This window comes from Galendromus occidentalis, unplaced genomic scaffold (genome assembly GCF_000255335.2).
Source record: "Galendromus occidentalis unplaced genomic scaffold, Mocc_1.1 scf7180000077530, whole genome shotgun sequence".
NCBI lineage: Eukaryota > Metazoa > Arthropoda > Arachnida > Mesostigmata > Phytoseiidae > Galendromus > Galendromus occidentalis.
The window spans coordinates 1,058,845-1,127,140 of record NW_003805518.1 but is presented as its reverse complement, the minus strand read 5'-3'; the positions used below and the strand labels follow the sequence as shown (position 1 = coordinate 1,127,140).

General features: G+C 51.5%; 7 protein-coding genes and 1 pseudogene across 8 annotated transcripts; 1 reads left to right on the top strand and 7 right to left on the bottom strand.

The window, feature by feature from the left end:
• Nucleotides 1–20,569: 20,569 nt before the first annotated feature.
• Nucleotides 20,570–22,722, bottom strand: MED18 (mediator complex subunit 18). The gene is made up of 5 exons (XM_029112860.1): nt 22,585–22,722; nt 22,006–22,127; nt 21,281–21,433; nt 20,938–21,121; nt 20,570–20,848 (listed from the first exon to the last, which is right to left on the bottom strand). Exons 1-5 carry the CDS (start codon nt 22,720–22,722, stop codon nt 20,657–20,659), a joined length of 789 nt encoding a protein of 262 aa, XP_028968693.1. The 3' UTR covers nt 20,570–20,656.
• A 505-nt stretch (nt 22,723–23,227) lies between these two features.
• On the top strand, nt 23,228–25,016 carry LOC100904730 (TRAF interacting protein no poles). Its single transcript, XM_018641372.1, has 5 exons — nt 23,228–23,429; nt 23,619–23,890; nt 24,090–24,377; nt 24,513–24,710; nt 24,816–25,016. Exons 1-5 carry the CDS (start codon nt 23,228–23,230, stop codon nt 25,014–25,016), a joined length of 1,161 nt encoding a protein of 386 aa, XP_018496888.1.
• Nucleotides 25,017–27,528: 2,512 nt separating this feature from the next.
• On the bottom strand, nt 27,529–29,756 carry LOC100904201 (trans-1,2-dihydrobenzene-1,2-diol dehydrogenase). 2 transcript variants are annotated; one of them, XM_003748294.2, is made up of 7 exons: nt 29,675–29,756; nt 28,893–29,085; nt 28,615–28,778; nt 28,288–28,488; nt 28,019–28,192; nt 27,798–27,910; nt 27,529–27,715 (listed from the first exon to the last, which is right to left on the bottom strand). In XM_003748294.2, the coding sequence occupies exons 2-7, from the start codon at nt 29,083–29,085 to the stop codon at nt 27,577–27,579; spliced, it is 984 nt and encodes a 327-aa protein (XP_003748342.1). In that variant the 5' UTR covers nt 29,675–29,756; the 3' UTR covers nt 27,529–27,576. The 2 variants fall into 2 exon arrangements, with proteins under 2 accessions (XP_003748342.1, XP_028968711.1); XM_029112878.1 differs by having other exon boundaries at nt 28,893–29,718.
• A 3,766-nt stretch (nt 29,757–33,522) lies between these two features.
• LOC100904584 (polypeptide N-acetylgalactosaminyltransferase 13 pseudogene) lies at nt 33,523–35,763 on the bottom strand (annotated as a pseudogene).
• Nucleotides 35,764–38,689: 2,926 nt separating this feature from the next.
• On the bottom strand, nt 38,690–41,010 carry LOC100904438 (breast cancer metastasis-suppressor 1-like protein). The gene is made up of 6 exons (XM_003748378.3): nt 40,902–41,010; nt 40,099–40,189; nt 39,652–39,859; nt 39,385–39,507; nt 39,001–39,258; nt 38,690–38,835 (listed from the first exon to the last, which is right to left on the bottom strand). Exons 1-5 carry the CDS (start codon nt 41,008–41,010, stop codon nt 39,052–39,054), a joined length of 738 nt encoding a protein of 245 aa, XP_003748426.3. The 3' UTR covers nt 38,690–38,835; nt 39,001–39,051.
• A 3,590-nt stretch (nt 41,011–44,600) lies between these two features.
• On the bottom strand, nt 44,601–50,588 carry BBS5 (Bardet-Biedl syndrome 5 protein). The gene is made up of 8 exons (XM_018641405.1): nt 50,527–50,588; nt 47,316–47,488; nt 46,411–46,492; nt 46,156–46,300; nt 45,831–45,986; nt 45,563–45,647; nt 45,159–45,308; nt 44,601–44,964 (listed from the first exon to the last, which is right to left on the bottom strand). Exons 1-8 carry the CDS (start codon nt 50,586–50,588, stop codon nt 44,762–44,764), a joined length of 1,056 nt encoding a protein of 351 aa, XP_018496921.1. The 3' UTR covers nt 44,601–44,761.
• Nucleotides 50,589–51,014: 426 nt separating this feature from the next.
• Nucleotides 51,015–52,598, bottom strand: LOC108864914 (docking protein 5). The gene is given in 2 exon segments (XM_029112881.1): nt 51,015–52,394; nt 52,397–52,598. Coding segments are annotated over 2 exon segments (1,113 nt in total). The 3' UTR covers nt 51,015–51,483.
• A 9,973-nt stretch (nt 52,599–62,571) lies between these two features.
• LOC100904154 (zinc finger protein 343) lies at nt 62,572–66,630 on the bottom strand. The gene is made up of 8 exons (XM_029112859.1): nt 66,484–66,630; nt 65,584–65,824; nt 64,976–65,453; nt 64,676–64,838; nt 64,320–64,548; nt 63,586–63,751; nt 62,760–63,011; nt 62,572–62,659 (listed from the first exon to the last, which is right to left on the bottom strand). Exons 1-8 carry the CDS (start codon nt 66,628–66,630, stop codon nt 62,572–62,574), a joined length of 1,764 nt encoding a protein of 587 aa, XP_028968692.1.
• Between the last annotated feature and the right edge of the window lie 1,666 nt (nt 66,631–68,296).

Below are 68,296 nucleotides of genomic sequence, written 5' to 3'. Positions count from 1 at the left end.
CGGATCAAGGAAGAAAAATTGACGAATCAGTTGGACGGGGACTGTTTCGAAAAGTGCGCGGGGCGAGATCAATCCGACAAATCATGTGGACCGAATGGACAAATCAATGTGATACGAGGAGCTGGCGATACGGGAGCAGGACCTGGATCTGGATTTCGTCGACACAATCAGCAGCTCGTATCGGAGAATCCTGGCTTCTATTCGTCTATCTGAGAGGCTCTTTCGTGCTGCGTAATTTCCCCTCGACGGAGCCAACTGTAAGAGTACGACCTGCTCGCTGTGACTCATGCGCTCGCTATCGATATCCTTCATCGGCGAGAAGAGAGATATCCTCGACACACATAACCGGATTCGCCAACCGCCCGGGCAGACATTCAGCCAACTAAGAAACGGTCGCACATCGGGAGGAGATTTTATTTGATTTGAAACGAGTTAATTCTTCGTGCCGCCTCCCGATGCCGTATCGGAAAAAGAGAATCAGATGCGAGCAGTATCTCATGAAAATTTCGCTGGGGAGAGAAATCAACATCAACAGGGGGAGAAGCAGCGGCGGGAGCAGCAGCAGCTTGCGAGCCCATTCGAAAGTCCGGACTCACTTATTCAGATCAAAGTTTTTCGTTCCCCGATCGGGAAGATTCGGAATCGGAAAGCCATGAGCCCATGAGCTTACGTACATTGATTGCTTGAATTTTTGATTCCTCCCCGATCGGAGCAGACCGAGGTAAATACAACAATTTCCACTTGGACTCCTTCTGATTCTCGTGCCTTTTCCGGGAAGCGCCCCATGCGTTTCCCGCAAGATGCTCAGCTATCGTTCCTCGATCAAATCCCCGTTCTCGATTTACCGGCTGCAGCTCGCTCACTTGAAGTTCCGCATCCATCCCATGGTTCCTCATTCCAAGTTTCTGCTATTGCCGATTCCGGTGTCGAGTCTCTACGGGGGAAACAAAGGAAACACTCAGCGAGGGAGTCGGATCCTCTCCGGAGATCTCGATAGGGGCGTGACGAGGGTCCCGGACACGCGCCGAACACACTCAACAGTGTGTTTATGCAGTATGCGCGTTTAAGCGTGCTCAAGACTCCGCTGTGTGTACATTGATGGAATCAGCGGAGAATATTCTTCTCCGTGTCTTAGGGGACCTCGAGCGTAACTCGAGCTCGGCTCCTGTGTGTCGGACATTGCACGGACAAGTGAGAGCGGAGACTCGTCGGCTCTCTTCGAGCAGCTCGAGAAAATAGGGAAAAACATAGAGTGAATCTGGGGGAGGAGGACGTTTGGAAAAGGAAGAGCCGTCGCTCGACGTCTGTCTCAGAGCTGAGAACTCTCTCGAATTTCTTCCCATCAAGGCGCTCTTTCTCTCGATGAGCGACGGCCGGAGGACGACCAACGACTTGAGGATAGTGACCGGCAGCGGCGCGATCGACCGTCTGACTGAGCTGGAGGAGACTTCGACAGCGGGGAGATTCCGAGTGTTCAAACAGACAAGGGACCGGACACGGGACAGGACAAGAAACGAAGGCGGTTTGGGCGGGTGAAGGAGAAACGAGAGGAATCCGTTCGTGGAGAAACGGCTTCAATGAGGACGGAATTGAGAGACTTGTTCGCTGGCTGCTTTCGCTCCATTGATCGCGCTCCTCGACGGTCGCCAGATGGTCAGTCTTGATTTCTTTTCTCTCTCCGCGGTGGAAGAAAAAACTATCCGCAAAACCACTTGAGTTTAGAAAGGGAAGTACACCGTCGGAATCCGTCTCCAGTCTCATCATATTAGTCCCTCATGTGCTTATATGTCCTGCCGGCGAACCTGCGACAACGGTATGCACCGTTTTGAGACCGAGCTTCACCTCATGCTCGGGAATTAAAATGACAATGAATTCTGTCTCAAATAATTCCTCCGGGTGACAAGGATAGTCCTCACGGACAGAGTAACGTAATCACCGAACGGTATTTTCCAATGATTCAGCTCTTCACAGCATTGTCGTTCTTCCGCCGAGCGGTATGTTTCAGGGTGCGATTAGACGTCGAGTCAGAGACCGACACATGCGGTCCAAACTGCTGTCGCAAGGGAAAGGTTGAAGTCCCGGAAACCAGCCATTGCGCTCGACGAACCTCTGTCGTAAGCACAAATGCAAATTCTGACTGAGATTCATCATCATCATCAACGTCATATGTGCCCCTGGAAATTTTACACCGCGGGCATTGAGTTATTCAGAGTGGATAGGATCCGGCGTGAGTGAGAATGGGGCTCTTCCTTTCGTTCCATCATCCGTGATTCTCAGATCATTAAAAATCATTCGATAAAATTCAATCTTTCGAATAATGTACTTCAGAGCCGCCTCGTGGAGAGCTGCGCTCGCGTATCCGTCTAGTTTGATTCCACACGGGCTGACGCCCGAGTTCATCGGATCGGGCCACTCCCGATGGCCGAAAATTTCCCAACGCAACCATCGCATGCAACTCACTCAGAATGTAATCATCAGATTCAATCAGGGAGCAGACACAGGACTTCTGTTCCGCCAGGAAACCGCCAGCAGACCCCCGACTGCTGGCCAGCCGGCTAGTCGGTCCGTCTCGCTCTCGGCCGATTGACTGACTGACTACCTGCTCTTCTCCACCGCTAACGTGAGCGCATTGTCTGCCCGACGGCGCGGCGGTCACAGGCCGCGTCGAAAACGACCCTGGAAACTGATAGGCGGTCGAGGAACCCGCACGGCGCGGAAGTCGGCGGGAGCGACTGGGAGAACGGCGGGAGGGGGGGAGGGACGATCGGGTCGACGAGCGGACGAGACGGCTGGACGCTGTTCCATTGCGCCCGACTATCTTTTTCCGATTTGGGAGAAAGATGCTTTCAATTAAACTCGACCCGCTCCGCGTTAAACAACACGGTCGACTATGCGACAGAGGAGGACTAAGTAAAATTCGGTTAGCATCCGCGTTCGTCAAGGTGGCGGCAGATGAGCAGGAAGCGTCCGACTGCCGCTGTTCCTCTTTCCGCGCTTCCTGCTCCTCTGCCCCTTCGATTCGTCGTTCCGCGATTTGGCTTCTGTCCACCGAGGCCTCGCTTTGCCGCGCGAGCGAGCCAGCTGAGAATTGCGGACGATGGTCGACGGACGAGCGAATGCGGGCAAAAACTCCGGTCCGGCTGCTCTCGTCTGTCGTTTGTGTAATGAGAAAAAAGATTCTTTCCTTCAGTCTCAGTCAGTGAGCCGTCCAGACGAGAGTCGCGACCGAGCTGGAAATGCGAAGTGCCACACGCAGAGCGATGGTTTGTCGAGAAATGACGCTGATTCCCCGAAGCTGTCGCCGTGCTCAGCGCAACGCTCTCATGGGGCCCTCCGGATGACCTCTGCTCTGGATCTTCTCGTTTAGGGCTTTTGCATCCCGAACACACATCGATTCGATGCATTTTTGGTGATATCTCGAGACGGAGAGGAATTTCGGAATGCATCCACTTCTTCATCGCGGATCCTTGGGAGAGCCATCGTTTTTTGAAAGTTTCTCAAGAGCAACTCCATCTTGGCAGACTGGCTGGATTTATCTGGGGAGGGGGGGGGAGGCTTGAGCGAGGAAATTCAAATTCGATAGGCTAATCTCTGAACGATACGAGGTAATCTCCGCAACAACAAGCGGCACGAGGAAGACGACGGAACAACATGCTCACTCCGATGCAAATGCTTGTCGGAAGTTTCCGATGGGAAAACGGGAAAACGTCGAGGGTCGAGGCTGGCGAGCATCCGCATCGAGGTGAGATATCCTCGTGACCTGTTGAGATTCTTCCCGCGGCGGGAACGCCGATTCCCTGGCCAGTGTTGAGAGACATTTTCAAACTATGAGCAGTCGACGCTTGCCTCGTTCCTGCTCGCAGCGAGCGCGACAGGCGAGGCTCTACGTCGGCAATGCTCGGTAAAGTTAGCAACTTAAATCCTCACCCCAAATCCGGGAGTATTCAAGAACAATTTACATAAGCTCCTGCGTTCATTATACGCGTCCCTCATAAACATCTATTGCTTACAACGCGGATAACTTGCCCCCTCCCGAGCGCCTCCCTGCCCGCTCGACCGCACGGCGCCCCCCCTCAAACTTCCCTCCGGGTCTCGCTATTCGTTGCGCATCCTAGCTTTAAATCTTGCTAAATTTTCAGTCACGTCCCACTCCGTCGACAATTCGGGACAGTTCCAGACGACTCGTTTCACCTTTGAGTGCGCTCCGAAGGCCTGCTGATAGCCGCCGTAGTGGCGGAAGCTCGACTGGAGGAAACTCCGCCGTTTTCGTATTTGAGGTTTTTATTATGGCTCCTTGTGTTTCATGGCGACCTTGGTGGCGGAGGCCAATCGATGGTCATCTTGACGGCGTGCTTGTTCGCTGTCAATTTGGGCCCTCGAGTTGTCACGCGCATCGGTTTGCAAACCACGTCTTATCCGTGACCGCAGGGAGGCAGCGAGTCCACAGAAGGAAGGTCGGAGGATGTAAGTAGGAGAAAATCTCGGAATCTCAGAGCGACGTGGCTTCCTTTATGTGCCGGATTAAGGCCGCAAGCCTCGGACACCGGCGACATCGTAAGGGCCGCTCGCCGGGAACAAAACAAAGACCTCGCAACTTCCTACCTGGCGAGCCAGACAGCCCATCCGAATACGGAGAGTGACCATTCTCTCGAATACTGAACTGTTGACCTCCGAGGACACATGAGTCACGGTCGATGGTCTCGCTTGTCCGAATCTTGTCCTCCGGAATAATCGCTCCAGAGGATTTCTGCTCTTCCCTGATGTCAGCCAGCGGGTATAACCTTCGAATGTATCGAGCAATCCTCGAATATTTGAAGGAGGAAATAATTCTACCAAGGCGCGAGAAGGTATTGATATTCGGCGAAGGAAAGAGAGGAAAACGTTCACGATTGAACAATCGCGCAGCATGATCCGTCGGAGGTTCTCTCGGCTGCAGGGAATCTCCGGAGTTTTATTGGCTTGTGAATACCGGAACTGATTCGGGGAACATTCGTCGAACATTTTCGAACATCCCCGAAAATGTTCGAGCCCAAGGCAGAACCCGAGCGCGGGCCGTCTCTTCAAGCCGCCGGCCCCGGCAGGACAAGGCGGCGTCGAGGAGATGAAAAATTCGTTCGATTGTTGACCGAGCTTTCATTGATTCCGCCGTTCTCACAGAGCCTACGGACGAGTTTGACTTCGAACGATCTCCAGGAGTTACGTCTGCGTTTAGGTCGAAACGGGATCGGTCGAGACCCTACACCGCGCGTGGTGGAGGGGAGCGGGCGGGGTTAGCGACGGGGAGCGGAACAGAACGCAGAAGTGGCGGAGAACGCAGAGGAAGAAGATTGTAGTAAAACTTTATGAGCGGAACAAAGTTTATTTGCAAAGTACTCGGCCTCTACACCATCATCGTCGTCGAAAGAAGGATCGAGCGAAGGAACGAATGAATGAGGGAACGAATAGCTTCATGTATAAACGAATGGCCTTAAAGCTTAGTTTTATTCGATAAAATGCCACTCGCCGATCCGCCAGCTTGCCTATCCATCCGCGCTCGTGTGTATTCCCTCACTCGCGAGTCTCGTCGCCCCCACGTTCCTCATCCTCAATCGATGTTCAGTTGAGGCAAACAAGGAACGTTAGAGGAAGCAGAAGGGTCAAAACGGCGCGTTGAGGTTCCCGGACATAATATGATTTGCCAAAGCATAGAACGACGGAACCTCAAAAGTCTCGCAAAAACACGTCACGCTCGCTCGCTTCACGGTAGATCGAGTACCATTATCTCAGGCTGAGTAGGAATATTATCTCATCCGTCAACAAAGGGTAGAGGGAATCTTGAGCCCCGAAGCTTGGAATCTACGACTGGCGTAGGTCTCCAGGAGGATCGGGGAGAGAGGGAGAAAGATACGAATTAGAAACACCCAATTAATAGAGCTTCGAATTTGCCTCTTGTCGATCGACGCCGTCGTATCTCGAAGAATTTCATTCCGGGAGCAGGACGCCCATAGGTTCGCCTGATTCTGCGAATTTCTCCTCCAACCGACTCTGATGGGTGGAGAAACGGTCTGGGGAAAGTATTCCGTCAAATGTCCGGAATTGAGAGCGGGTCGTACAGACTATTCTCGAAGGTTCTGGAATCTGTCTACCCGTCGGGGATCCCGAGAATGAAGTCCTGCAGATACCCAGACTGAGACAATGTGGGTAAGAAGATCTCGTTCCACCGCGACCTGCCCTGAAAAAAAGACCCATCCATATACGATCGGCAATTCGTCCGAGAGGATCGAGTTCTCAAGATTGCGTCGAGCTTCCAAGACGAGCGACGTGGTCACGGTGTACGGGTCGGCCTCCGACTGAGAAGGCCCCAGCTCGATTCGAAGGCCCTCTCTAGCTCCCTTCCCCGGGGGCGGGCCCTCACAAGCATCAGTGCTGCCATCTACAAGCGGTTCTCAGCGAACCAGGGCCTCAACCTTGTCAAGGCAGCGATCTATCGCCCAGTGGGGCTATACCTCTGCCGAATTGCCATTCTTCACAATCCATATGCCAAAACGACTGGGGCATCCGATAAGTCTCATAGAGAGCTCGGGGAATTCTGAGAGAACCAAGGATCTGCGGAGTCGAATCGGGATCGGAAGCAAGCGATCAAGCCCGGTTTTTCTTCATGACCGATGATCCAAACCGTAGTGCCATTCAATCCATGTGAGATATTCCACACCGAAGCTCAGACACATGGTCTCGTTCGGAGCGGTCGACGGGGATAACGTAGGGGCGGCACAGGGATCCGGGCATCGGGATGATGCGTGGGGATTCGGCGCGGTGCATGTATTGTATCTAGAACCGCGCTCGTTCTTGATTTCCGAAGACTGGGGCATCCTCAAGCTCTTCTGCTCGAGGTCCGATGGGGCGGATCCAAGTGAGCTCCCATGATTGCCGTTCCGAAGAACGATAGACTCCATGATAGGAGACTCCATAAAGAGGATGCGTCATACGTTCGACGACCACGACATTGACGCTCATGGGAGAACTTCCTCCGTATCGCACGGTTAGCGTTCCGATCCGATCAGTGCTCGACGTTCACGCGGAACTTCGTTCGCGAAAGACTGACGGAGCGAGCCTCGTCCTCAGGGCCTAATGTAAAAGCACGTCGGGGTATAAGGTAACAATCGACAATCTATAATACCCTATAGGATCCAGCCATCCGAACGGCACCTCGCAACATCGATCCCCAATACACACCGCGAGATTCTTGTCTTGAGTATTCATTTCCTCTCCCGGGTTTTCGTCGGCGCTTTCAAAGATCCAGCGCTGATTTGCTCCAAAGCGTCCCAGGTCCCAGCTCGGATCCTCCTGCGTGTATGGCCGAATTCCCCAGCTCTGACCCGACACAGATTTCAGGTTCGAAGTCGTTCCCCCCAGAGGTGGTTCCAGGGAACGTCTCCCGCTTAGCGGTGGACGGAACTTTTCGCGACCCACGATCGTTTTAGGAATCCTATGTAGAATCCATGATTTCCCTATCTCATCATGCGCGATTCTTGAGTCTTGTCCCAAAACCCACCGTTCCCCCGGAAGAGCTTTCCTGAGTCTCTTCAAGAATCGGTTTTAAGCACGAATTGCCTATCTATCCCCAAGTCCGGAGGAAAGGTATAGAGTACGGACGTAGGGTGACTATCTGAAACGCGAATGATGTTTTGGAAAACACGCCTGACGCCTGGGAGTCTACGCTTACCCGCACCGACACTCTGGCCGTACGCTGTTGAAACCGCTGCGACCACCAGTGGAATGAAAACGAATTGATCTCCGAAAAGCCTCATCCTCGAACACGTAGCTGTGGTTGATAAAGTTCACATAGGTCCGAGTTCTCTACTCAGAGTCTCTTCGTCGACTACTCATGAGTGGGGTCTTCCGGAGAACATCGACGCCAGATATCATCGGTGTCGACAGGGCTGAGCTTCACTGTCTCGGGCTGTTTCACTTCTCACTATGTAGCTATTCGGAATCAGTTTTCACCAGAAGTTTCGGATTGAGTCTTCTCCTTGTCTAACTGTTCCAGGATAGGTCCCAGGTCTCGGTGACACGTACTGGGAGAGTCTCAAACAGCCATTCCAGGCTAGCGAACACGAGATATCGCTTCTGAGCCGATTGCTTGCGATTGCTTTTCAAGTTTCAGGCGAATTCCACCACACAGAACGCACAACGCACCGTACCCGGATCAGTCCACTTGTATAAGAATTCTTCGCCTACATTCTCGGTGGCCGGCGCCTCGTGTTGGGCGAGGGTACGTGGAGAGTCTTCCCAAAGGACGGAGGGAAGGACATGGAGGGTAATGCGAGGCGGCTGCACTTTCGAAAAACCTCTGAATGCCCACCCCCAAGGCTCTGAGCTACAAGGCAAAATCAAATGGATCGTGCACACATATGAGCTATGACGATCAGAATACTCGATGGGACAACGAATACCGAGCATAATCGGGCCAGGAAGGGGGTAAGGATGGAGCGGGACTCCTCCACTCGATACTCTGGCCGGATTTACAATATAACTCAGACGGCGACTATCCGTTGAGAGGACCGGAAACGGAACAAAATGGTCCTCTACCGCTATACCACTTCTGAGCCATTGTTGATGCGCGGTCATTTTTTCTGTGGGGGAAGATTCGGAAGCCGCAGCTCGTACTACTCTGACCCCTTCACTGTTCTGCACTCGGATTGATCGAAAGATTGATATTTTTTCCATTCGGGCGCAGAAATTCGAGAGATGAACGATTCGAGAATACAGGGAGGGATTTCGGGGGAATATTCATTTCTTTGAATCTCCATCATATTCTTGAATACATATTAGGATTTTCGGAATTCGAAAAAGTAAGTGGTGACTATCGCCGTCGGATACAGCGGTTGCTGGCTACTCGAAAGACGGCTTCGTCTCTCGATCGAAAAGCCGAGTTGTTCGCATTCGGGAAGCGTCGGCGCTGCTACCACGCTGAGCGTTTCCGCTTACAATGTTTCATGTTTAGCCGTGACGCTCCCTTCGTGATGGCCTTGGGTTATTGGTAAGCGAGGACGGGTCGAGTTGATTTCCGACATGTTCCCCCGCGTGTTGTTTATCGCGGATAATATTTCAAAATGAGGCCCTCCTATTCTCGTAACTGCGGTCCTCGGCGCAGGAATCACCTGCAGCTTCGGAGGGTGATCGGGAAATCTCCATGGAGATTTTACCCAACTGATGAATGAATCTTCGCTCTCCGGGCTCTTGATGTCCGAGGAGCAGCCCCGTGTGGGTACGAAATCGAAGAAAACGGAATCGCTGAACCGTCGCCGACCTTCAACTGAAAGCAAAACCAAAGGGAAAAGCATTCGCTGTTTCTGAGAATCTCCTGACCAACTCAACCATAGCCGTCCACTGAGGAGGCAAGACCCGGGATCGATGGACATCTATTTTCGTATATCACGGGAATCGAGAATAAATTAGGTTTCAACTTGAAATCCTCGCGTCGACAGGTCCATCCTCTCCCCGTCGACGGCTAATGACCGGATGAATTACAGGGGAGGAACGGTCTGTGACCGGGGGATCGGTGCGTAAGTAAGCCGATGTTTGGGATCGCTCCAATCCCACATCTCCGCTAAATTTAGGCGCTGATAAATTTCGAAAATGATGAAAATTCATCCCGCATTGAGTCCTTCGCCCACCCGCCTACCCACCCTAGTGTGACCGGGGAGGTTCTGCGCGAATACCGGGATCGCTCGGAGGATATCGAAGCCGTAGGCTCAGACTCCGATCATACGACGAGGCCTGCGGGAGCCCAGGTGAGACCCGGCGACATCGCAATCGGCCCAACGAGGCGGTCCGCGAGGTGTCCGCTGTGCCGAGCACTGGGGAATGAGCCGAACTGCGGATTAAGTGATCAACCGAGGTAGCGAGGAGAGATTGACGAATGTAGTCGAGACTGGCAAGTCCTCATCGCCGGGATTTTGTGTGAGGCCGTCGATCGGTCGGTCAGTCGATTGGTCTGTCACTCGGTCGTGGGGTCGGTCGTGCTGCGGTCACGTTCAAATTTCGCCTGATCCATCGCCGTACGAGCACTCTTTGATTGACCTTCTGTGATTAGCGCGTTCGCGGTTGGAGGCGCTGAGATGTCAAATGCGTCACGTGAAACTAAATAATTCTTCCCCTTCCAGAGTTCACGAGTCTTCGTTCACGCCTCCTCGTGAAAGCGACACGGAAAACATCGAAGGCGATGAAAGAGGGCTGTCTTCCTGAAGTCAGTCGGGAGAGCGGACGTGGCAAAGTTCTGAGCTGGTTGGCTATTTTAGAAGACGAGCCGCTTGCGTTGCAGTTTGTCTTCGAGCTCAAGTCACTTGTCCCCTAGTGCTCGGATCGTCTGGCTCCGTTTGTTGGTTTTCGTCACTTGGTCGCTGTTGGGCTTCTTACTGAAACTGAGTTTCACGGAGAGCCGTCGAGCGGGACTCTCACGCTAGCTGTCGCAAAGTTGTTGGCGTCCGCAGAGAACTTTCTGAGCCTTGTTGTGGGTCGCCGTACTTGGTTTTAGTCGGTCTCGAAGCAGGCAACGTAACAAGATTACGATGTTTATTGCCATTCCCAAGATACTGCGTCACAGTGAGTCTCGTTCCGGTCGGGCCGGCTCTGGCCAGTTGAATTCGGAGGAGCTCCCGGAGCTGAGCGACTCCGATCTTGAGCTCGAAGACCAGTGGTTCGATCGAATACCGCACGCCCATGAATCCCAGATGGATTCCCATTACCGAAACAATAAATATCGAGACGAGGGGGGGGAGCTCACAAAGGCAAGCGGTCGTCTCATCGAAGTACAACAAAATCTAGACTCATCCTTTGGTCTCGTCCCTCGATTTCCGGATTCGATCTATCTGGCTACCAATGTGAATGCATGAGTGGACGCGTCGCATGTGTCGGTCTCCTATAAGACCGGTCACCTTTTCCCCCCGCTCAAGGACGGGTAAACTCGTCCCTAGGTAAGAAATGGAGAAGAGACGATCCGTATTCCTCCCGGGGATCGCAACGGTAGCACCGACGCGGCGGTGACGACGAGTTGCCCATCGACGCCAGCCGCGTCTGACCGAGCTGGAGAAAAGATAAATGAGTTCACTCAGCAAGGCCACTCGCTCTTTAATAGGCCGAAGAAAGCTCCGTAGGGAGGACCGAGAGGAATGGAGGCAGGGGTGCAGGCCGTCTGACTCGGCTTGCCTGCCTGCAGGGCTTGTGGAATCCTTGCATCGCTTGCACGGCGGTCGCGATGGGATAATTCGCCTGCTCGGCGGCGACCAGGAGGGGACGCGGGTTTTTGCCGAACCCGCAACGGTGCGAGGTTGCGGAGCTCAATTTAACTGAATCGCTCCTTTGAGGATCAGCCTCCCAGCAGTCCGGGGGGTGCCTTTCGAATTTCGTCGTTCGCTCGCTATCAGGTGTTCGCGCACCACTCACTGCTCATCCGCATACGGTGGCGTGCCCTTGTGCCCACTCGAATCGAGTGAGCCGAGGTATACGGCAGAGCTCCGAATTTCGAGCGCTTCCGCATAATTTCATCGGGCCCCGTTCAATCCAACGGAATACTTCCATACCTGATACATTCCATGACCCCGCTCAGAACTTTAAGCAGGTGGATAGGCGGGCACGCCGAACTTTCCTGCGAGGTTCCGTTCGGGCTCCTGTCACGGAGGAGAGTTTGAAGGTTCATTTCCAGAGCGAGAGCGCCATGAGCGAATTCGCTCCGGAACTGGATACTGACGAGACGGGAAAGCGGTGCCAGTCACGGTCGCACACGACGCTGGTCTGACTCAGTAGTGCGACTGCCTGAAGCGCAAAGTGAGCGTAACTCTGCAAATGGATGAGTTTACCAGTAGTCTCGAGCGTCGTACCGAACCAGCATATAGGTCAGGGGCTGGCCGGGAAAAGACGCAAGCGGAGTGGGGGGCGGAGCGAAGGGAGAACGGTACAGATGACTTGAGTACTTTAGTTTCAGTAGCAGGTTAACTGAATTAGCCTCTTCCCGGTCTCCCGAGTTCCAGTGGTCGTCGTCGGTTCCTTCGCCATCGCCGCTGTTTCCTTTTGACTCTTCCTGCCGCTGCCCCCCTTGCACTGCTCCTGATCAACGGCGGCAGCATCATCATTCTCATTGAGTAGTTTTGTTGTCTTTGACGAGCGCCCACCAGCTCAGAGCTCAAGCACTTTATATGGCCGCTACGTGGTCTATGGTGAAAGTTTGTTCTCTATATATATACATTCGCTACGTACGCTGCTGTTGCGAGGGCCGCTGCAAATGTCTGAGCTCTACGGGAAGAATATCTAAGCAGACACTGGTATCTGGATCGGAGGGAGCAATGTTGATGGCTCAAACCTAAGAGCGCACATACGGCGGATACGATAGATCCGCGCGAGACGAAAGCATCCGACGATTCTTGAGCTCACTCGGATAAATTATGCGGTGTTCCGGATATGTTCGCCGCGATCGAGCGAACGCATTGCGGAAACTATTTCATCGAAGAGGTCAGAATTCCTTTGGCTCTCCTCGGCTCGATGACGCGAAATATTTTTCTCCTCAACCGAGCGGAGATTTTCTTCTTGTCAGAACAAATTATTATTGAGGTCATCAAATGGACCGCGGGGAGAATTGAGGTACAAAATTCGGAGAGAATAAAATTGTTTATTGCTAATATGCGACGGAGTCCGACTCACTCAGTGAAACTCATCGATATTGACGAATTGACGCTAAAAAACTGCTCCTCTTCTCGAGCCGGCTAGAGAATGTTAGCCGCCTGTCGCAGTCAACTAACTCGCGGACTCGCCGAAGATGGTTGTCGCGGTCATTGTTGGGCGCAATCCCCTACGGCGAGTCATCTGCATCGAGGCGAGCACCGTTCGACGCGAGGATGGATCGCTATCGACGTGCTATGGAAAAGCACTCTTGACTCCCCGTATCACGGACACTAACCGCTTTTCTATGCGACACTGTGTAAACAATTGAACTGTGCTCACCGTCGCCGCCACATCCGCATACTCCCGCTCATCACCGCTTCTACAACGCAAACACTTTCAGCCTTAGATAGGTATGTCCACAAAGACCGGCGAAGGCATCTAAAGACCTGCAACACGTTCTCCTGAACGTCCCACCCCAAGAGAGCGCATAACGAGCCGCTCCAGGAGCGACGTGCCATTATTCGACTCGCCGTACAGAGACAAGCCGAAGAACGCCTCAATGAGAGTTCATCCCCTCCCCCCTGGATCTAGGAAAATTCGGCGCGGCGAGATCGAGCCGGGTTTTACCGACTCGAGCCGGAAGCGGTTGACGTCTGGAAGAGCTTCATCATTCGTCCATCATCTAGACCCAGGACGATCCCGGACCCCGATGAGCAGGCTCACGCATCGACGCACGGGCCCATCCCATATTCAAGTATCTGAATACAAGCTCGTAAATGAAAGAGTGAATTCTTGTCACGCTGTAGTGTGGGCTTGTTGGTCGGGTGTAGGCCAGCGGGCATTTGTTGATCCAATTTGGCTTCTTTCGCACCCGTTCGCTGGGAGCTTGGCTGAATATCAGATATCGAGCAATTAACCCCACAGGAACAGCATACCTGGTCCGACCGACAGTCGTTCGCTCGCTCGCTTGCTCGGTCAGTCGGTTGACTGGCTGCCTGCCCGCCCGGCGGCCTGTAGGTGCTCGGCCATTGCATACAAACAAGCTTCGAGTGGTGGCGGCGCGGCTCATCGTCCGTAGACAACCCCACCCGGTCCTTCGAGCCCACATCGAAGTCAGCCCACCGGCCCAGTACAACTCATTCAACCCGACCGCCATGAATGGGCTGACCAGCCCACCAAGGGAGCGGGTGTTTGTGTGGGCAAGTATCTGGCGATCACCAGAGACCGTGGGGACCATCGGCAAGGTTCCGACGAATGATCAGCATCTTATAGGTGGTACGAAGCATCTGTTCAATTCACTGCCAACGCGCATTGGAGAGACGCGGGTGAACAGGTGACGGACCGGATATCTTTGTGCTCGTTGTGCCAACACGCTTCTCGGTACCGCCGTGATCTGTGGAAGTGACGGCGAGCCTACTCCGCGGTACTGACAGCGTACAGCAGGAACTCCGTCTCTGGTTCGAGCCGGACCAGATGAAACTTCTCGAGTGACGGAGCTGCGACCGACGTCAATCGTGCGCGAGTCGAGATACGCAGATCTGTCACGCTGAACGGATACGACACGGAGTCATAGTGTTGATTGTTAGAAGCCGAAACCTCGAGAGACTTGCGAAGACATAAACATCGCGTATGAGCTACCCCCGCGCACTTTAGTTTTTCCACGGTCTTCGTCCGTCTCTCCTGCCATGTCCCTCGGCCCCTATGCTCCTTCTGCTTGAGTAGTTGTCTTGTTCTCCTCAATCAACACGAAAACCCCGGGGCTGTCATAGACATCACGTGCTGCAGCCAACGATCAATCGCTTGCAATACACACATTGTTCACAACGGCGGTTGCCGCGGCAGCAACAACAACAAACGAATAAAAGAAACGCAATCAGTCAAACGACCACGCGAGAAGTGACTGACCACCAGCCCGGCCGGAACAACCGCCAACCGGAGGCAATACTGTCAGAGGAGAGACCGAAATCTTCGATGACAACTTCATTCGAGATATCAAGCATCCCATGTGTCCCATGCACCAAAGAGCGAGCGACCGAGTGTCTGTCTAACTAGGCGAAGGAGAGAATGACCAACGTGCTGAACGATCTTGCCACTAGGAGGCTTCCACGTCCGGATATGAATATCCTCACCGACCGTAGGAGTTCTCCCGATTCTCAGGAGACTCTCGTCTGAACCCTGAACCGTGCTAGCAGGAGTTTTTCTTGAGGATATACTTGAGGATAAATGCGACAATAGTCAAATGTGCGTCCGAACTTTACTGACAGCGGCTCCTTCTGTTTTTGTAGCTCTCCTCTAATTACGTAACAAATGCTATGGGTTAGAGGTCTTTCGCTCATTCATTCATTCATTCATCCGTCCGTCCGTCTATCGGCTCGCCACCATTTACCATCGTTCCCCGAAGGACAGCCCTGTAGAGACAACGACACCAGCCTCGGCTGTGGGAGGCGTCAGGCATCCGAGCGCTCACTCGAAGTATGATCGTTATTATCGCCACCATCTCCTCTAGGATCCCGCTCTCTCTGACTCTGTGGTGGATGGCCACGCGAGACCGAAGGGAGAGAAAACGATATAGTTGAGCTATCGAACAAATCATCTCATTAAGTGAGCGGGAGGCCTCGTGATTTACAATGAGCGCAGCGTCAGATACAAACAAAGGCCCAAAAGCCAAAACATTACGGGAACATCTTCGCACTGTAGGTTCAATCCCGCGCCGATCCGTTCGGTCTCGGTGCTGAACGCTGTAGTTTCTTCAACATGAGAAGACATTTTATTCCACAACTCCCTTCGGTAGCTTCCCTCCTATGGACGCTTGCATGCGTGCGATGGCGCTATCGAATGGATGACTCCACTGTCATTGAGAGCGTATCCTTTTGGCGTAGAACTACGCCATTGCGCTCACGCTTGACAACAAATGCAACGGAAATGACGTCAGCGGAAGATTGACCCGTGAACATTTAAACGTAAGAATTAGAGAGTGAAACCCAAGGGAAACTACGGGAACTACGTTAGTCAAGGAACCGCCCACCAGGAATCTGAATCTGCACACGATCACGTGGCCCCCGTCGATCACACCCACCTTCACCGACCTTCGCCGAACCTCTATGACCTTTATGTCTACCGATGGACCTTCAGTAGCTCCAGACGCCGAAATCCATCGCCCATGGTCAGATTTTGGAGAACAGAAAACGATCGGATCGGTTGCGAGATCGGCGGAGAATCGTGCGACAACATTGACGTCACGCGCTCTCCGAGAAAAGTGGACACCTGTCTACAAAAGGACAGGTACATTCCAGGTACCGGCGAACAAAGGCATCAGATGTCGCCGACCTAATTTTCTCCTGACTCTAGCATGCGCCGTGACCACTCACAAGGCCCAAGGTGCTACCTTCGATAGCGTGGTCTTCGAATACTCATGATCAGTCCAACAACAATTAGTTCATGTCGCTTCATCTCGGGTCAGGAGCATCGATGGCTTGTTCATTACGAATGCAGACAATGACTCCCAGTTCCATCATGCTCGACCTGCAGTATCGCCCGGTCTGCGCAAATTGCGCGATGAACTGAAACGACTCGAAAGTACAGATATTGTTCTCATGAAGGCGACCATCATCTGTCTCACTGAAACATGGTGTCGGAATGATCACCAAGTACCATTGGACTCTTCCCGCCTACCGACACAGAATAATCGAGGCATGAGATCCGGCGGCGTGGCGATCCACGAGAAAATTGACCCTGAGAAAAATTTCCATCCCAATCCAAATAATTCTGACTGCAATCGATTGCGGTGAAAGCTGCCACGCGTTTTTAAGAATCGATAATCAAATGACGTCACTTGTCTGCCTCTATATAGGCCCGAACTCCACCTTCATGGAAATCGAAGAATTCCTCATTAAACACATGCAAATCATAGATCCACCTCATATGTCCAGAAATAAGGAGTCCCTTATCATATGCGGGGAGCAAAGGAGCCCCTCGTGCATACTCCAGCCTGGGCCGGAATGTTGTGCATTCCGAGATCCGCGTCCATCATGAACCGGAAAACTGTGGTCCTGCGCGACTCACCGTGGGCGAGTCGACTGCTGCCACTTCAATTCTAAACCGAAGACTCTTGGGTCTCCGGAGAAATTCGTAGAGCTTCCACGTGTGAGCCGAAAACGGTGGAGCGATTGATCTCAATGGAACCATGTAGTCAATTTCGATACGAGAACATCGGGTCGACCAAACGGTTCCTCGGATTCGCTCAGATGAGGCACCGTGTAAATGTCCGAGTCGAATAGATCCCTGCTCGGAGGTTGCTCGTCGCTCATCGGTTTGGGTCCAGTACCGCTCGGACGGCGATCCAGGAGGAGAGCAGAGAGGCAGAGTTTCCCCAGGAATTCGATGAATCCCGATCATCTCTGGATGACCTGGGAAGATCCGATCTAAGGATAGGACAAGCGCAGTCAAGAGGGAATCGACCTCCTTGACCGAGATCCAGCAGAGGGGTCTGGGAACTTTTGAGCATGAAGACTACCATAGAGCCTTTCAGAGCAGAATTCGTTGGAAGCAGAATCCAGAGGAAGACACGAAGGGAGGATATGGGAAAGTTTTCGACATAGAAATAAATGCATCAGAAACTTTCGAAATTAGACTTTATAATCGACCTTCCCACTCACAATAAGTGCGCCGAGGGACGAAAGAAAGAAATTCTGACTTCGATCACCAAGCACTGAAGCGAGCCGGCCGAGGATTTCCGCAGCCAACAGGAACAAATCAGTCATGAGATTAAAAGAGGATGGACAGATGGATTGAACCCTCCTCCGCGATATTCGTCAGTCCCACCTATGGTTCTCTCAAAAGGAGACGAGGAGGCTCGACCGTGCTTCCCGGTAGATTGGTGTAGTGTGGTCTGTTGACATAACCGCCTACGATGTTCCCGCGGATGATGACGATGACCTCTAGCCTGCTTCGACCCTAACATTCACAAAATAATCAGAATCAACAGACAACCTGAAGTCAAATCATCGTTGAATTCCCGCTGAGCGTTATGAGCTGGCCACACGCGCGGATTCGACACGAACATTCTCCTTTGCATCGAATCGTTGTGAGTGGTCTCATCGATTGATACTGAAGCCGATTCATGATCACTCCTGCTTGAGGGATCGGCACGGGGGATTACCAAGAAGAGGACGAAAATGAAGAGCAACATAAGGGGGGTTCCCTGTCCGTCTGCAAGCTTGTTCGTTGGCTAGATCCTTAGTCTGCATACATGACTAAGCCACTTACCCCCGTTTTCGGCGGAGGTCTCCAAGGGGACGAGTCAAATTCAATTATAGAAACAGCATCTACAAGCCTCCCCGCGAAGTGAGCGGCTCAAGTGACTGGGCTGCGAAGCTTCGGGTCGGAGTGACCGGGGAAGGAACACGAGAAGCATCCTACCAAGTCATTCAGCATTCGGAGTCCAGTAAGACTTCAGATTGGGACCGCAGTGCAAGAACTCTGGGAGAATCAGCTTCAAAATCTTCGCAAACAGGCCTGTCAGGGATTCCGCATCGTACGGCAGCCTCTCTTTACGGCGGAGCATGATCTTTGCGTATCTGAAGGGATCTAATTTTTTCTTTTTAGCTCGAACGCCAGAAACCAGGACCGTCCTCCGAAACAGTCAGATCAGTTTTCCAAAATTCCTCGGAATCATTTCATGATGACTTGGTTGTTCGTTCAGCCTGATTCTCCTCCATTGACCCTCACCCTCAATCTGGAACTGTTCTTCTCCTCCGCATCTCCGAAGAGGGATCTCGGACAAAATGTTAAAAAAATATCTCACAGAGCGTTCCAAGATTCCATCGGATCGACGCTCACGAGCGTTGTCTCACCAGCTGAGCGCCGACAACCTCTAGGCGCAATGAGCAAGTGAGCTCCGGAGAATTGGACTGAGTGTGTGAGCGAGCGAGCTGATCAATATTTGGAGGAGATGTATGATGCCCTACAATGAGAGTAAGTGAGTGGATCCCTAAGGAAACTGAGCTATATCGGTGCCCTCGCTCGATCCGAGGCTTGGCTTGCCGACCCTGCGTTGGGGCAGAGCACTCATGGAGAGCATCGGTCGTCTAACCTCGGGGGTGGGTCGTCGGGCTGATTTCGATGCTGATGCCTCCACCGGGGTCAGACTGGGTTTTGAGGGACGGGAAGGAAAGGGGGATCTCCCGCAAGAAGCGGATCGGCCGACAACCGCGACGACAAGGGCCAGCAGTACGATTCAGCTCAAGGCAGCGACAACGATTCCCTCGGCAGTGGCGGATGTGGAATCGGCGCCCGCCGCTGGCACAGCAACAGGCTAAACACACTAATATGAGACTAAACTCAGCGGGGTCTCCAATCGCTCTCGATTGCGTCAGTCTCGTTTTCCCCTCGGAGATGAGCCCACGGGTCACGTGACAGATTCAAAGGAGATGAGAAAGATCTCATCTCTTCAGTGATGAGATAAAGACTGTCTCCATGGATACGATTCGAGCATTCCCTATGTTTACGATTCGTCTCGGAAGCTCGAGTCGCTGTTAGTTCGAGTTTCTCGCTCTACGTGCCCCCTCTCTATCCATGGATTCGGCGAGCGGAAATCTCGTTCCGAAATCCTGGAAACTTCGGTCGATCGGCAGAATGCCGACGCTCGACGGGGACAAGTGCTGAGCTCGTCGAGTTGAAGATGGAGAACGGGAGTAACTCGCTCTTCTAGACGGACGAACAGGTTCGGAGGAAACATTCGCCAGCCATTCATGGAACTGTTTTGACTTAGTTCAAAGCCCGCGGCGAGTCGCAACTTGCTGAATGATCAATAGCGACGACCGCGAAAAGCCCCCGAGGCACACGAACTTGTGTCGCATATCGGCCGGTCGCTCGCTTTGCAAAGATCATCTGCGGATGACATCTTCGTTCTCCGCTTGTCTCGTTGCGAACGCCTTCCGGACTGCGACTTTCAGCTGCTGCAATTTTCGGCTCTCGAACAAGCAGCGATGCTCCGGTCCGCAATCTCGCATCTTATCGAATGCTCCTCATGGAAGTTGGGGAGATAGGTTGTCGCATTTTTGCGAGACTGCGGATGCGTTGAGGCATCCCCTTTCTCGGAACGACACTGGAAGACTCATTCCGGAATGTTCCGTTGATTCCCTTGACTCCCCGCCGTGAAAACCTAGAATTTCCGTGGGAAAATCGTTTCCCATTCCTCCCGTCACCGGGCTGCATTTTTCTTGCCACGGACCTCCGCAGCTGGGCCAGAACGTCCACGGCAGACTCATTCAAACTAGACGGGATCTGAAATTTCTGAGCCCATTTGGACTTTTGAATTCTCAAAGTCCCGGAACCCTTCTGAGGAGTTTATCACCAGGTACTCTGATCATTCCCTTGGCGCGCTCCAAAGCGATCGGGAGAGGCTTTACGGGCCCATCGCGCGGAGGGCTCGGAATCTATTTCGGCTCCGCCTGGAAGAAATGAAAGAATGGAGACAATGGTCTCCACAACCACTGCTATGTGTATGAGACAATACTTCGGTCTTGGTGTTTCTGTGAGTCCATCGGGGAACGGGGCGCTCATTACCGGATAAAAGGTTTCATCGAGAGGGGGCTCTGGATGTTGAGTTTCGCGGAGAGCTCACTGAAGCGAGAATGATGACCATCTCCGAGCGCTGAGGTCTTGCTGATGCAATCTGCACCCAGCCTTCAAATCACCAGTCGATACTCGGCCTAAAAACCGGCTCTTCCTTCGATATTCCCTTGTGTATACTATTCCAGGGGCGAAGGAAAGGGCTCTGCATATCGGCTCCAGAAACTGCAGGTTTCTATTCGACATTTCATGACTCATGGAACCCTGTTGGAATAACGCCTAACACCTCGCTCTCATCAGGCGTCCGTCAGGTGAAGAGACTCTCAGGGAAGAAATTGGGCGAGCTGGGCAGAAAGTTCCGGAATTTATTTACAGAATAATCGATACTATGATCAGGCAGTGCAGCGAAACGTCCCCCCGTTGCCGATTTTGGAGATTTCCACCTCCTCTACGATACATGAAGACGAGCATGATCAACTTTCTCAAGCTCCACAAGAGGTCTCAGCTGGTCAGCGAATGCCTTCATTTCTTCGCCAAGCGATTCCTGCGACGGAGGCGCTAGGACGCTCAGCTCTATGAGGAACGACTGGGAGACCGGTTCCAATGTTTCGGGGTTGCCGGATTGACACACGCGATGAATCTGCCGACGAGGGTCCCAACTTGATCAGTTCTTTCATATTCAGTCTGAGGAAAATGATCCAGAGTGCCAGAAGTATTGAGACCGTTTACCTTTTGAACGAGAATCTTCATTCTGCCCTTCTGGAATATGTGGCCTTTCGCAACAAACTCGTAATCAAGTCGGAATCCCAATTCGTTCAGCCACGTCACGAGATTACTGGAGGTCCCAACTTCGATCACACTCCGGCAAATCGTGAAACGACTCTTGTCTCCGACTTCCGGCTGGCCAACGTATCTGTGAAACGGAGATTCGAATTCAGTGCTCCGCGTGGACTCCTCCGAAACCCGAGGTCTTCTACCACCGGGACGCGCTACAGAACGGGCGATCTCCAATCCTCATCATTCTCACATTTGTCTGTCGCGACTCATCACTACTGGCAGACATTCTGCTCACCTCAATTGCCACGGCAACTGCGGATTATCCAAAGCGTTCCTTGCTCTCAACGAGAACGTGGCTTGATTCGCTTGGTCCTTGATGGTGTATACTTGTTCGATGTCGTGGAACAACTCGACGGGTGAGTCGGAGTTGTCGCAAAGACCTCGGAGCCTGAAAATCATCCAGGAGTATTGGCTTCATCCACAGTTTCAACACGGTATGTAGCACATTCGGAGCAGTCGATAAACCGTACCGCGGAGGCGGCTCGGGTTCGATCTTTTAGAACCTCTGTCCCCCGTCATCGAGCGGGGATGCCCAGGAGAGAATGAAGCGCTGCAGTGATCCGCCACGCGGCCCTTGGGCGAATCGTGCGTACCCTCGGAAGAGAACACTGCCACAGGACCGCGCCTCCCAACGAACATCAAAGGGCTTTGATATGTCCTGAGCGATTTTTTCCCAACAACAGCGCTTGACAGGAACGGTGGTTAGACCGAGTATCGCCGTAGCCGAGAGACGAATTTGTCTCGGAAGGCAGAGGGTCGGAATGCTCCGGAATACCGAGAGATAGGAGTATTCCGGCTCCGATATCACCGGAACGAGAAAAAAAACATCATGGCGAAGCGAGGGGATTTTCCCGTTGGCCGATTGGCTTCAGCATCACTCAGAGGGAGAGCCCTCAGATTCTATTCTCAGAACTCACGGACGTTCGTTCCAAGACGAATGAATGCTCGAAGCCTACCCACCTGTTCAAGAGGACATCGGCCGAACTATCAAGGATCGATCCTTGGAGAAGGTACTCCTGTAGGTTCGCCGCATTTTTCCGGGTTAGGGGTTGCTCGACTATCGGAGCTTCGGCTTGCATAATCTGGGAAACAACATCGAATATAAATTATCTCTGGGTGTAGCTTCACGCTGGATACATGATGTCAGGAATATTTTCCCGAGAACTTCCGCATCACTTGGACGGGCGGGAGCCCCTTGCGGGAGTCGGACGGTGCCGGTTGAGCGTCGAATGTCAAGCGGGAAGATTCAGCACACAATGCGCGAACTCTCGGAACGGATGGATTCAGTGTATCGCTCACTCACCGCAAGAACAGCGCCGCACTGTAGGATCTCGGCTAGATGGATGCGATTCCTCTGAAGTCGCGAAAGGTGTTTGCAGTCTGTTAGCGAGAGGATCCGTTCCGAGCTTTAAGGCCGAAAGAAACTCTGAATCCTCTCACGCGGATCCGAAACCGCGGCGGGTATTCCAACTCAGAACTTTTCTCGAATCTCGTGCTGGTCGGAAGCCGAGACGAAGAGAGGAGATGGGAAAAGCCCACACGGTATCCTCCCAGAGTTTGACGAATCCGAACGCTCGACGACTGTTGTTCGAATTTGCCGCGCATTTCTCCGAGTCTTAGGCCAGCGATGGCGATACCGTTCAAAGCTGACGGAACGGCGGGTCCTAGAGGTTGCATTGTTTTAGACGGGGAAACTTGTGTCGAGCGAAGCTTTCGTCATCTTCTCTCAGAGTATTCTTATCATTTTGAAAGGCAAGTGAATTCATGCCGCTTATGGACTTTAGGGCTCAAGGAACGATCACAAATCACAGGAATGGAGTTATGGAAGAACACCCGGCAGCCTGTCTCATCTGCGGAGAAAATATGTCTCATCGCAAGGAGGAGAGTCTCCTGTGTTTCCTCCTCGTTCAGGAAGTCGGATATAACGGTTGCGCGCTTTCGGGCTTGAATGAAAATCGGGACGAGAAAATATAGACTGTCACGGTAGTCGAGCCAGAGGCTCAATACTCCCTGCTCGGCTATTGCGAATTATTCCCACCAGGAATCCTCTGACAACTTCTTTTTTTTCCAGCGCCGTCAACCGCCACGAGGGACTCCAGGAAGACGCAGTCCATGTCCGCATCCGGATGAGCTTCTCGAGCTGTGGAATTTGATCACCGGTGCACTATCGAAAGGAAGAAGAATGCGCTGCCAATGTATCATATGCACAGACGACTTCGACCATTCTGCTGATATCGCGTGTCTCCCATGCGGTCACACGTTCCATCAGTCTTGTCTGGATCAGTGGCTGAAGAATAGCTTCACTTGCCCAACGTGTCGTTGTCGGGTGAAAGTTCGGGATGTTCGCCGAGTTTTCCTCACATCCCTCGACAGCACCATCTGCGGTGAGTTACACCCTGGAAGCCGATGACGTCCGCATTTTCTCGTTTGACTGACTTCTTTCTCTTCATCCAAATATCAGAGCCAAAAAGTTTGGATCGATATATATCGGAGCATTCCCATGCACGGCCATGTCCTCGGATAGCGTTGTCGGGGTTGATCTACTTTGCATTCAATTATGCGAATTATCCCAGATGCCTCTCAACTCGGTAAGGACCTGTCCGAAACCACCGTGAAGAACCTCGAGCTCCGACAGAAAATTGCGGAGCTTGAAGAAAAGCATAGGAAACTGAAGGCTCTCTTCGAGAAATCCGAGACCAGTGCCACGACTGCGAAGAGCAAATATCATGCAGCTGCTAAGAAAGTAGAATCACTGCAGGGCACAGTGAAGTTAATGAAGAGTACGCTCGAGGAGAACGTCACTCTCAAGGAAACCATCACGAAACTGCAAGACACGATCGAAAAGGTGAGGTGGACCATGCTTCCGCGAAGGCAACCCGAGCCGGTCGAGAGCGGCGCGGATTCATCTCGGAACCTTCCATTCCATGATTGATTGCGGGCTGAATGAGATACATCCCGGTGTCCGAAATTCCCCCTCCTTAGGAGATGGAACCAGTCAACCCCGCGTAGAACAACTTTTATAGACTTCTTCTCCCTTTCCGCAGAGCCGACATATGAAACAAGTCCTAAATGGAACCGAAAAGGATGTGGAGGACCTCTTGAAACTCTATGGACCGAGTTCGGCCTCGGTCCGTCAGATAGCTATTTACTGTGTCTCCCTGAAACGAGAGCTCGAATTAGCCAAAAACGAGGTGCGGCACTCGCGAGACGTGATAAACTCGGCGAGTCGCCGACGAATCAATCTTGAAAACGAACTTTCGTCGACGAACAAGGAGTTGGCAGATGCCACGGCGGAGGCGACGAAGTATCGAGAGCAGTGCTTCAAGTTAACGGTGAGGCTGCTCCGCCTCCTAACGATCGTTGGCAGGTTCAGTCGTCCACCCTCGAGGTCTCGACTATAGTGAGCCCATCATCTCCTGATTTGATGGAAGATTATGAGTCATGAAAGTTTATTCCCCCTCTCTCAGGAGCGTCTGGAGAACCTCCCGGAACGACAGGGATCATCTGGGTCCAGTGGGATGAGACGCTGTTCCGGGGAAGCTGAAGCCGATCCGGAGAAACGTGTCAAACGAACGAAGTCTTTCGTGCCCAGCCCACCGGTACTCAAAGCTAGAACCAATTCGACCAAAATTCATGGTGAAGCCGTGAAAATCTCGATGACGAAAGTAAGATTCGAGTATCATTATCATTAGATAGGATCGCTTCCCATCGATGGATATCGCTTCCGGGTATTTCATTCATTTTCGATTCTATTTGGTTTCTCCTCTCAGGCGCTACCTGGGTACACAAAAATGAAAATCACTCCAGCGCTGCGGAAACCTGAGAATCCCTCGAGAACGACCACCGACGACGAATTGGTCTTGAAGCTGATGAAGAATAAGTTGAGAACAACCGACAAAGACAGCATTCAACGGAAGGGATACAATGGCCTCGGCGGACATAGCAGCCACATACAGACATCCAAGCGATGAGATCCAATTTTGTATATTGATGCTGTAAAAATGGAGCAATCGGAGTCGATAGGGGGGAGGGTGAGTCTCGTTCATTGAGGCCGAATCATGGTTTCAAAGATTCAGTTTGTGGACGATTTTAATGACGGCTTGTTTGTATCGGGAATTTTCGGAAATGTTATCTCGACCATCGCGGGAACCGAAATAAAGTTTCCGGTGGTTTCTAGAGAAGTGATCGAGGCTTGTTCCGTCAGAGTCGCGGCAGACTGGCAGAGGGGGATCTTTTGAGAAAGCTTCAGAAATTATCCCGCCACGGGGATCGGCGGCTGTTTGAACTCCGGAATCCTCTGTGACTTCAGTCTTCGATACACCTGTCAGTACTTTTTATTGACCAATAGAAGGTTAGTCGACTCGATCTGGAGCTGGAATACGGTTTTTCAGCTTCAGGCAAGTGAATTCGTATAGGATCTGTCCCCGAAACGATGACATGCACACATCGAAGTCGTAGGCTCCTATTCGAGCCCCCTTTAGCGCTTCGGGAGCTCTGGAATAGGGGAAACGGGTTTTTCAGCATGCATGAGCGACTCCGAAATGTTTAGTCAATTATTTATACCTATAGGGTTCCGACGACGCGACCAAAGTTCCTCTAACGGTATCGATGGTAAACGTGGAATGCTGTTCGAAGAACTATCCGCTGTGTATGTATATGTAAATGTATATGTATAGATATAGATATACCTTTATTGAACAGACTACTATCGCTAGATCTGATCTATCAGCCGTTCAGAAGATCGAGCTCTCTCAACGCCTTTGGGCAGTTCTCGATCCCCGAAATGAGCTCCGAGTTTCCCCTCTGTACTTCTACAGCGATTCGCTGTCGTATGCACATAGCAGCTCGGCGGTCGCCACCACGGGCCACGATACGGCGCCTTATTTCTTTCACCAACTTTGGAGCGTCAGTGCCCCACACTCCGGTCTTCCATTTGCTATTGATCTTCTATGATACTGTGGATAGCCACCAATTCCGGAAATAGTTTCAGCAAGCAAATTTCCCGGATACCCTTTGGCCGTTTGGTACATTTTCCGTCTGCTTCACGTTGTGAAGTGACTCCGCCCACCATGACGATTGCGACTTCTTCAATTTTGACGCATTATATCGACGAGCGTGCTCACCAGCTGGCGTTTTGTCAGCTTTGATGACAACCGCGTAGTCGTCGGCCGGCATCCTCCCTAGAGCGATGCGGAACAGTCGGATTGAATCATTGTGTTCCTTAAAGAAGGTTTGCAAGTCCGCGATGATGTCGCGTTTGGTTCAAGGGTTGACTCGACACCGTTGATCGACTTGATCATCAGTGTTCCCCATGAAATGAATCTGTCGAAAATGATGGTCTTCATCAGACGGGTCTAACATTGAACCAGCAAGATGATACATTTGTTCCTGAGTCTTGAAAGTCGGCATGAACCCTTCATGAATAATCTTCGTGGCACCAAAGGATGTCACCTGGAAACAAGCATTGTACCTCCGGATGTTCGTCGGGAAATGCTTGGACAATTGAGTCTTTCCTGAGATTAAAGTTTTCAACGGCTCTGGAGGAGGCTGAAGCTCCGGCAACTTAAATTTCCCCACGATCCCGGTGCTTCCCTTGTAAATTTCAGAGCTTCGCAATATCTACATAACTTGTTTCGATTCCCGATGACAACTTATGGATGAGAAGCGTAATCGCAGTTTAGAATGTAATGGAATGCAGCGAAACTCAATTCCAAACACTAAAGTCCTCGGGACTGAACGTCGCGTGTTCGATTAGACGCGAGTCTGCTTCTCGTCTGCTCGTCAGACTCTTGCAAGCGAGCTCGAGCAGTAGCCGTGCGATAAACTTCCAACCGAGACGCTCGTCTCTCCACTGTCTCTTCGGAGCGAGCTCGTGCCGTGCGCAAACAATCGGTAGCGCTGTCCGGCGATTGCTGGGGAAGAGCAGGGTCAGTCTCAAGCCCCGAAGGCTGGACAAACGCTGGACGATCTTCATTCTGAGGAATTTTTACCAGCAGAAATCAGAGCAGAGGGATTGAAAGTTTCTCAACGTTCAGCTGAGAGATACCCAAAAATCGATGGATTAAGGAGTTCCATTCCGAGGGAGCGATATCAGTGGACGCTGACTTATATGAGTAGAAATTGGTTCGTATAAGCCGGAATTTTGTGCCCCCACGTTCGCGTTTTGGATCGCCCCCACGTTCGTGAATAAATCCTGACACTAGCCATCCGAGCTATAATTCGTACAGATTGAGATGAAGATAATGTTCGGACGAGAGTTCACGGAGAGCAGCATATATCCTGCTCACTGCGGCTCGGGACGCTCCGATTCGTAAGCGGTTTGAACTGCGGTTTCCAATTTGCGGTCTCGGACTGATCGCGAATCGCGGTTTTCGGATTTCGCGGTTATTTGCGAGGCCTAGGTGCTACAGGGGTGCCATTGAAAAGCGCTGCTTTCAGTTGTTCCACGCGTCAGCAGGGCCGATGAATTGCTTCAAACCTCGAGGGGCTACGACAACGATTTATTTCTTGTCGGCATCGGCGAAACCACAATCATTGCCATTGTTTCGCTCCGACTTTCTTCAAGCAAATTTCCATGATCTCGGCGATCTTCAAGGTAGCGTCTAAGGGTAGCACTGGAGACTCGGTCAGGCCTTTCTGCAAGCATTCGCGTACGTGCATCGCTTCGTACCTGTTGGGGTAGTATTGTTATCCCGAAAGGAAGTTCCGTGAACGGGCATTCAGAAGCGAATTTCGATTATTCCCCTCCTCACCTTAATCCGGAGCTGTTGACGTAATTGCAAGGGAGCAACGTTTCGGGAAACGGGAGATGAATCTTCCTACCGTTCACATCGAGAGACTCGGGGCACCAGAACGGATTGGCCAACTGTATTCGGTGAAGGGAAGAGTTTTTCAATCGTTTTTTTTTGGTCAGAGCAATCTCGATTGTTTTCAGGAGATTGAGCATTGATTCCCGGATTTTAACGATACTCGCTTTGATGCTACCGTTCACGCCATGAACTATCGCTTCGCACGGGAGGTCCGCCGTAAGAGAAGTTGTGAGTGACGCAAATTTTCCAGACCTGTATTTCAAAATCATAGCCGTCTGAAAATCGACGCCATCAGAGCTGATATCGCCGACGGCTTGAATCTGGACGGGAACTTCATCCTGGGGAAAAAGAGCAGAGCTGAAATGATCCCGTCGGCCGTTGGTAAGTCGTGAAGATAGAGAACCGGCCGAAACATGAATCTAAGATTTGGTACCTGAAAAATCAATTGCGCGAAATTCACGCAGTACACCCCGATGTCCAGGATGGAGCTTCCCCCGAGCTCTGGCTTCGTGACGCGCTCACATTTCTTTATCTCTTTGGAACCGAAGGTCACGTTCACTTGTTGAATCTCACCGATCGACGGGAGGTTCTTCCGCAGCTCATCGTAGACCGGCAGAAATCTCGACCATATCGCCTGCGTAAGTGCATCTCATGTTACTCAGCGAGGGTCGACCAAACTTTGGACTTTTTGGAGAATGATTCCGCCTCGCATAATCCGCGATTGATAAGCCAGGAAACACCTTGAGCCAGCTGGACTTGCCTCCATCAGGAAAACCTTATTTTCCCGCGCGATTTTCACCAATGCCTGTGTGTGTTTAGCATACATTGTGAGGGGCTTCTCGCAGAGCACGGGGATTTTATTCTCGAGGAGCAGCTTCACCAGCTCATAGTGCTGGGTATTGAGGGAGCCGCAATAGACAACGTCTGAAAAGAAGCTCTTTGAGGAGCACTGGATTTCGCTCCGATATATCGATGCTGAATCGTGGAGGGATTGCAAGCTATAGGCAGCGAAAGCCGAATCGGAGCTGTGACTCTTACCGACGCCCTGCGTTATGATGTCCTCATAATTATCCAGAATGACGGGAATCTTATGCAGTGCCGCGAATTTCTTGGCATTGTCCAGGTTCTTCGCGGCGACGACTTTGACTTCATGGTTCTCAAGCGATCGGAGGGCAGTCACGAAATCGTGGGAGATCTTTCCAGCCGAGAGGATACCCCACACGGTAGCCATCTTGGACAATATCATGTTTTGATTATCTTATCACGGAATTCTTTATATTCTCACGAGAGCAGGGGCTAATCCTATCTCTCGCAGAACCTTGAGAGTTCACTTCTCCCGGGCTCGTCTCGGGATTATTGTGGAAACTCTCAGTGACGGCGCGGTGCTCGCTCTCGGGACTGTCGAGCTCTATCGCGTCTGATTGCCGTGATAAAATGACGGACGGGCGTAACCCTTTCATTGTTCCCTAACTTTTCTGAGATACGCTGGAGGCTCCGACTCCAGTGACAAACTTTGGGAGCGCGATATCGGAGGGTTAACGTGCGACGCTTCCACACCGCGCGATTTTCAGGATCTCTCCCTGCGTACATCCCGGGAGGGTATGCCCGTCCTACGGCCGTGAGGCGGTGAACATCCATCACGAGGCTGTCATTTCTGACTATTTTTACTGAACCGCAAATAAAGCAATCTGACCCTATCCGATGGGATCAGATCCAAAGTCTTCTCGAATCAAAGGTGCGAACCTCCTCGAGAATCAGAGCTCAAGATACTCAAGCCTTCTTCTCCCACCGTTGCTGAAATTGCCAAAATCCACCCATACCTTTGGGACACCCGAGTAGGAACCTCCAAAAAGCACGTTCTTCACAGTGACAGGCTCGCTGTAAGGGATTCCACCGTTTCCGACAATCGAGCTGATGATGAATGGGTGAGGGAGCGAGCAAGCTTGAGAGAGAAGGATCGTACCACGTGATCACCTATCGAAGCAGTCGGTGATCTTCCTCCGGAAAGTAATAGGGATTCCACGTTGAGGAGTGTTGGGATCGTTGGAGCTGCCCACAGAATAGAGAGGCGGCTTCTTTGGAGGCTTGTGCCATCGACACGGTTTTCCGAAGACTACAAATCCTCCGACGATAATTTTGCCATGATTGATTGCGTCCTCGGAGCAGAGTCATCCTCGGCCGAGCTATGACGAGTCACGAGTCACGACGCTTTTCTGGCCATGATACTATTATCTGCAGCTTTTCCCCGAGCATCAAATGACGACTTTCAGATACTCTGGAGAGAGAAAAGGTCGAGCGCCGACCTTGATGATGCCCACCTCTCTTTCGATGAGAATCTCGGAAGTCTCCAGACGTGAGCTTCGGAGACATCGGTACTGGGCCCTAGCTCGGCACCGCGGAGCATTCGAACTCTTCTCCAACTCCGAGCGAAAGAGAGTGGGATCTCAACGTTGAAAGATGCCGATGAATTGGTCCCCCGCCCCGTGTTGCACGATTCCCGAACATTCTCTTCATCGTGCTGACCCCCATCAGATCAGAAGTATCACCTTCCAACAAATCTGTCGAAATGACTGGGTTCATAACAGGTCAACTGCCGGATCTGTTTTCGCTCAACTGACGAGCAGAGACTAGCCAGGTTTTTCTGTCCGAGCAGGTCACAATTGTCGGGTTCAGAGCCATGAGTGATTGTCACGCCATTCGTCAAAAAGCTAGCTCGTTCGACCACCGATCTGATGTTTCCGTGGGATTTACCGGCCATAATTCACGGAGAGTGTCGTGGACAGAACTTATGGAAGAGCTTTTTGTGCGGTAATCGAAAATCGCTCGAAGGAGAGGTTATCTGTCCAGAATTGTGCAAATTGATCGCCAAGTTCCAAGCTTTCGTAGGCCAACTTCGACCATGTGATTGCCTCGAGACTGTCACCCGCATTATTGCAATAGCCACGAAAAAACGTAATTCCTGTCTCCTTGAAAGCCTACTCGAATTGGAAAGCAAGTTATGAAATTCATGAATACAAATTCGTCTATGGGAATCACCATGCGCACGATGAAGCAGCGGACCCTCGAATCGGGATTAACTCACTAATGTGTATCGAATCGAGACTCCGATCTCGAAACGATCAGGGTCCGGGAAGGTCAACACGGAAGCGAATCGATCGGCTAGGTAAACCAAATCATGGTTCATTCAGGCAATTTCCGTGGGTGGACAGGGTCACCTTCGACCGAATGCAGTTCGAGCGTTGCCCTGAGCGTATTGAAGCTTCCGACATTATAGCAGAAGATGGCTTTGATGATGGTCTCGATTTCGGAATCCTCGACTTTCCCCACTTGTGATTAATACGCACGAGTCCGAGGAGTGAGATATAATAGATCATCGAAACGTTCGGATTTCTCTTGATCTAGACCTTCCCACAACGGATTCCATTGACGAAACGAATGTATCACTCAGGAATGACCTCTCCGATTCCGTGTTCCGCAAATGAAAACCGTGTACGGGGAATGACTGTCTCCGGATGATGAAGTCGCGATCGGGGAAAGCAAGCACTGGCAAGGTCCGACTCTGGCGGTTTCGAGCTCCCGCTCCTGGGGAGTTGTGAGCCTTCGAAGGCAATCATCGCACTCGGCATCTGGTCCCCCTTCTTTAATCATGGTCGTAACATCCGGTTGATTCGGCGGCCGGGCATCTGGTCGGGGATGCTGAATCCCGATCGCAGAGCTGGTCTATAATTCTAATCCAGTTGAGCAATTGAGCGGCGGAAGTAGTCCATTATCCAATTAGGCCTCCTGGGGGTCTTATCGGAGGACCGGAATTATCTTCCCGTTCTCCCACTCTGTGAGCCTCGACATCGACATGAAAGGGTCTACCCGGGGATAGGTCACTAGTCTCAACGATCTGTGCGACATCGTACGTGGGAATAATCTACAAGATTTCACAGGGAAAAATAGCATTCTCCTGATTCGCAACCGATTAGAACCGGGGTCAGTTTCTCTTAAAAACCGCTATGTCCTCGGATCGCCTTGAGATTAGCTACGTTGGATTCCCGGGATGGTTTCAAAATCGCAAAGGCCGGCGACGAAATTCCTGGTACGCGGAACTAGCGACGGATTCGATACTCCATCGTCAACGAATTGAAACGATTCTCCGAGCGGGCATAGGAGTGGACACTGCCGTGACTTGGGAAGTTGGACTCAATGTGGTTATAGCTCCTGAGAGACTGGTTGAGTACCAAATGAGGTCAATCTGTGAGACTTGTCCAGTTCTCATATCGGAGGACGGCGGTGAACCTCAAAACAGCACACCAGGCTGCGGCAAAAAGTTTCACAAAATTAGACATCGCCATTTTTTTGCAAGGAATAATCTTCCACCTCTTAGCGAGCGGTTTGTCGCTCCTCGTACAGAGGGGAGGCCCCCTATGACAGCTCTTGTTATTTCGAATTCGATGTTTTAGGTTCGATGTGAGTTTCCCCTCAACACGACTGACGTGAGTCGCACACTCGGAGGACCCAGAGCCACGACAAGACGAATTCTTTAACGATCCGATCACGATTCGAGTCGAAATTCCTCTGGATTTCGCCTTTCGGGACCATCGAGAAGTTTGCGTACACGGAGCACGAAGGTCTAGTTTTCGTACTTTACAGCTCTCTTTTGTGAATTCGACCGTCGAGGATGCCATGATCCGAATAATTGCGTGGCTTATCCATACAACAAATGTCATTCTGACAGCCATCGGGAGGAGAGTCTCTCGGCGCCTCTAGAAAAGGATCGGAGTAGAATCGATGGTGTCTCCAGACTTATTTAGTCATCTAACAGCCGGCTATAAGACACTAGTAGGATCTCGTTATCCCGGCACGGAAACAAACTTTGTGTCGTGACTCGACGGAACGCGTCGCGCCGCACAGTCACAGTCGCAGGAGACTACCCGAACCCGAATACGGCTGAGAATTTCGTTGGCCAGAGTCGTATACTACGTGCTGGAGTCAGAACAAGCGATTCAGCTGACTTCATAGCACGTCTGAGATGGGGATTCACGTGGTACCATTCGCTCGAGAGGCAGACCCCGCTCGGAACTCCTGATTCGCGTCGGATACCAGAACATTAGAAAACGAGCCGAATCGGGAATGAAATACAAGTGTCCATTGCGGGAAACTCCTTCCCTCTGCAGGATGATCCAATGAGTCAACAGCATTTCTTTTCACCTCCACAGAACATTTACTGAATGGGACGCTAACCAAGAGGGTTTACTGTGCCCTTTGGTAGACGCGGTATTCTTCAATGTTCCCCAGGGGAAGGGGGTTGAATGGGGGAGGGGATACTCCCCTCTAATCAGTAGGCTTTCCACCTGATGGCAGGCGAGAGATCTGTATGACATCGCGCTATGGAATAATGGCCGCGATATCATTCTTGTTAGAAGAGTGAAACTCGGAAGAAGTTCGAAGCAAACTTCGATGGAATGACTCGCTGCCCTTGATCCAATAGGGAAATCCCGCAGGGCGTTCCCGCTAGCGCGCGTGCGACATTTTTCCCTAGCCTGATTCCGTTCCTGCATCCGTTCCACATGCTCGGGGAAGACATAAGGCGACGACACTCCCGACCGTTGTGAGCGTCTAGTATTACTCGATGTGAAATAGTCAAATTAAGATGCCACTCGCTCTCATTGAATAGTCAGTCTTCGTCGACATTTGTTCGATATGTTTATTGGGAGAAGTCAACTCCAAACTCTCTATATACATCCAATTGCATAAATCCAGCCAAACTCTATTTACAGGTTGTTGATCGCGGCGTCAGTCATTTGTCATACCGGGTTTTCGGTTCTAGGGGTGTTTAAAGAAACAGGATCGGCACAAATAAAATGGGAGAGATTCCGAAAGTAGGACGGAGAGCTCGCCTCGGATCCGGACGAGATTTCTCAGTCAGTGAGATTCGTGTATCGCTCCTCTCTAACTCCTCAGCGAACTTCCCGAATCAAGGCGTTGAGAACTCTGTATACTTATGGAAGTTCCAATTCTGGAGATCATCACCCGTACATTCGACAACGTAGATTCTCTCGACAGCAACGCTCTCGGATTGTATACAGAGACCGCTTTGCGCATGTACTATTTGACCACCACGTTTGTGCCTCCACAACTTGTCTGCGCGGGGGTACTCGTCGCACTTCTCCATGACGATTTTCCCCTTCGTTCGGCGGAATGGATCCACCCATGAGACTTTGGCACATACGTCATCTCGACGCAGTTCGCCCTTTCGCGACAACGACAACAACTGATTCGTGGCTTCTTCTGGTATCGGATGGCACTCGAAGACGCCCAGATCCGAGATTTCGTCCTCTGATTTGCCGTACGTGTCCAGGCACATGTTGGTGTGTGGGTTCCGTATGATGCCAAAACCTTGAGAGTGTTCCTCCATGAGGTACTTATGTGGATAAACATTGTCGAGGTACCATTTGAAAGACTTGCAGCGATTCTTTTCGCGGAACGCTTTCCTAGCGGAGATATCACCAACCTTCATTTTCGTCAATTCGGGTCTAGTTTGATAGAAATACTTTTTGAACTCGTCCATCCAAACTTCGACGGCTCGTTTCGTGTTGATGGCATTCGTGTCTTTTCCCTTCGGAAATTTGTACGGATGGTAGTCACGGAAGATGTGTCCGACGTGAGAGCACGGAGCGATAACAATGTGACCTCCGCATTGCCAGATCCGGAAAGACATTTCGAGATTCTCTCCACCCCAGCCGTCCATCTCTTCATCGTACGATCCGCTCTCCCAGAAGTATTCTCGGTTGATTGCGAACAACCCACCGGCCATCGTGGGGGATCTCATGGGTTCGGCGATCGAGGTCCGATTTTTCCTCCAGGCCGCGGGAATGTTGTGCCAGGAGAATTCCCCTTTCCAGTTGAAGCCCCCGATTTGGAAACGATCCCCCTCGGCGGCAACATATTGCAACGTTTTATCATCAATTATATCGATCACAGGACACACGACGGCTCTCCGGTCTCTGCGTATCGGCTCGAGCAGGGGCTCGAGCCAGCCGGGCGTAGTTTCACAGTGGGAATCCAAAAATATCAGAACGTCTCCTTTGGCTGCCCGAGCGCCGGCGAGTCTGGCCCTGATAAGCCCCGATCTCTCCGGCAATCGAATCAGACGGACAACGTCAGCGCGGAAGTGATGTGTTATGTATCTCTGTAAGCGATCCTTGAGATCCTCACTCTGGCTAAAATCATCCACGAGGATAATCTCTCTGAGGAGGTGGTTGGGCGACCGGTTAATTGTGCTCACTATGGTCCGCAGAAGAGTTGAGAAGATTTCATCGGTGAAAATGATGACCACCGAGGCCGTGGGCAACTCGGCCATGGGGTACGTGACAGCCTTGCAGTGTCGGTGTCGAGTATCCCGGAGAGATCTGTTCAGAGGTAAGCGATCGGAGACGTAGACGTTGAACGCCGCCTTAGAGAACTCTTTGTCGGCTTCGAGCTGTTCCTCGGGCCCCAGAATCACCGCATGGCCGTTCTTGCCCCAGTCCGGTCGAATTTTATTGAAAAATGGAACTTCGTCCGGCAATGGCGCGACCGGCAAAATCGCCGGCAAGCTCGACGGCTGCTGAACTTTGAACTGGGATGACACTTCGTGCTGAGGCTTCTGCTGCTGCTGCTCCTCTTGGGGCGGCTGCTGCAGCACCAAAGGGTGCTGCTGATGGCGGTGAGCATTGAAAGCGTGCCGTTTGCTCGCTTGTTCGTCGACGTATCGTTCGAGGTACGAGAGAGATTCACTTTTCTGCTCCGGAAGTTTCCGGTTGTGCAGAACGACCAGACAGGCCACGGCGAACACAATCAAAATCACGAAACGGTACTGTCGTTTCCGTCGGATAGCATATACCATTGGATTCATGGTGAGCTGATGCACCCAGCGTGCCATGTCGTCGACGGTCACGGCATCACACCCGAACTAGCTATGCATGCTCGTCCGAACTAGTTCGACTAGAATCACACACGCTTTGCACTGAACGGTGGAACTGCGTTATTGCGGCTGCTGCCGCCGCTGCAGCAGCAGGCAAATAGGCAAACACAGTGTCCCTTCCCACACGTCAGCTGCTTGCTCCAACGTGGATCCATCTGGGTGAGGGTCGCTGGCTCGTTTCAGCCGCCGCTGACGCGGCTCGCACGACCGGCCGCTTGGCTTCGGAGCAGCCGAAATCAGCTGGTGTGTCCAGGGCTCGAAGCGACGGCCCTCGGTTCTTCTGACCACGGCTCTGTCTCAGAGCGGCGCAGAGTTGTCTGCGTGGCGCTGAGACTCTGTCAGCGAGAGCCGTCTCGGTCATTGTTTGTTTCTACAAGAGTGGCGGAACTCTGGTAAACCAAGCGGGAGCAGTGAACGTCTAGGAACGCGGCGGCGCCGGCCTGTCAGCGAGCGGATTCGAAGCTTTCGAGGGCGGCGCAAAGGAAGAGCGAGATTCTACGGAGACCATGCACCAGCAGATGTGTACTATTATCCCTCTCGTCGGGACCGTCAGCTTGACCCAATATAGGAGCAGAGGGAGCCTCTTGCTCCGATCGGTGTCTCGGCCGACTTTACGCTGACCACCTGATCTATCTGAGAGACACACTATCTCGGAGTCCCGTCGATCGATGACGGCGAATAGCCGCAAATGACTCCTCCACCGAACTTCTCGTCGTTTCGCAATCCTCATGATTCCTCCATCCGCTTAGCGAAACTCCTGTCGGATTTCAGGATTCGATCAGCGGTACCAGGGGCTCGCACAAGACTTCTATTCGGAAAGAGGGGGGGGACCTTTGACATGTCGAAGCCGCTCCCGATCCGTACAACGGCTTTTGCAGAGAGAACCAAGGGAGCTTCTTCTCTAGTCGGACGAGCGCCATTGGGCTTTCTCCTTTGTTAGCCCAATGGGATCGGTAGGGAAATATCTCAAGCGTGAAACTGGTCCGAGTCTGGACCCGAAAACTCTCAGCGGGAGCTGTAGTGTTGACCGAGTCGGAGGGTTCGGATCTTCTGGTGTCTCGAATGTTCATCCGCCCTAAACCTTATATATCGCCGTGGTATGCTCGACAAGCTTCCGCGCTCGATTGTCTGGTCGATCACAAGCACAGGGCTCGATCGCGGCGATTCGTCGCTGCTGTGGATTATAATCCGTCGACCTACTATTCATCACGTGTGCGAGAAGATTCCCCTCAATGCTTTTTTTTTGAGGATTCTTTCCGTCCGACGTCCGGGCTGTGGAAAAGGGGATGGGACTCCTTCCGCTAATCCTCGTTGCTTCTGGAATTCTCCAATCTTGCTTCGTTTTCGAGAATCGTTCGCGAATCTGAATGACTGTCCTAGCTCCCTGCGCTAAATAAGGGATATTTAGAAGGAGTCATGCATATGTCTTCAAGGATCTCCAACATCTATCGTAACGTCAAGAAATATTAAAGGGGTCAGCGTATCCGAGGTTTTCCCAAGATGAAAGGTCATTCCATCTAAGAGCGGCTGTGTCAAGAGTCAAAAAATTCTGACCTCTTCTTGTCCAGACGTCAATCTGCTCTTCCCTCTCTGTTCTTTTTGTTCATATCCCGATCCTAGGGAGAACAAATGGACAAAGGAACTTCGTTGAGGAAGTTTCCGGTCATGGAAAATATATCTTCCATCCAGTTTTTCGATGACACCTCCGGGGTTGCGGAGAGATATCGTTTCCAGGAATGTCGACAAGGGGTAGCGACCACCGAGGATTTGGCATGGATCTGAAAGGGATTGACAGAATTTTTCATGCGCAATACCGGAATGGATAATTGTCAGTGTTTCGCCGGCGTCTTGATGAATGTCTTGATGTATTGGGTTTCTTAGATGTTTCCGGGGGAAGCTCGTCCCGGCACCCGCAGGAGCTGCCGCTAGCGGTGTGGTGAGGTTGTCTACGCACTAATTGTTCGACCCGCGACGCACCGGGGTAGATTGGAAACAAGCCATCCAAGTAACGACTGAGCAAGCCGGCCAGTCGACCGTAAGCCGTCACTTGAGTGAACGCTTACGAAAAAGCGTGTTGACAAACGACTGATCAGCGGCGGAGCCCGACTTCTCTGGATATTCGCCGCTGTTTGTGTGCAGTCGACTAAGCATTCGCGATCCAAACCCTCCCGCCGACGATCTTGCATCTCCATCACCGGGCCGGAATCGTACGCTAAACTCCTTATCAGATCTCCGGAGCCATCACAGCGGCGCTTAGGGGTTTTGGAAGCGGCGTATTCAAGAGCGCAGCCGTCCCTCACTATCGACCCGTGTCTGGGAACGAAGTGATCGGACTTTCTGAAGGCTGGAGTCATTTAGGAAGGACGAGCATGGAACAGATACTCTCTTTGAGTTGATGCGCCGTCGCTTACGAATTGTGACCAATCGTTCAAGAACTATGACAGTGGCAGAAGTTAGTGCAGTATTCCAGATAGCCCTCGAGCACTTCTTTCGGTTCGATCCGGAAGATGCTTATCCGCCGCTGATGAATCTCGTATTCGGGAAAGATACCCTGTTCCGCCTCATGTGCCGTGATGTATCGCTGGAGCAATCAAGTCTCGCGGCTTGAATGGATCCATAAAGCAAGCCCATGCTTCACTCGAGTCATTGCGCAGATATTCAAGAACTTTCTCAGGGGACCAGTGGAATTTTTCGAACGGGACGGAAGTTGCGCCTCGCGGGCAGGGCAACGACATCTCCTCCCATGAGTTTCCCACGCTCGTCAAAATTGGGTACCGCGTAGTATCCGATGTGGGAATAGAGGTGCGGAATAAGAGAGAACAGGTAAGGATGAAAGCAAGGATGTCCTGGTCGATTTGAGTGTATTAAAGACATATTAAAAACATGTCGCTTCGTCGTCACGTCAATTTCCGAGCTGAACACATCTCATGAGCAGTGAGTATATACAATGATGATGATGCTGGCTCGGCTTCCTTCGGTTCTTCCACGCTTTCTATCAGGCGATCGAAATCCCATAAATATGATCTGAAACTGAAGAAAATGATGTTAATATTTGCCTCAGGTTGTGTTGTGGGTTGTGGACTGCCCCCGATTCGGACTCCGGGTGGCATTTCCAAAATATTTCACCTCGATATCCCAGCAATTCGGGCGCACGGCACGCGTGATGTATGCGTTCATGAATCATGAATATCTCACCTCCACTCTAAACATGTTGAATAAACAGTGCTATCGCTACATTGCGTGCACTCAGGTGAAAAGCATGGTACGATCCCCGTTAGATTCCCCATGATCGGCCCATCGAGTTCCGCGCAAAGCCTTGCGGATAGTAGCCCAATCTTCCATGATTTCGTTCTCGTGAAGCATGTACACAATGTAAGGCCCTGTGACGGTCACAGGCTTCTTGCGGCGATCCGGGTCCGTGGGATCAGTTTTCCGCGAGCGGTTCTTGTTGCCCTAGGAAATTCGAATGTTATTCCGATTCGGTGAATCACAGAATACGCATCGAAGCCTAAGACCTCGATCGGAGAGAGGGAAAATTCCTTTTCTCTATGAAGTGAAGATGAAGAAGTGAGCAATTACTTTATGCATATTGCAGAAGTCGGCCATAATGTACTGAGCCGGTTGCGTCCGTTCTTCCTCGATGTGACGGATCTTATCCTTGATCTCATTGATCATCTCGTCCTTGAGATTGTTCACATCGTTCTGGAAGCACAATGATCAAGATTGGTTGGGGCAAGTGTAACTACTCATTTTCCCCGAGCGCAGGAGCCGCCGTCCTCCTGCAGCTCTTGTTTCCATAGAAGAATATATATCTCAATGAACTAATCCGCTGGAATTATTGCTCACCTCATAGGTCTGTTTCGCTCCCAGCGTCTCGGCTTCGAAGCGAGTTTTTATGTTTTGCAGTTTCAGCTTCATTGCGATCTCGGACACTTCCGTCCGGATGCGGGCGGCTTCCCGGATTTCGTTCAACGGCACAAGATACTCGGTGGCTTTCCCGCTTCGGATCTCGCTGAGCTTTGTTTCGATCTGCTTGATCCGCTCTTTATACAATCTGGAAATTACAGCTTCCGTTCAAGACGGTTTCTCATCGAGCCTCAAATCGCTCCTTCTCTGAACTCGGAGGCAGCTCGGAATCCCGCACAAAGAGGGATATCTGGACGATGGAACGAACAAGCGCTCCCACTTGCCCCCTGCGACCTTCCGAGCGATAGCGGATGTAGGGAGGACTCATTTCTCAGACTGGACAGAAAACACGATAAAGCTGGGAAGACCTAGCGGCCGTTCACTCACTGTTCTTTCAGAAGCAAGAATTGTCGCTCTAAATGGATCATGTCATCCATGCATTCCGACCTCCGTCGCTCACAATCAGCCTCGTCCATATCTGAAAATGATGAATTATTGTACTCGATTTACATGCCCGCGAATGACACCACTGAATGTTGAAATCCGGAAATATTTCTCCAAACTACAATATGGTCGCCAATCATCGTTACGAGACACTTTCAACATCGAGGAGGAATCTCCGCATTCCTTAACTGTCATCATCGAACGACCAGGAACCGTTAGAACGGATGACCGGGACGTCTCCATGGGTTTTATCAGAGACTCAAGCCCGAAATGGATAATGATCTCAGCCTTCTGCAGGAGTCACTCAATTTACACCTATCAGGATATTGCTCGGACACGGTTACGAGTTACGATCACATTCTGTTTGCAAACACCATGTGTTATAATTCGCCAGCCGGCATCATCTGTTCACAGTCGCTTCCCGATATATCATGATCAGAGAGTGAATCAGAGCCTCGACTGGGGGCAAGGCGCCTCACGGCATGGGAAAGCCTCGAGCGGACAGCAGGGGCTTGTGATTCACGGAGCCTGGGAGGTTTATCCGGAGTTTTCCCGAAAGACGCCCTCGCAGGCGGAGAAGTCAGCTCTGGGTGATCGAACCATAAGGAACGGATTGGCTATATTCATATCCTCGTCGAAATCCCTATCGGGGTTATGCGCTCTCGAGAACTCAGCAATCGAGAATCTGATGAGTCTATTGAATACAATCGTCTGATGGATAGAAACAAACTCCATCGAATTCGAACCTGAAGACGAATCATCGTCGGATGCGGAGCTGGTCTCGGTATCATCATTATCGGAGCTGTGTTCATCCATTTCCTGGTCAGAATCGTCTTTGGCTGCTCTTCGGGACATTATCCCACGTCCGATTGAGGTCCACAATAAAATCTAAAAGTTTCGGCAAAATTCCGCCTTCCACAGACTCGAAGCTTTCTCGCAGCTGCAGCAGTAGCGCGAGACGACAACTTTAGATCCGCCTCGGATGAACGCATTTCTGGCGCGCTCTTTCAAATCACTCGCAGACGGTCGCTGGTTCACGATTGACAATTGACAATGTGTAGCATATCAGGAATCGGGAGAAGAATTCCCAGTTCCGACTCACTCATGATAATCTCTGCTCATTGAACCGAAGATACAATGACCCCGGCAGTGGTACTCGATTGCTCTCCGAAGACACGATCGTCACCTGTCAACCAGCCGGTACGGCCAGGATTCGCTCGAGCTCAGACTTACTCTGAACTGAGGCAGAACTTCATTTCCGCGTATGATGGAAAATTCTCCCCTTTCTGTCTACGATTACTTGTAATTCCTCTCATAGAGAGAAATTTCTGAGAATCTAGAATGAAGGATGGAGTTTTGCTTAGGCGTGCTTCCCGCTTGAAGTTGTCGTCTTCAAGCCTTTCAGTGCCTTTAGTGTTCGATGGTCCGCCCTTCCGTGAGCTACCCCATCTCCGGGAGATCCTCGGGTCGGAAGGCTCATCCCGATCATCATGTTCTCTGTGTCCCCGGGAAGCTGAATTGTTTTCCGCGAGGAACCTGATAACATCGAGTAGACGATGCGAAATTTTCGAGCATTCCGGGCCGAAAAAATCCAGATGCCCCATGATAGTGACTCGGGGAGCTCGGAGTATTCGATCAGAAAGAGTATGACTGATCTTCGAGAATCCAAATCATTCCCCCATGATACATATTTGAGCCTCCATCCCCTGCTCCTCGAGATTCGCATCTCTCCAGGGTTCTCCTCGAGTAGCGACGTCGACGTCCACTTATGGCGAACTCGCTCGACACTTCTGGGTTCATCATTATTTCTTTACGATCGATGGCTCGTCGTCAGAGATGAGCGTTCGCCAGTTTTCGGCCCAGTGGTGGCGAGGAAGCGTTTTCGAGGTCGCGTATGCTACGGCGATCTGACTGCACATATGTAGCACCTCCTCACTCCCTGTATCTACTTCGATGTACATAGACGGGTGGTGCTCCAGGTGGCATTAGCTACCGCAGCGATTTTCGATCAACGCGCCATCCAAGCGAATGCTCTATTTTGGGCAGCTCGCCACGCGGAGCCATTCCCGAATCGCGCTGCAAGCTCCGAGCCTCCCTGTCAATGGCTGTTATGTAGCGACCCGCGAAAAGTCTGCAGATCCGATGGAGAGCTCCTCCGATATCGTCGATCGATACGCGTCGCTCTGCATCGGACATCGCGCAACAGCCTCAAGCTCTTTGGGGAGCCTCCAAGGAAACACATTCCAGGGTCTTTCTCTTGAGATTTTCTCAATAGAGAAGATTCAAGGCCCCATGCATTCTTGGGAGACTTGGGGACCCATGAGAGACTTGTCATCCTCCCTGGGCTCCTCCGATGGAGAACTTCAGACTTCCGACGAGACCGTCTATGAAAGCGTCGAGTCTGCGGCAGTGTGCTGCGAGGTGGGGGGACCGGAGCGTCGGTGCGTGGGGTATCGGCGAACTTTCAGTAGCAGGCCATTTGGGGTCTAGACGTCAGGACCTGAGAGACACCGGTCTTGGGCTACATTCGGGGAAAGCACGAGGCTCCACTCGTGAGAGATCGGGCTCAGATCATCGGAGCAAGCTCCGTAGAAATATCGGATAGTCGTGTCGACTCCTTACCTTAGGGCGTTCACGGCGATGATATCCTGGAGTGAGTTCGACATCCTCAGTCCAAGCGTATTCGATAGTGAGGCCTCTCGAGCAGAGGAATCAATTCAGGGCCACGCAATGCAGGACGAACCGCTCCCGCACTTGAGACTGTTTTGGGTCGGGAGCCGGGGGAGAAGTTGTTTTACTCTGATGTATAGCGCCTCCACCGTTGCACCGTGGGAACTTCTGGGTTTGCCCTGCCTAGTCCCCAACCCCTAAACGTCATCGATCATGCAGTCGCCACCTCTCCAGAGCCTACAAGCCCGTCGATCGATGTTCTCCGGGAGATTTTTCCCGGCAACGTGGACCTCGGTTGAGCGTTTGACATATGTCTGACAGGCGCCTCATTATTATCGAGTTATTATCCGATTTTCAGAGCTTTCCGCTTAGAAGCTCGCATCTCGGTGGACCTGTCTAGATCACTTTTCATCTGCGGTCACCGCCGCTGGTGTCGTTGTCAGAAGAGACCGACACCGTGTTCGCCTCAGACTCGTGTCTCCGGAGAAATCATACCACACGTATAAATAGAATGAGCACTCTGATAAGGAGCCAAGTATTCAAAGAATAATCGTTGGTTCAGTCAATTCTCCTACAGCAGCTCATTCGCCTCCGGAGTTCCGGAGAAGCCGAAAGCAATTCTTGCTTCAGAAGAGCCAATGTTTCGCTGCTCCTCGGAAAAACGCGATAGCGAGTTCGTGTGCTCGGATATGGGGAAGTGGATCCCAAGAACAGAACGAGTGTCTTCGGGTGGTCTCCGAGCAGAAGAACTGGAAAGCTCCCGACAAGCTCCAGCCAGGAGCAGAACGGGAAGTTCATGTTTCCCGATAACGATCGACCGCAGCCAGAAATGAGCTCGGAGAAAGCAGGCGGTAGTCAATCATGGCCTAGAAGATAGAGGAGTTCACTTGTTTGAAGAAGCTCTGTCTGCAGTTCCGCGTAATATGTTGACGATGGGGTTCGAAACCGCAGAATCTCGCGGAACCCCGAAGGCGGCTCCGAGACCCAGCGAGCATAATCGAGCGAATCATCGATTGACCGAGAAACGAACGGCTCGGTTCTCTGGTCCGTAAGCGATTGTTTCCACGACCTGGGGAGATTTGACGGGCGATGATTAGGGCAGAGCGATATTCGGAACGGTCGCGAATGACACACTCTCTGCTGCCAGATCTATGAGTGTGCCGCTCGCTTTGAGCTAACAGGTTCACTTGATTCTGTGTAAGTTCCATCCCCAGTTCGTCATGATCGACCAAGCAGCGACCACATGCCAATCAACCGACTGGGTGTGGTTTCTTGAATGCTGTCGAAGCTTGCGATGGAGGAGGGGCAGGCTTTCTGTCTACTCTCGAAGGCAGCGAAGTTTGGCGAATATGACGATATTCAGCCGGCTCAAAGGATAAAGGCATTCGCTTGCCCCGGGACATCATAAGACTCTCTCGCCTCCGGCAAAAGCGGGAGTCCATTTTTATTCCCTACATGATAACTTCTATATAAGCGCAGCCGTTCGAATCTCCGTAGATCCGACGACTTTCCCTTTCATCAGGAACCGTCTCTGCCGCTTCGGTCGAGGTTTTTCAGAATCCCTCGGTTTCAATGGATCAATGCTCGGGGGAGCCGCGCTGATTCCCCGGTCATCATTGTACGAAGAGAGCCCCGTCTTGCGAGTTCCTTCCGGCCGTGACGTCTCTCGATTCACGGCGCGGAGTTCACGAGCTCCACGGCTGATCAGCACATGAAGCACAGGGCGCGCTGACCCGACGTCGAAACTGCAATATACGTACGTGGACACATACATATGCTTGAATCCTCGTTTTATTGGCTCTCTGCGGTCAACTGACTATTCCACCAACACTGCATATCTGGACGACTCTTCTTTCGAACGAGGAAGGGTTGTAGCCGAGGGCGGTCAGAAAGCTCCGGACCACCGACTGGATGTCACTCGGAATCGGCGACTCGTTCAACTCGGAATCACTTCCCAAAGACTCTTGAGCGTGTAACCATCTTTGAGAGCTTCTATGGCGAGTCCTAAGTCCTCGGAATAGACAACCTGTCGATCTTCTTCTTGACCTCCATCAGCATAGTAAGCCGCTAGGAGATCTGGTGGAGTGTCCTGTTGCGAAACTTCCTCATCCTCGATCAACGTCGGCATCCCGACCCCATCTGCAACACCGAAAAGACCTGGTCACATCCCACATCCCGGGCATCCCGGAAGGTCGAAGAGGATACACGACAATGAAGGAATCCATAATCGAGCTCATTAGGCTGGGCGTCAAAGTCGACACTCGATCCAGAGACCTCAATGTCGAGCCATGACTATTTTTCCCGCTCCCGCACTGAGAACTCCGGCGACCTACCGTCGTTCAGGAGGCCCAGAGTCGCCTTATGAGTGGCTTGTAGCGTGGTCTCATCGACGCCCCATATAGGTTTCTCTCTGTGGACTTTGCAAACGCTACGCAGTTCTTTCAGGACATCCTTCAACTTCTCGGGAGGATCGATTTTGAAACCTGGATTAAATGATGATTACGGTTTGTGCTTATCAATTACACGGTACTTTACGTACGCAATGCTAAATCACATCTATCCGCGACCGATCTTCCTTGGAAGTATCAGCGTTCGACGTGGATGATGACAGTAATAACGAAGACAAGAACAACAGCCGGCCCGAAAACCACCGCTGGAACCTCATCAGAAATTTGGAGCAAAACTGTTGCGGAAACAAGCGAGAACAGCTCATGGATAGAACAAGGCAGACATTTACCGAGAAGATAGCCACCGCTCCACTCTGTAGTTTCGATAACGAGAGCCGTTCCGAACTTGCTTTCTCTTGACCGAAGACTGGCCACCTGAAAGAACGGTTTCCGATCAGTGGAGCGGTATCTACGTGGATAGGGAGCGAAATGCCGAGGCTATGCGGGATCAAAGACAGATGTGGTCAGCTGTAAATAAGTCGCCGCCGAGACGGCAAACGTACGGCGCGCCGAAGACGGCGAAATGAAACCATACCTCGATCGTATCGGAAGGCTCACCTGGATATACGGTAACGACACATTGAAGTTTTCGTTCAGATTCGCATGCCACACAATCCTAACGGTTGTCACGTAAAACGTCCCGAGATTTCCTTGATCTGAGCTCAGGTTCCAAACGCCGTCGATCTTATTTATGATTCTTTCCAATTGCAATACCTGTAAAACGGTCACGTCCATTTCCGCAAGCCAAATTCTGTTTCTGTGCGGGATATTTCGTTGGAATGAGCATAATTCCCGTAATCCATGATCGACAAACTCGGGCTAATCCCATTCCTTCCTCACTGTCTCTCTATCCTCTCCCGGACGTGTTGTAGACTCAACCAACCTTCAGCGCTCGGTTCTGGATTATGGCCGATCGGAGCTTCAGCTCCCGGTAGAGTCTCGTTGCGTTGTAGGTTTTGTAAACGTTGAGTATCGAAGCTATCAATCTCGGTGTTCCCGAAACCAAATTCGTGAATATGAACTCGAACCTGTTGCGAGGAAAATCTCGGAACGTATAGTTCGCTGGTTTCCACGAGGACCCCAGCGATCGACGTCATCGGAGCAGCACATGGAACAATGAAGTCCGAAGTAAACTCACCGGGTGTTGTTTATCTTAGTCATCAGATATAGGGCCTCCGTCAGGCCTTTGAGAGCAGAATTCACTGATCTACTGGAGATTCCTGCAAGACAAAGATGCAGCGCATCAGGAGAAACTCAGGAAATGTCGTCGAGTTGCTCCCCCATGGTGATACGGGACATCTCTTCAATGAATGGGCTCGACTCCCGAGGCCTGATGAAAAAATCGCCACTGGGAGCACTCGGCGGACGTAAGCTTCGTCCATCCGGATCTTGACGAGCGAATTCAATCGCAATGGGGACGTCCGACTCTTCGGGTCGGAAGTCGGAACTTACAACTCATCGACCTGAGTTTTCGGCTGTGGGGAATAATGGGATTTTTTTCGGAGAGAAAAGTGCTCCGAAGTCTTTGCCGAATCGGATCCTCTCGTTGCAAGATCAATAATATTCACGCAGAGTGGTATTCAGCGAGAGGAGTCCGATGACCATCTATTGAGAGATCAGATTTTGAGCGTGCGTGTTTTCGCCTGCGGCCAGTGCGAAGGGAAAGACGACTCGTTGCTCGGCTTGAACGCCCGCTCGATCGGTCGGTCTGTCGAAACCTTTGATCGCACCATTCACTTCGAGGGTCGATCAGGTCCCCCATTTAATGACTCAATCTGGAAGCCGCTGACCAATCAGGGGTCAGATGCGGCACAAAAAGAATTAGAAAGAGAAAATACAATCGACTCCCACATTGTGAGGGGCCATGCAGCGATCGCAGCAGAATCGACTGCGTTCGATATATCATCAAGATCATACCCCGGCTTCGCTCTGAAGCGTGGTTTGCACAGAGACCCAAAATTCTGCTGTCATTCGACGACCATGAAAGCTCAGATCATGTCGACGTCTCCGATTCTCCATGAGTTCTATGAATAAGTCACCTACCTGTCACACAAGACCAGCCCACGGTGAGATTGACGCGAGGTTTAGCATGACTCTGCCATATGATTCGCATGTTCGTGATGAATAATTTCCCTCGGTCTCCCGCATTGCCTTTCGTGTCTTCCACCAGATCGAGCTTGTCCAACAAGATCTCCACCGGTCCAAACGCGAGCTCGCTGTTGATGAAGGAGGACTCATTACTGCCCGGAAGCTGGGAGTCAGCGACGAAAGTTCCCAGACTAGCAGCGCGTCCCAGAGCTTTCTGCTCGGACCCTCTGCTTCTCTGTGCGAGTACTTCCTCTTCCGGACGCCTTGCTGCCGTTGAGATGTATCGACTGCAGAATTATTTGTTCGCCCAGCAATCATTGTGGACAAACATCGACTGTGCAAGCAGCTGTTTTTTGGATGTTTCGGTCATCAAGCGGCGAGCCTCTCAAATATCTGGCAAGCACATGGGGCGCCGGAAGACTGCCCGACTTTTCCCCTACGCTACTGTGTGCAGACGCTCTGAAGGATAGTTGGATGTTTCCCTCGTCCGCTCGATCGATCGATCGCTCGCTCGCTACCTCCTACAGATGCGCCGTGTAGGGCGGCCGGCCGTCTACTGATACAGTCTCATCATCACTAAAGCAACAAATCTGAAGACGAGGATCCATGTTGCTGCGACAGATTTTTTTCTACTCCGCCTCGATCCCGAGTCGTCCCCGACGGGAAACGGCGGATCCGTCGCGTCGGTCGTTCACTCAATTTGACAGGTGAAAGCCGTCATCCGGATACCATTGTATTGGAGCCTCCAGGATCGGGATGAATGATTCGATAATTTTGACGCTTACAAATCAAGTGGTAGAACTCTTGCCCTCTCGCAAGGCTGCGTACCTGACTGACTGAGAAAACCCCTCTTGAATAGCTTCGCTGCGGGAAACTTCATTCCTTCCTCGTGACCCCTACGCGTGAAGAACTCTTACGTCGCTGAGTTTGTAAGTTGACATCGGTCTTCTGCGCGACAATTCTCCTGGAGTTTCGATCATCCGCAGATACGACAGTCGGTGACAGTTCTGGCAGCTCTTACTGCGAATGGTCATCGCTGACCGATAATTCTTTCAACGTGTCCGACTCAGCGGCTGGCCACAGATTCTCTTGAGGAATGTCAATCCTTCGTGTCAGCAATCGTAATTACTCTGACGACTGAAAGCCGTTCTCTCGACGAGACTCTAACGCTTCTGATTCTTTCTCCATCGTTTCCGATCGGTGTCTTGATTCTGCCTCGCAGAGATCTCTCCCTCTCACTCGTTTTCGGGCTCGCCAGCCGGTCGCAGTCACTGAAAGTTCCACGCACACCGCTCAGCTGAAATGGGCCACAATAATTTTTTCCTTCTTCTGGTAAAGTAAACTTGGCCCTGCCCAAAATTTACTCTTTCGAAGATACGTCAGTTCGTATTTTCTTCTGACCGGTCCGATGCCGGTCGTCCGTCGGTGCTTCAAGAAATCGTCCGCTTGTCGATGAATTGGACGAGGTGGAAAATAGCGGCACCAGTCGGTAAGCAGCCACGCGGCCCGGCCGGTAAGAACATCGCATCGCCACCACTGACTACAAACAGCAAAAAAAAAGAGCTGAGTCGATGAACAGCGTAATGATACAGCAAATATTTCTGCGATCTGCCGCTGACCAGCTCGTCTCTTCGATCGACCGACTCCTTGGTTTGTCGTCCGGTCGGTAGATGGCTCTTACCGGTCGTCCCGTGCTTGCGCGCAATTAGTCGGTCAGATGATAAAATACCAGAATAGGAACCTAACGTCTAGGAGTTACAGAGACAGTTCACACCTCCGGCGAACATTAGGTTTTTCATGCAGCTCCGACCGCGTTAATCGACTATACCGGCCAAGAACAACGATCTCGGGGGCTCCTTCAGAACAGGGATTGATGCCTCGACGACAATTCATCAGAGACACGATCGATACAACTGCTCCGATGGCCGAGCGATGAAGTTTCAGGTCTATCGGAGGCTCATCGCAGTCATCATGATGGTTGCCTGGCAGTTTACTCTCTCGAACAGACCATGTCCCGCAGAACAGTGAGCGAGCCTTACGGTAAGAATATTCCACGTGAATGAATGCGTTGAGAACTCGGTGGATTCCGAGAAAACGTCGAATAATCAGGTGAGACGTCATACCAACGGACTAGGTTGAGCGCGAAGTAATTTTTGGCGGAGCATCTCAAGCATTCCAAGGGCACACCTCCGATGATGGACGAAATAATCCGGGCACCTGACTCGAGGAGTGGCTCGCCCGCACTAGCCTCCGAGCTTCTAAGACGACAAGCGAGCTTCGATGAGAAGGTATAGGCCAGAATTTCTGACTATCGGACCTAGGGTACCGAGACGAATCATTCATTCTATGGGTCCCAGCCTTCTGATCGAAATGAAAGCTGATGAGAAGGGAAGATGGAGCATTCAGGCTCCCGTCCGCCAAGAAGTTCCTTCAACACTGCGGATCCCCAGAATTCTGTATTCTCAAATCTCACTGAGGGTGGGTCGGCATCCCTCCGATCAGAAGGAGTATCTTATATGAATAAATATTCAACCTCTATCGGACTCGGGAGGGGAGTCCGAGCCGAGAGTGAGAGCATTGATCTGGACGTGGGCAGCCGTGGAGACTGCTCGTCATCGAGCGGCAGCGAGAGCATGAAGAACGGAACGAGAGGGTTAAAGGCGGTATAACGAAAGAACGGGGAGGATGAGAAATCCTCAAGCATGAAGCGACGGTCTGATGAGACACGCTAAGTAAGAAACCCGCCAGTATCCGAGAGGGGGTTCTAAAGAAAAAAATACTGCACCTCTGAAGGATTTTCGACGTCACGAAGTATCGAGTCACGACCTGTCAGAAGCCACATCCTGTTTCTCCCTAAAGCTTTGAACCGGTTTTTTTTGCTCGGGCTCCTTTCGCTCGATTACTCCGGTACTGCTAGTACCGCTAGTCCATCGTGGCAGAGAACACTCCCAGAGCATTCCTTCCGAGGACGATTTTCGGAAACTCGATGAGAATTGAGACTGACCAGATTCTCTCCGGCAGAACGATGAGGACTAGCACAGGAAACGACGAAAGTCAGAGGAAGCTCTGAACCAAAAATCAACAATAGTGGCTGCATCACGTGCTAAGGTCGAGTGGTTTGTCGGTGTGTGGACTAATGTCGCCTCTTCCTCCCCGCCAGACTCACGGGTTGGTGATGTCGAACCGGATGTCCTTGTCCTGCCAGTAGGGGTCGGAGATCTCAGGCATTGCGTCGGGTTTCTGTTTGTTTACTCGAGTCAAGCTCCAAAATTTGATGAGCTGGGGTCGTGCGGAGCTCGAGAGCACTGTCCTCGAGGAACAGAACACCGCTGTTTATGTTGCAGTCGCTAGGGGCGACAAAGCCTGAGCCGCGCTGGAAATCGAATTGGTAGCATGCGTGCAGTCATTGGGAACCGCAGTGGCTCCGAACTTGGATTTCCGGCTCTAGCCTGGAATTCAGGAGATAAAGGCTGCAGCTATCAGTTGGGGGGAAAGGGGATATCATTAAGAGACCTGAATTTCTCATTTTGATCGAAGCTTCGAACATGTTTTTATTGAAACATTCTTCTCTCGGTCGTGGACGACAGTCGTCCGAACTACACTACTGAGATCTATTTCGAAACAAGATTCTCGTCCTCTGTCTCGTCCCAAATTCTCATCATCATCCGTCAGTTCCAGCATTTGGCGCCACTCATCCGCCACAAAATGCCACTTGTCAATGTACAGTTGGCTCCGTAAGCTCAATAATTGAAGTTGCCATGGTTCTCGTGACTCACCATGCGCACAATCAACTAGCCTCGTTCATGTTTATACAGAAGAACTTTCATGCACCATCACACGTAGCTTCCACTGAGATGTCTCTCCCTAATTCGACTCCCTCGAGTGGATCGTCCAAATTATTTCCGTTGTGACTACTTGTGGAAGAGCCTAGTTCACCTTCCGAGTAGACAACGATTGGCCTACATAGAAATCTGACAAAGGAACGATCAAACACACTATGTACATACGCGAGGATTGTTCTCCTGTCGAGTTTGAGCTAATAATCTACATTTTCACATCACAACATAAGTTCATACCATCACTAATTGTGAGCCATCAATGGACCATATTGCAGATCTCTTGTTCAATCTTGTCCCCCCGTCGACGATAGCGACAGGAGATGAGACCGGAACGATATAGGGTTCGGAGTCGATTTGACGATTCCGTCCGATGTCGAGAAATGACTGGTGGTATTCGAAATTCCGAAACTGGAATCGAGACCGTCTTCGAGACTCTGCCGCAGTTCACCGAAACTCGGAGTACTACCGCTGGATGATCTCCGTTCGTAGTGCGGGGCCGACGGTTCCATTGCGTTGGTCTGGGCCGCGATCGCAAGGGTCGCCTGATGAACTCTCTGGTAGATGGATTCGCTATGAGGTCCGTAAAATACGAACAGACCTTCGCCTGTAGCGCAATGTCTGCCGGCTTCAAACGTGAATTTCTCACTGTCGCTGCCGTATCTTCGTAGCGCCGTGAGAGGCCAAGCTGCCAGACGCTCGCGAGGTTCGTGCAGGCTGTACACATAGAGCTGTTCAGGGGCCACTTGTAGAAGACAGTCACCACAAGCGTCCAAAGTCGTCGTTGACACTAGAAACACTCGAAACGTATCGTTGAGAAGCTCCTTACGTAACGAGGACGCAACAACGTCGGGCGCTCCTCCGAGTGGACTTTCACGGATTTCCGACAATTGTCCAACTTCGTCCCGGATCGCTTTCACCCACGAGTCCGCGTCGTAATTCGATTCACAAGCGAACGTTTTGATGCGACCGCCTTGTTGCTGTCGTCGAATACGAGCGTCGCCCTTGTTGATGTTTAGTTGTTGAGGCGGCTGTTGTTGTTGTTGCTGCTGTGGGTCGTCCGTGTTAAGTTTCTCCGAATTACTCGTCTGGAAGCAGACGGAAAACGAGAACTTTCGTATCGAGGTCGGAAGCCTCGAGACGGATATGCAGCCGCCGTTCGAGCTCGATTCGAGGAGATAGACCTTCGATTTTTGTAGCTCCCGAGGTAGCCTCGATGCCGACCGCTGTCGATGTCAGTGCTGTATTTTCGCCAATCGGTTTCTGAGGAATAGCTCTCCAGCCTCGCGGGACCCATGTTCGGGCACTTCCGGAGCACCAGCCATCTTTTCTGCCAGACCCCGCCGAGCTTACGACTCCGCTGACGAACGTAGCCTTGTTTTACAACACCGAAGTCGCTCATGATCAGAATGGGTTTAGAGCACTATGGTGCGCTTAGAACCGAGCGGGACCGGGGAGTCGTCCACCGGAATATGATCGAATGGATCTAGCAGAGTTTCGCGCGTAGCGTCATGATGAGCATCATAATGACTGAGTTGGCTTGGTCCTTTGAGGGAATAGCGGCGGCGGTGGCGGCGATCCGTCGGCGATTTCGGTCGCGCCAAAGGAGAATGAAACGACTCGCGAAAAATATGAAGCATAAAAAAAGTTAGGCGGAATGAGGTAGCCAGACGGAATGACCAATGCAAAGAAGCAAGCTAGCACGGCCCCCGGTAATTATAGAGAGGCGCAAGTGTGAAGTAGGCACTGTCTTCGAGAAAAGTAGGCACCCCTCAAGATTCGTGATCGGACGACCTGACGCACAAATGGGAGCAGCGATCGCCGGAGGCCCCCTGACTGACTGTCGGTGGGACGGACGGACGGACTGAGTGTCGGTGCGTCGGTCTGTACGTCCGTATTTCGGTCTATCTACGACGGCAGAAGAAGCGACGGCGGCAGTAACGTTGCTGCGCCGCGATCGAACACCGTCGTCCCGGCGAGCAGTACTGCCGTCTATTCCAGGGATCAGTGATCCTGCTGCCGGAAGATCATCCAATGATTAAACGAAGGGGCAATGCGGACGTTTTTCTCTTTAACACGGCTTGCCGATAGCTATGCGGTATCTCCCCTCGTCGTTGATTTGCTTTTCTTTTCCTCCTCGTCGATGCTTCCCGGGAGCAGAAATCCGGCTGTGTCGATCGGACTTCGGGTCACTGATTTGGTTCAAGCGCAGCACTTTTATTTCAGAACTCCGAAAATCAGAGCTATCTGAGATCCGTCGAATCTAGGCACTGATGATTGAATAATAATAATCCAGAGCGAGAAACTTTGTAGTTTCGGAAATCCGAAGAGGGGCACTGAAGCTTTAGGTCGCTCTCAGAGCTAGACCGTTCCTTGAGGTTATGCGGTTCCGAAAAAGCGATCGCGCGTCAGAGTCCACAGACTAGCACTCTATCCTCGAAACTCACAGAAACTGGTTTCACACGGGGCTACACACCCCACCGCGTTCGAGAGCACGGCGAACGGAGTTCTGATCGGAGTCAGCAGAAGCTTTCCCCGTTGAACTTTCGGGCCGCCATGTTTCTTCTCCCGTCCTATCTATCGCTTCGGTCCGAGCGACGTGTTATGTGTACCAGAAAGACGCCAACAAATGAACCGCTTTAGGGAAAGGAGGCTCCGTATGACGAGAGAGGCTGCTCCGGTTCCCACTAGGCGGCGCTCTTTACCACCACCACAATCCGCTTTCATCGTCGTCGTCAACGTCACACGAGAGAGAAAAAGGGGCTTTCTTCGACCGAGACACCGTTTTCGAATCACCATGTGAGCGATCGCGGCTCGATCGGTGGTTCTAAGAGTACGTGGGGATACGACGACGACGACCAGGGCAGGGGGGGTACTTGACGACGACGACGACGACCTGAAGAGAGAGAGAGAAATAGGGGGCGGCAGCCCCCGAGACGGCCAAGAATGTGTAGGTGTGTGCTTTTGTTGTCGTTTATGACAATTCAGAAACGGAGAAGCAGGCTTGCACAAAGAGAAAATCCTTGCACTTGCAAAAGGAATGCGCGCTCTACTCAGGCAACAACAATTGGCTGGGGAGCCGAACGTGGGAGACGACACAGGTGCCCTTGGCTTTCGATGTGACATTTCATGCGCGACAATCGGTCGTGATTCTCCGACAGCCATGACACGATACCAAGTTCGGTCTGAAGTTCGGCTAATTTCAGAGATTGGGAAAGAAACAGAAGGGCCGAATAAAGATGCCGTAAGGTCCTCCCGAGCGCGGGTCATCGTCGCAGGCATGTGCTCGTCAAGTCTCGAAACTCATGGGTATGCAACTAGCCAGCATATCATCGAATCGACATCTCGTATGCGACGCGGCATGCGACTTTCTATCGTGAGAGATTGTCGATCCGATACTTCTCGGCGGGCACATATCACCGCGCAACAAGTTTCTGCACGTGGCGCCGACATACGGGCCTTCCATGAGCCCGAATAGAGGGCGTATCTAAGGGCTCGCTGGCTGGCTAGCTACGATGGTGTCATCATCTACGTCGAGCTGACTCCGGTCTCTTCATGCGGAATGTATGTAGATCAGGGTTCACGCATTTCGTATTGTCGACGGCGTACTTTTTCGGGTCGTTCAAGTCGGCGAATAGCTCCTCTCGTGCTCCTCACGACCATCATCGCTGTCGTCGCGCGTAGTGATCATCGAGGCTCTGTGACCTGGAGCCAGACACCCCCAAGGCGCATGATTGCTGAATTATAAACACGAACCATTTGTATGCGTAGGAAACTTCTCAGAATTTCGTGATTGGTGTCCGGATGCACATCGAATGAGTTCATCTAAGAGATCACAGATGCGACCGCTCTGGAATCGGATTTCGCGGTTTCCTCCGGCAATCTCTTTGTCTGTCTGTAGGATTCCGTCAGCTGTCCAAGCCCAATTCTCGGTCGCACTCTCTTACTCCCGATCTCTCGAGCCCAGTAAACAAGAAGGGTGTTCGAGATCGTCAAACCGCATTCTTCGGGGTCGGCGCTGACTCGCGATCGGTCATGCTCGGGGACGGGTCAGCAGGACATCGGTCCAACTCGATCGTTCACCGGTATTCACACATGGTCGACGAGCCGCAACGCTCAACTTTTCCCGATTCTGATTCCCCGCTCTCGCCGAGAAAGTCAGAGCGCGTCTCGTCTCGTTTTCGGATAGCACTTCAACAAGAGAGTGAGTATCCTACTCGATAAATATAAGAGTAAGGAATCCACATGAAGGTTGAATTTCGGAAAATCTAAATGGGCGTATCCAATCCAGCGGATCCAGAATGGTCTGTCAGGTTCCCTGTGATTGGCTGATACAGGGATCCGGATTGATTTGTAGCTCATGAATCGGCGAAACCTCCCAATTCGCTGCGGAACCTTTCTTTCTGAGTGTATCTCTTGTGGACACTCATCTCCGTAGCCGCTGCTCTCGCCGGAACGAGATCGTGTTCTGAGAGAAGAGCATTGTGCCTGAAATGTCCGGAGCACACCCGTTTTGTGCGAGCAGCCCGAATGAGCTCGTCGTGAGTGTGTCTAATCCATTCTACAGACTCGATGGCATTTCTCCTCTGCTTGTGCCGGTTTCCTCTGCGTCTGCGCCGAAATCCCATTTTGGAGAACGCGTGCTGCAAGCTCGGGAATAATACAGAACCGCTTTATTTCGGTTGGAGGAAACCCTTGCCGTCATTCATTCGGCACCGAGCCAACCTGAATGTAGGCCTCCTCAGTCACCTGTTCGAGAGTCTCCGAAAATACTGAGGTAAAACCAGCGAGCCGTACTTCCTTTACAAATATGGTGGCAGGATGGATGCTCCGAACAAGCTTGCTCGAGATTCAGCTGTAATGAGATAGCTCAAGGCGTTCGACGACGTTCCATTGAGCGGCTCTCATGAAAAAGCTCTACAATGAGAAGAAAATTCGCTCGAGCGCAATGAGCATGGGAGCGCTCTGCATTCGAAAAAATAAATGATAGAAAAAAGAGATGCCACCATCCCGATAAACTCGGATCATCGTCGCGCATCGGAGGCGCTTCCGAGAAAGGAACAATCGAGGCACGAGTTGGACGCATGAGATCTGATGCTGATTTCATGGAGTGGGAATTGAGACCGGCTGGCGGCGTCGAGCTTCCCAACGCCGAATTCCGCTACATCTCGTCCCCTTGGTACCGTGTTCTAATTCGAGTTCTAGGACACGACATCTTCAGAGGGGCTTTCGCCCCAGATACGGCGGCCCTGAGGGAGGATTCGCTCTCTGAATCTGACCCGAATTCATGAAGCGTTCCGCTGACTGCTAAAACACCGTTCTGAGTTCACACACGATTTCTCCCGGAGCGGAAATCCCCGTTGCGCGATGCTATCCCTGGAAACTCTGCAGAACGGCCCGAAAGATTTCCTTCGCCTAATGATTCCTTCCGCTGGAGAATCTCGAATCTGACTCCGAACGGCAGAACTTGCACCGAAATGACGCCAATCCCAACCTCCCCGGTATCTCGACCATGCTTCGATGAGTTGGTGGCCAGACAAGCTCATATCAATGAGCAGACTAATTTACAGTGTCTCGTTGGACTCTGGCTGCGCGATCGTAGGCGGGTCGATTTCTCGATGTCTGTTCCATCACAGACTAGTACAATAAATCTGTTTGAGGAGCATAAGATGCCGACAAAGCATGCTTTCCTCGAACATCGTTTACAATGGCTCCAATTCAGAGTGCCTGTCCTAAATTTCTCACGCTCGACTGCTAGAATGTGAGGATCCAGACGAGAGCACTGGGAACATTAGCCTTGTTGTTATTGCTCTGTGAGTCAACACGGAGAGATGCTGGCAATCGTCTACGTCCAGTCCACGTACGTGCCCTTTCCCTGGAAACGCGAGAATGGGAATGAGTATCCCGACCTCCGCAGATGTAAGGTTTCATGAATCATAATAACTCTCGTAAACAAGACCTCGAGCGATCGCCTGTGAATCTGATCTCGATCAGAACTCGACTATTTCACTTTCCATCGTCGATAGCGATCGTATGATAAGCTCGATGATCAAGTCGATGTACCCCAATATATCGAGACCTGAGAACTTGACCGGCGGACTTCTCGACGTCATCTGTTGCGATTCCCCATCAGCGTGTACAGGCTGTGGAAATATGGAACTTCCTTCGATGTTTCGCGCTTTCCAAGCATTACCTTGAAGTCGATAGCAATACAAGCCAAATGTATTCGTCCATACGGCTGGCTTGAACCGCATATAGGTTCGTTGAACTCGGAATCCTGTTCAGCGTAAGAATCGACGAGATATGACTTTGACGCGTTGGCAATCACTGCCGAGTCTTGCACTCGAGAGAGGTTCCACCGGTCTCCCGCCAATATCTTTGAGATCAGAATTCCGACGATAGTGCCCTGGGGGATGCAGAGCTCGGGCCATGAATCTAGTTTCAGGGGGTCGAGGGTGCGACATAGTTTGAAGTTTCCGACGAGCACTGAAAGTGCGCGGAGAATGCCAGCGATTGATCAGGTGAAGTACAGGATTTCGCATCAGAGCTGCAGAATTTTCCCCTCGATAGGTTCCCGTGGAGCAGCTCGAGTAAGCATCGAGTGTCGACGGCTGATGCGACGCTTGGAATCGCCGCTCTGTCATTGCGACACCGTGCTCGGATCGAGAGCCGATTCTTGAGCGGCTCGACTCACGCCGGCTCGGAGTCAGAACTTGCAGGAGCGGAGTCGGCGATCGGGACCTAACCCGTGAAACCTGAATCTCTTCCGATGCCCCCGTCGATGGCTATTGGCTCAGACGATTCCGACGTTCCCTTCTTACTACCCGATTGATATCCCTCGTTTCTCCGCATTTTGAGATCAGAATTGTTTTTCTCTCTCATTCGGGATTGAGCGAGATTTGGAATTTTTGTTGTCAACAACATCTGCCGGGCTCTGGTACGAAAATCGATTGATCGGCTGATGCGAAGAGAAGTTCTGGAAGCCTCCCTAATGCAAGAGAGACTCCCCCTTCCCTCCGACAGGAAATCCCGGGGAACCTCTGGTCGAACATCTTGAGCCCCCTCTCCACCAATTCGGGGAGCAGCGCCAGAAGGGGAGAACCGACCTCAGGCCCGCTCCTGTATCGCTGGCCCTGCGGGCTTCTCATGTTGCGTAAATTCGCGAGACGCAGGGTTTGAGATCACAACCTGCCGCTTGGCTGGCGGCATCTCTCGCGCCTGCATACACCAGACACCAGACGAACCTCGAACCTCTTGTGAGGAAGTTTCGCAAAGGAAGGAATGCCGCTGCAGAATTGCGCACCGTGGCGGCCCACTGCGGAGATCTTGATCCGAGCCTCCGGAATATTCTCGTCAAGGAGGAACTTCTGCCGACCCTTTTCGCAGGTTATGGATTTTCCCAAGTGATAGATATCCCAATCGTGCCTACGTCCTCTATCCACAAGGGATGCGAGCATGTCACGGCTGCCATCATCCTCCGCGGAGATGATGGTCGCTCGTCGCCGAAAACAACCCCATGAGGGGTTTGAATCGGAAGCAGAGAAGCTGCGCTGCGGAAGGGGCCCCGAGCGCTAAAAGTAAAGAGGAATCCAGCCCTCTGAACCCTCCTCTAAACGATACCTTGCCGCTGCTGCGCGTTGCTCGATTAAGAGTCCCTCTCTAATATTATGGAAGCCGCGCTAGCCGCGTGGAGACTCGATATCATAGAAGCCGAGGCTAGTATTGGAATATTCTATCCGATCTATTTCTCTATTTGATCGATTCATGACACCACTCTCATTCCATAGTATACTAAGTTGAATATCCGGAGAGAACTGGTCTGCAAGTGAGGTACTTTATTTCCTGTCTCGTTTTCGAAACTGATCGTCAAAATAAATCGCGTTCGCCCTCCGCTGTATCTTTCGCATTCCACTTCGTCTGTTGCACAAACATCATTTGTCGCACAATTTTCGAGGATATGCAATTCATCAGAATGGGAATATTCAACAACAGGCTGCAAATCATCAAAATCGAGTACGGGAATCCTCTATCGAGGATCCTGTTCAGACGACGATTCCTCTCAGAGGCATTTCGATCCCAATTTCATCAGTATACATAATTTAGCGAATTGATTCGATATACCAGTGTTTCCGGGAAGGATATGAATATGAATTCACAACTCAAAGAACGATGGAACATATTTTCATGATCTCAACTTATATCCCGAATGATCGTTTCCATTTAACATCAATCGATATCGGTTACCTTCATTTTCCATCTATGATAATAATTAATTAGATTCATTATCGTCATTATGCCATAGTCTTAATTATATATTCTCCCTTCTCCGCTCAGTATATAATGGAATTATTCTACCGACTAAGTTCTTGTTGCTGCGAGATCGAGACCCCCGCGAGAAAATAGAAACGCATTATTCCATTCGAAGTGTGACAGCACAGAATCCATGGCGTCGACATGTGGAACTCTTCACGGGATTTGCCGTGAACAGGTAGAGTCAAGACAAGGTTGATGACAAGGTACTGATGAACAATTGAAGAGTCTCGAAGCCAAAAACTTCCGAGTTCTGATCTTCATTCGATGAGTTACTCCAGAATCCTAAGTCTCGAGTTTTCGAGATGTCTAAGATTTCGAATCGATTACGATAGGCTAACATAGCGATACGGATGTTCGATTCCCAAGTCCTCGAACTGAATACTCAGAGATAATTGCTTTCAGGATACAGTCGCTCGCCTGCTTTCGGTGAGTTAACGTCCGGCGCCAAGTTTCAAGTAAAAGCTCAAGTGGTCGCTCAGGGGTCCCGAGTCTCATTATAGAATATATATGTATTGGTGTAAAGTGTCCCTGGGGACTGGAAGACGTTGATTTATTTGTCAGTTTGGCCGAGATAGACCGCTGCTGACGGGCGTTCCCTCGGCTCCAATAGCGGATAATTCAAGTCGAGCCGACTTCATCTTGCCACGGAAATGTTCTCGAATCGATACTTCATGTGTACAAAATTTCCGGAGGCTGATCTGTGGTGCTGTCGAGACACGAGCCTTGGAGTTCATCGCGAAACCGTCTCGCTGATTTCATGCGACAGTATGTTTCGCACGGACTTCAGGCATCAAGATCTTCGAGCTTGAATTGAATAGGTCTATTGTAATACTCGCCGCTCGGAAACAGCCGCGCCAACAGTGTCGGTCATCGTATTGCAAGGAAGAGGCCAGTGGGTTGTTGGTTGGTTGTTTGGTTGCTTATCGCTCCTTCATCGCTGGCTATCTAGATCGTCAATATATATGAATGATAGGTTTCTAAGTATGCGCCAAATGGAACGGACGACTGGCTGACCTGGCAGCTGAGGAAAGACCTCTTCAGCTCGAAAGGCACAAGTTGAACGTTGTAACCAGTGTAGATAGAGGGTGTCCCGAAGGAATTTGTCTCGCTGCCGGCAGCAGACGTCCGTTAAAGAAATGATAACCGCACTATTGCACGTCTCGGTCTTTAGGTTCCGTACCATCCTAGTACAATCAATGTCAGTAGTACTAGTATCTCATGGCGTATCCTGTGTACCGTCCCGTCTTTGTTCTGATGCATTGCTGTGGGTTTTCGGAGTCCCGATTTCATTGTACAGAATTTTGGAACAATTGAGACACGGGATTTTCGTTTAGCGCCTTTCGTTCTCGATCGACTTCATTCTCCGGAGGAAGTCTGGGAAAGCACTCTCCTCTCAATCCCGCCTTCTTGACATGAGCTGTGGGATTTCCGCTGCGAGATCGTGTTCTCCTTCCGACACCGCAGTGCGGATGAGATCTGTTTCCACGGTGTATTCCTGTAGTTAGCGTCAAAAAAAAAGAAATAATTGATCACAAGAAACTTATGTGGTTCGTCTGGGCGAGAGACGGTCCGCAACCGTCCCCCCCACTCCAGCCAGTTGACTCTCTTCTCCATTTTGATGGTATCGTGTTCGTGCTCTCTCCGCGTGAGTTGAACAATAATTATTGACTTCGCTTGTTTGATTTGAGAGGATTGCCAGACGCGTAACTCGATTTAGGCGTCGCGTCGCGCCGAGTCAACTGAGAAAATCATTCGAAAGCTATGACTCCCACTTATTGATTTCGAAGAAGTTTTCGGTCAAGTTAGATTGTCGATCCGAAAAGAATTATTGCAGACGAGTCGGCCGCTGAGTCAACTTTGCACAATGATTGCTTTGACTATGATTATCCTCGTGGTCTCAGTCGTAATAGTCCGCCGAGAGTCGGAACAACAGAATTGAACTTTCTTTGGATCCTCCGGACGTATTTCTCCTGCGGAAGGATGAGACATCGCTCAATCCTGCCTTCAGGTCAGAATTCACGGAGTGGTATCAAACACTTCGGAAAACAGAGGGCATTCTGCGAGCAATACTTGTTGGCTCAAAATCGAGCCCTTCTGAAAGACCTGCTCTTAGCTCGGAAAATGATCACTGGTATCGTGCAGATTGTTCATCGAATCATCGATTGTAAGACCAAGAAAAACTAGATAATACGGACCTCATGCGAGGGTGGATCATGGACGTCAGTCTTGATCCAACGATCAATAGACAGAAACATCGCCGGCCCCTCCTTCCGATGGGCTGATTGTTTGCAAGGGTGCACAAAGCATGATTGAATGGTTCGTTGACCATTGATGAGGATCATTGATTGTTTGAAGTGTTGGATGATTGATTGCACTGGCGGTGGAAAATGGATCACACAGGCAATGAAAGATCAATCATCTAGGTTGTGATCCGATCGATCGATTGATTGACCCTTCGGATTGATCGAGTCGGACAATCAATCGATCGGTTGGCAGGTCGCAGGAGATGACGCATTGCGACATAAGTTCGAGAGCTCCACTCTGATGGGCCAGCTGAATGCTTGTCGATAAGGCCCTCGGAGCAATGCGGATAATCGGAGCTCGATTTCGATTGATCGAAAGGGCCCATTTTCATCATTTGATTTGATAAATCATCTCTTGCGAAAAATAGGCGAGTGTGCCGAGAGTTGTACGGATCGTTGAAAAGATGATTCGATTCGGGAGAAAGAGGGAGAATGTTGTGCCCAGATGGGTAAGACGGGTGATGCACTCGTTGCTTGTTGAGTTCGCGCTTTCCTCTCTTCGACGGGTGTTGTTCTCTGAACGGCTTCTCAATTTTGTCCTGCTACCGCCACAGTCTGCATTCTACAACTTTGCTCTGTACACTTTCTTCGGCACGCTATAATTTCGAGAATTCAATTGCAGCCAATGATCATCATGGGAGATATTGCCTCGGTCTACGATATGTCTCTTCGTCGTCTCACGTCGTCGGAGTCGAGGGAAGTCGTCAACAGAACCCGTGAGTTCTGCTGTGGCGAATTCCGACGTCCAGCACCAGTTGCTTACTCTGGACTTCCGAGCGCCGTCGGCGTGCAGACGTCGCCAGTTCCGGTAATCAGAGCTTCGGAAATCAGAGCCGCATCGCCACCGCTGGAAAAAAATCTCCGTAGGATTTTCCCTAAGGAGTTCCCATTTGCGTAATCATTTATCTTGATTGGATTGGATGCAGTATTCCTGCAGAATGACTCACGTTTTCTGCTTCAGGAATTCGAAAACCATTTCTCGATGCGAAGTGCGCATATGTCTAATCAGGGTGGCTTCTTTCGCGAATTTCTTCTGACAATGTCCACAGGTCAGAGGCCGAATTTGCAAATGGATCGAACGCAGGTGGCGATTCAGGTCTCCTTTTTGGGAAAATCCCTTCTGGCAATGGGGACAGCCAAAAGGTTTCTCTTTGTTGTGGAAGCGCTGGTGAGTCACCAAGTCGGAGTGACGAATGTAGCTGAGGAACATGGCCAGGCATTAGACGCGGCGTGAAGGAGGGACGGAAGTATTTTGTATGAATCGTGGGGACCGATTCCCTCATATAGTCATGTGGGAGAACCCCTGTCGAAGTTCCATGCCCCTCTCGTCCCCGTCGAAGGGGCTCCTCGTGGTCAGAATAGGCACTCTCGATTCGAAATCATCCGATCCCCCAATGATTCCGTGCGACCTAGGATTCAGATGCGATTTCCGAGTAGGATGACGATTTCATCGAGCTCGCTCGAAGATAGGGTCTCAGTTTCACAAGCCATGGACGATGTCGAGCAGAAGCATATCGGAGCTGACGAGCGTGTGTTCCTCCCGTAGCATTTTGATCCGTATCGTGCTGTCGTCTACTCTCTTAGCAGCGATCTCAGGCCCTTCGACGCCCTCCTCGGTCTCACAGTGAAATTGAATTCAAGATAGCGATGCATGTAATCGGGGCCACAAGAATCCGAAACTCAACCCCGCGGGAGCACACTTCACCTCTCGCTTCTAGACCCGCTCACGGATCACGGTCCGCGCGAATCATTAGTTTCCCTAACGGAACTCACCCTTTTCCACAGAGATTACAACGGTGAGGTTCCGTTCCGGAGTGAATATGTAGGTGCCTGGTGAGATCGCACCTCTGAATGAAGCTTTTGCCGCATTCTACGCAGTGGAACCGCTCGTCTTCTTCGGAACGAACGGTATGAGTCTTCTGGTGTCGTGTATAGTTGCCTGCGGGACGTAGACTCGCTTTTAATTCAAGATATCCCGAGTTCTATGCGGGGATCCTCTGTCTGATCTGCGTACCCAGGTAGCACCCGTACGCAAAGAATGCCGGCTCGGGTTTCTCAGTCTCCAAGTACAGTGTAACCTCGTCGGAACGAGCACGCTGGCTCCAGCAAAACGATTCGTTGAAATGGATGTATGGTGTAGCGAACTTCATCGATTATTAGTTTTCCGGTAAACCGACCAAAATATCCAACACGAATCGCAGGGTTTAGCGAGAGTTCGTTCTAACGCGGCTCGTTGTAGAGAGACCGGAAATCTATCAGTATCTAATCTGAAGCATCGCCAAGTCGGGGGAATGGATTGACGTGACCTCCGTTCCGTCAGATACTCCGATGGAAATTCTGACAACCGCTATGATTGACGAGAAAAGAGCTCGGAATATTGGGATCCCCACGGCATTCAAAGCTCGCGGAGAACGTACAATGGTATTCGTACCCCCAGCGGAGCGTTAGGCGACGAGCGTATCCTCATTGGCTGTCTACGCTCACTCGAATGATAATTCCTCACTTACCCAGCCTGCTGAATTTAGACGAGCAGAGTTTGCACTGGAACGGTCTTTGGGACTTCTTGTCCTGGTGGCCGGTGAGCCCGCTCGGTAGGCTGAGGCCCTGGCTAAGGAGGGAGATGCCGCTCAACGTGAGTCCGTTCAGTCCTAGAGTCGCCTGACCCAGACCTCCATCGGAACCCACGCCGCGTATGCTCACCTCCTTCATTGAGCCTGCGGACCCCTCCTGCACGATCTGTAAGGGTTCAAATTGCAGGAATTCTAACTCGATTGCAACATCACGCAGGTCTTGGGAGGTTCGGAGCCTGGCGAGGTAAACCATCACGATTTGCGCGTACGCGAGTCTCGGTCCCACAACAAACCTGCAGCTTCATGGTGGGCGTCTCGGGTACGAGAAGAATGTTGCCCAAAAGAACCGGCTCCCCGGCCGAGGTCAGAATATTCGCACCGCTGAAGCTGACCACTCTGATTTTATTATCGGTGAGCTGCACTGAGGGTGCACTCGACACGACTTGGTCAGTGATGCTGGAAAGATCGGGGGTCGTCATAAGTTCGGGGTTCCTTGTCTTCGACGACAATCCCGAAGCTTGTCGAGCATCTAAAGGTTTTTTATGAGGGTGCACCATCAGCGAATCATCCCATGGACAAGGCGCAGAACTTACTTCAAAGTTGGAGGTGGAGCTGTAGAGGCAGAAATCGTGTTCTCCGAGTGAGTCGGCGACGTGGTCGAGGGCTCGAGCGTCGTGGAACTCACTTCGGCAACATCGGTCTGAGCCTCTGACGAACAGCTAACGGCTCCATCTTCACCGGTGCTTGTTGTTCCGATCAGGTTCGTGCTCGTGCAGTCAATATGCTGATGTTGTGGCTGTTGCTGCTGCTGGTGTTGTTGCTGCTGCTGATGATGTTGCTGCTGCTGTTGTTGCTGTTCGCATTTCAGGGCTGATTGTGGATGGTGAACGAAGTTGTCAAGCCGCTTTGATTTCTCAAGGTATAGCTGACCGTCGTTGAGGTATTCTGACGCGGCTCTCTCGTCGTCGTCGACTTCAACAACTTCTTCACCGTCTCGTTGAACCGTTCCTTGCTGAGCTTGGAGTTGCGCCAACAGAAGATCCTCCGTTTCGTATTCGGCGTTTGACGCGCCTGGAAGAAAAATCGATAAAGATCCACCTTGAGCTCAATGCCGTCGTCGATTTTTTGCATCTGGTTGTCGATTATAGAATAAAAGTAAGTTGCAATGGACATATCCGATCGGCGCGGAAGTGACACAAACCGGCGTTCTCATCTGCGTGCAGGGCGGAAAGATTTGCAAGGTTTTCTTGAAGGTTGGTCAGAGCGACGTCTTTGCTCGCTTCGTGCAGTAAGGGCGACGCGTCGAACGTATCCATGACGCTTACGTCAACATCGCCGCCGAAATCCGCACTCCCGTCTGCGGACGGTGAAGGCACGCACGATTCGGTCTTGATGAATTGGACGTCCTCGTTTAGAGCCAAGAAATCGATGACTTGATTTTCCTGTCGGAAAACCGAAACTAAGTCCTTGCATACTAGTTCGCTGAGACATTCCATTGTCTCTCGTTCCTGTGTGTTCACTGGTTCAGGCTCCCCCCAGAAGAACTGCACGGATATGGCTCTCGGGAACCTCCGAGCAAGGCTGAATCCCTCCTGAGAATCGAATGTTCAGCGAGCGGAGGATGTGACAACAAGATGGAAATGCAGAATCCAGAATGGAGCTACAAACGAGACCTTCAAGCACCGGACCTGTCCTCGAAGAGTAGGAGTGCCCTTACAGTTCGGAAACGGAGTTTCATCATAGCAGAGAGATAGAGGTTTGCGGAGTCGTAGAGTCAGCAGAGAGCGAGAAATATGACCAATCCTTAAGTCACATCCTCGTCAAGGAGCTCGGGGCTCGAGAGGGTCCTCGTCTGAACTGCAGCTCGAGTTCCGATTTCACAAGAGCATTATTATGTAACGAGAGCGCCGGTACCGTTCGACGAACCATGACAAGACACGTACGAGAAGGGAGTTTGTTTCTTCCCGAATCTCCTCGATACTCAATCGAAGCAGCCCTGCTCCTCATCGGAGGTGGGCCTCAGCTAATCCCTTAGATCGGACGCTGACCCCGGGCACCGATAACTTAGAATTCCAGTCGATTAACGAGTTATTCTCCTCACCTGAATCTTGTTCTCCTGGCCCGCCTTGACTAGCGCATTCGAGTTTAGCGCTAGACGCTGGAGTTGGTCTTCAGTTAAGGATAGATAGTGAACAGGTCCATCGGAGCTGGCGTTGAGTTGATGAACCAGGACGACTTGGCCCGGCATTTGAGATGAACAGCTCATTGTTTCGACATGTGCAAGCACCTCGTTTGTTTCAGCTCACTTAGGCCTAACGGGTCTCGGAAGTAAGGTATCACGATTGTCCTTTGGCTTGTTGAGAGCTTCTGCTTTTGCTGCTGTAGAGGCATTATTCGAAGGACTCACAAACTGGGGGAAACAACCGCGAACTGTTGACCGCCCGATCACGGTGGAGCTTCTTCCCCGAGCAGCAGCATCGTGACCTCCTATGCCCCACGAAACTCCCTCAGTGGGTTTCAGTTCTGAGCGCTGAGGGGCTAGCTAGTCTCTCTCCTCCGTGGACTCCTGCGTTGCAGGCTGTTTTGGAGGAGGACGTTCAGGAGAGGGTATGACTCATCCCGCTCATTGTGTCGTGTGACTCTCGCCTTCGCCTGGTCCTCTCAGCCTTACCCGCGTCACAACTACCCTCACCCACCCACCAACCCACCTCCCTACCTACCTACCAGTCTTGCCTCCCCCCTCCTTCCCTGAGCGCCCAAGTCTCCCCCTGAGCTCCCGAAGCTCCCTGGCAATCATCGGGCTCTTCCCAGGACCCGACGCTCTCGCCGAGTCGTCCGATGCCCCAAAAGGCTCTTCGAAGGCGGTGCCCCGAACAACCCCCAAACAACTGTCGACCCCAAGAACGTCCCCCAGCATAATGGAAAACCCTCCGAGCCTGCGATTCGCGGGGCAATCAGTAAAGTCTTGTTTGTGCCTCGCACGGCAGGGGAACGGGATTGAAACATCGGATGGCGCAATCCTTCGGGAACGGTCAACGTCCGGATGCGCGATTCTGCCCTTATTATTATTAACTCGGATGTCTAATTGAACGCCAATCCGGAAACCGTCCACAAGTAAGGGAGACCCGAGTCGGAAATTGACCGAATGGTTGAGGATGGCGAGATTCCCCCTCAGGGCACCAACCAGGGGTCCGTATTCGTATCGAACTCGATGAATCAATCTCTCGTGGAAAGGATCATCGCCCTGACTATTAGCTGCTTGACGGTACGTTGTAGTAGATGCACCGCGCCGCATCTAGGGTTCGGTAAATCTTGACTTGAATTCGAAACCCACTCCAAGAGGTGGAACGTGCCTATCCTCGTTGCCGTTCGCTAATTCGAGCTCCATTCGAGGCGCGGAACTTCCTTCCTAGCCCTGGATCCCTCCCAGTCTGAGCCCAGTCCCGGCGACAGGACGAATTCAAAGTCGTGGAGGGTCGGGAGGGACGTGAAATATTGACAAGTGTACCCCTCGAGAATTTTTCCCTTCGCGGCATTGTTTTCCGTCGTGAGGCCTCGACCGAGCGGTGAGAGGGAATAGTGAAAACGCCGTGCATGAACGGGTGATTGCAGGAGTTTATTTTTGAATTAAATACAGGTCATACTCATTGCGGTCGCGTGTACTTTATATGGTCTTGATCGTTTTCTCCATCCTAGTGCGGTGATAATGAATATTAATTTTTTATGATGATGATGATAGAGGTGATCTCCTCTATTACAATCCTCTAGCACTAGATTATTGTTGTGGGGCTCAACAGTCGAGGTACCGTAGTTTTTACTTCACCGGAGCTCGAACGCGCTTACAATCTAGGATCGCAGTCAATGTTCCGACCCGACTCGGTAAGAGCGAAAATTCATCGCACGTTTCGAACGGG

What these genes read in the sequence shown, in the direction of transcription:
- LOC100904154 (XM_029112859.1), bottom strand. Translation starts at nt 66,630, where the DNA reads ATGCCGGGCCAAGTCGTCCTGGTTCATCAACTCAACGCCAGCTCCGAT. An exon ending in GCACGCAGATGAGAACGCCG is followed by an intron (nt 65,454 to 65,583) that starts GTTTGTGTCACT and finishes TTTTTCTTCCAG; the next exon opens with GCGCGTCAAACGCCGAATAC. An exon ending in TGTAATCTCTGTGGAAAAGG is followed by an intron (nt 63,012 to 63,585) that starts GTGAGTTCCGTT and finishes CATGTTCCTCAG; the next exon opens with CTACATTCGTCACTCCGACT.
- LOC100904730 (XM_018641372.1), top strand. Translation starts at nt 23,228, where the DNA reads ATGCGCTGCCAATGTATCATATGCACAGACGACTTCGACCATTCTGCT. An exon ending in CCTCGACAGCACCATCTGCG is followed by an intron (nt 23,430 to 23,618) that starts GTGAGTTACACC and finishes GAATTATCCCAG; the next exon opens with ATGCCTCTCAACTCGGTAAG. An exon ending in TGCAAGACACGATCGAAAAG is followed by an intron (nt 23,891 to 24,089) that starts GTGAGGTGGACC and finishes CCCTTTCCGCAG; the next exon opens with AGCCGACATATGAAACAAGT.
- MED18 (XM_029112860.1), bottom strand. Translation starts at nt 22,722, where the DNA reads ATGCAACCTCTAGGACCCGCCGTTCCGTCAGCTTTGAACGGTATCGCC. An exon ending in AAACTCTGGGAGGATACCGT is followed by an intron (nt 22,128 to 22,584) that starts GTGGGCTTTTCC and finishes GTTGTTTCCCAG; the next exon opens with ATTATGCAAGCCGAAGCTCC. An exon ending in CAGTTGCCGTGGCAATTGAG is followed by an intron (nt 21,122 to 21,280) that starts GTGAGCAGAATG and finishes TCCGTTTCACAG; the next exon opens with ATACGTTGGCCAGCCGGAAG.
- BBS5 (XM_018641405.1), bottom strand. Translation starts at nt 50,588, where the DNA reads ATGCCTGAGATCTCCGACCCCTACTGGCAGGACAAGGACATCCGGTTC. An exon ending in CGGTTCGACATCACCAACCC is followed by an intron (nt 47,489 to 50,526) that starts GTGAGTCTGGCG and finishes CTTCATCAACAG; the next exon opens with CGAGCTCGCGTTTGGACCGG. An exon ending in ACTAAGATAAACAACACCCG is followed by an intron (nt 46,301 to 46,410) that starts GTGAGTTTACTT and finishes TCCTCGCAACAG; the next exon opens with GTTCGAGTTCATATTCACGA.
- LOC100904201 (XM_029112878.1), bottom strand. Translation starts at nt 29,100, where the DNA reads ATGATATTGTCCAAGATGGCTACCGTGTGGGGTATCCTCTCGGCTGGA. An exon ending in CATCATAACGCAGGGCGTCG is followed by an intron (nt 28,779 to 28,892) that starts GTAAGAGTCACA and finishes GCTTCTTTTCAG; the next exon opens with ACGTTGTCTATTGCGGCTCC. An exon ending in GTCAACAGCTCCGGATTAAG is followed by an intron (nt 27,716 to 27,797) that starts GTGAGGAGGGGA and finishes CTACCCCAACAG; the next exon opens with GTACGAAGCGATGCACGTAC.
- LOC100904438 (XM_003748378.3), bottom strand. Translation starts at nt 41,010, where the DNA reads ATGTCCCGAAGAGCAGCCAAAGACGATTCTGACCAGGAAATGGATGAA. An exon ending in TTCTTGCTTCTGAAAGAACA is followed by an intron (nt 39,860 to 40,098) that starts GTGAGTGAACGG and finishes TGTAATTTCCAG; the next exon opens with ATTGTATAAAGAGCGGATCA. An exon ending in GAGCGAAACAGACCTATGAG is followed by an intron (nt 39,508 to 39,651) that starts GTGAGCAATAAT and finishes TTGTGCTTCCAG; the next exon opens with AACGATGTGAACAATCTCAA.